The sequence below is a fragment of the Spodoptera frugiperda genome, chromosome 7 (assembly GCF_023101765.2).
Source record: "Spodoptera frugiperda isolate SF20-4 chromosome 7, AGI-APGP_CSIRO_Sfru_2.0, whole genome shotgun sequence".
Classification (NCBI taxonomy): Eukaryota; Metazoa; Arthropoda; class Insecta; order Lepidoptera; family Noctuidae; genus Spodoptera; species Spodoptera frugiperda.
Window position 1 is genome coordinate 11,804,652 of NC_064218.1, and position 65,226 is coordinate 11,869,877.

Below are 65,226 nucleotides of genomic sequence, written 5' to 3' on the forward strand. Positions count from 1 at the left end.
TTAAAATTAAACTCTGACCTCAATCAAGTTGTGTTTTGTAAACTAGATGCCCCGTTTCTCCATCAAGGGCTTCCCTTTCTAACTGTGACTCAATATTATACAATTTATGACAAATCTGTGGCTTCAAACCGTTTTACTTGAACTCATAACCTCCCATTACCCACGTCTAACGAGTCTAATTATATTAATTTTGTGTTTTCAGCTAATCATTCTATCGGTGCTGGCGTGCAGCTATGCTGACAAGTTAGACAGGACGTACTTGCCTCCTGCAAGTGCTGGAACTGCTGGTGGAAGCCCTGGAGCTTTAACTGCCCCTAACGAGCCTGGATTTGACCTTCCTAAAGGTCCTTCTTCATTTGGCCAACCTACTCCCTCCGGATCTGCTGGATTTGGCCAGCCTAACGCTGGAAAATCTGGATTTGGTCAGCCTGCTCCTCAGTACGGTGCCCCTACTGGTGGTGCTGCTGCTCCTAGCCAAGGTCCCTCTGGATTTAGCCAGTCTACCTCTCAGTTTGGTGCTCCTTCTGGATCAGGCTCATCGCCTGCTCAAGGTCCTTCTGGATTTAGCCAGCCTGCTTCCCAATACGGTGCTCCTTCTGGCTCCGGCTCAGCACCCGCTCAAGGCCCCTCTGGATTTAGCCAGCCTGCTTCCCAATACGGTGCTCCTTCTGGCTCCGGCTCAGCACCCGCTCAAGGCCCCTCTGGATTCAGCCAACCTGCTTCCCAATACGGTGCACCTTCTGGATCAGGCTCAGCTCCTGCCCAAGGTCCCTCAGGATTCGGACCCTCAGCCAATGCTGGCCAGCAGACATTTCAGTTTGGGGCTCCTGCTGGTGGCCCAGTTGCTGGACAGAATGCAGGATTAGGCTTCGGAGCTCAAGATGTGAATGCGTACTCTGGCCAGGCTCAACCTGAGCGTGAACGTGCTTCGATCGACAGGAACGCTGAAATCTTAAGATACGAAAACCAGAATGATGGTGAAACCTTCTCATACGCCTTTGAGACTTCGAACGGAATTTCTGCTGAAGAATCTGGTGTTGCTACCAACGGTGTGCAGGCTCAGGGTGGCTTCGCTTACACTGGTGACGATGGCCAGGAGTACAGAATCACTTACACTGCTGACGAGAACGGCTACCAGCCTCAGGGAGACCATCTGCCTACTCCTCATCCCATTCCTGAAGAGATCCTGAAGTCTATTGAAGAGAACGCGAGGGCTGCTGCTGCCGGCACACAAGAAGGTAAGACTATGTCATTCTTATAACACTACACATTTGATCTTTACAATAATGTTATTTTAACTCTTGCCTTTTGTTAGATGGGTCTTATAACATAACTAGTGAAAATCAGGTATTTACCAGGCATGTGCACTATTGTCTACCCTTAATGAATGCTAAGGCGTGATGTTACAAAGTCTTTCAATCAATTTAAGAGCATAAACACACAAATTTACAAAAATAAATTAGTACTGATAAAAGATAACTATAAAATAAACACAATCAAAGGCGATGTGGTCACATTTGTGTGAATTTTTCATTGTTGTCCTAATAAGTGATTGAGTGATAATGAAATTTATTGCGCTTTGATAAAAGGCTCCGATCTATTTCTTGTAGCAACCGCGGCTATTGTAAACATCGTGGGTCCTATTGTAACTATTGTAGTTTTGCATACAGTTGGGTAATAGATATTATATTGGCAGATTTTTACTCACACATTTTTATATAAACTTAAAAGTGATTTAATCTAATCCTTTAGTTAATGCTTACTTAAAATAAGTCAAGTTATGGAAAGTATCTCAAAAAAGTCTTCGTTTTTCGTCATCTAAAAAAAGTTTTGTTCAAACTAAAGTTCCACAATGAAGGGTAGTATGTATTACATTTAAAGTAATATAGAAGCTTGTGCTACTCTCTGAAATGCATGTATTTCAGAGATTCGGCAGAAGATTTTCATGTTTATTATAGTTCATACCACCCCATAGTCATATTTCATAGCATATACATCTGAATGACAATAACAAAATAACTTAAACTTCACTTTACCAAACTCAATAATCGAACCCGAGACTATTCAGCAGTTGTGACTACAACCACTCAACCGATGTCACAAGGTCATTCAAAATATAAAGTAATAGGCCTCATCCATGTCACTAATAACATAACTGGCATACGTGGGCGTATACCTTTGCCCAAAGTAAAAAAAAATAACACGCAAGACGCGCAGACAACAGCTCATCAAGATACCCTAAACTGAGATTCACTTAATGGACTTTCAATCTTATCACTTTAAACATAAAGTTGAAAATCAATAGCTTGATGATGCTACACTAACATGTCGCAACCAAGAAAATAATGGTGAACGTGAACTTCAATTATTTTAAAGTTTTCGTGAGACATTATTACAATTTATTTAGATAGTCGTGTCATGTGATATACTCTGTTACACATCGTGCCATAAAAACCAGTTAATCATGACCTCGCTTTGTACCACGTCTCCGTACATTCGAAGACCAATTTATACTGGTTGTCTAGCTTCATATGTAATCGCGTGTACATGACTGACATTGACTACTAACCAATTTACTTCATTTAATGTTAAGTAACGAATTTAAATACCGACATTAAGTTTTAATAGCAATAACACACCTTTGAACTGTATTTTTAGTACATTATGAGTATTGCTCCTATAGATGAGTTCTTTGAAGCGTAAATAGTTGTAACGTGTTGTAAGAATATAACAGATATTATGTATTGATGGAAGGGTCACCTGTTTTAATAGAAATATTAAGTTTTAATAACAGTTTTGGTTTGTTTATATTGAGGCAAAATAACAAACTACATCTCAGTCAACATCTTAAAGGTGTTCATTATTATTATTAAATTAGTGTAAAGACGCATTTATTTAGTTATTTGTATATTGGGATTTTTGTATCTAGAGATAGTTAGTAGGCTACATAGATTGCCTAGTGGGTTACTGTAGCTCTGGCTCGAATAGCAGGAGTAGGAACGGGGTGGTTTTTAGTCAGTAAGAGTCTGACACTCCCTCTTGCCTCACCCAAGGCAGTAGATAGAATTCATTGGATGACTTTCCCCTTAAAAAAAAAGACTAGGCAGTTGTATAATATTTGTGACAATGCGGGTGTAAGGCTTGCACGTATATTGCAATATAAAGTCGATTTTTGACCAACATTAATGAAGATAATTATTGCATACATACTTTTGTAATTATGAAAACGAATTAATGTGTCCGTAGTTTTAAATGTATAGCAATTAAATATTAAGCCACATACTACGTTCACTAGTAAGGCAATATTAACATTTTATAATTATTCCATATCTTCTGTGGCATTTATTGACCATTCCTCGTAATTGGTTTACTATTGACAACTGCCAACTGACAATTTATTTTAATGCTTTCTAGGTGCTTACAACCCTGACGAAGATTCTGGACCCTCATCCCAGCAATACTACGGTGGAGCTTCTCCAGCATACCAGGCTCAAGGTCAACCCGGCCAGTCTCCTTCTCAGTACGCCGCTCCTGCTCAATCTGGACCTGCTGGATCCTCAGCTCCTCAAGATGTCTCTTCTCAACGTGGACAAGGACCTACATCTCAATACGGTGCTCCTGCCCAATCACCTGCTTCCCAGTACGGAGCTCCATCTCAATCCGGACCTGTCTCCTCGGGTCCTCAAGGCTTCTCGGCTCCACGTGGCCAAGCTGCTCAGGGACCTTCTCAATATGATTCTCCAACTCAGTCTGGACCTGCTGGTCCTTCTGGCTCTGGATTCCAAACTGCCCGTGGTCAAGCTGCCGCTCCTTCTTCATCCGGACCTCAAGGTTCTTCTCAATTCGGTGCCTCTGCTGCTCCCTCTGGTTCCGCTGGAGCTTCCCAAGGTGGTCGTGACTCAGGTTATTCGTACAACGCTCCCAGTGCCGCTCCATCTGGATCTCAGGGCTTCCCATCTCAAGGAACTCAGGCTTCAGCTAACCAATACAACGCCCCAGCACCTACTCGTACTCCATTCGGATCAAGCAGACCATCTGGCTCCCAAGGTTTCCCAGCCCAACGTGCTCCAGTTAACCAATACAATGCTCCTGCGTCTTCTGAGCCCTCCGCACCCCAAGATTATTCGTCCCAGGGCAGCAAAGCTCCCGCTTCTGCGTTTGGTGGTTCTTCATCTTCACCTTCTGGTTCTGCCAGACCTTCCAGGCCCCAAGGTTTCTCATCTCAACCTGCCGGAAATCAAGGCTCTCCTTTCGCTGCTGCTGGACTGTCAGGAAACAACGGACCTACTCGTGCTGGAACACAAGGACAGTCAGCTCAAGGAGGAGATGATGGATATGAATACAACAGGCCTCAGGCCCAGTTTGGCAGACCTAACCAGCCCGGACAGTTTGGCCAGTCGGCTCCAACTCAGGGACCCGCTTACTCCAGACCTCAAGGATTTGGTCCATCCAGACCTGCTGGTTCTGCACAACCTGGTCAGTCTCCCACTTTCGGTAATGCCCCTACCTCAAGCTTCGGACCATCATCTGACCCCGCTGCCCCTGCTTCTGGACCTTCATCCTCCTCTCAAGGCGCAAGATTCCCTGTAGCATCTAACGATCAAGGCTATCCTAGAGGCCCAGCTGGCTCACTCTCTGGTAATGCCCCATCTAACGCGGCACCTAGTCTCAATGGTCAAGGTTCTCCTTTCAGGCCAACTGGATCTGGTAACCAATACACACCTAGCACTAACTCTTTCGGTGCTCCTAAGCCCAATGGAGCCGCTGGTCCAGTATCTGGTTCCAACGCTCAGGGACCTTTCGGATCTCAACGCCCAAGCTCTGCTATGTCCGATGCTGGTTACGAATACAACCGCCCTGGTGCGCAGGGATCTCAAGCTGGTCCTGCTCAGGGTACCCAAGGAGGTTTTGGTCCCGTTGGACAAAACAGGCCTGGAGTTTCTGGTTCCCAACCTAGCTTTGGTGCCGTAGGTCAAAACAGGCCTGGTCAAGCCGGCCCTCAGTCTAGCTTCGGGCCTTCTGGACAGGACAAACCTGGACAGACCTTCGGAGGACCTCGCCAGCCCCCAAGCTTCAGCCCTGAAGAAGGATACAGATACTAAACCAAGGATAGATTAATTAATTTATGATAAGTAAACAAGCAAATAGACAAAACCGAAAAAAAAAAACTTCGCATTACGCTTAAAATATTTTGTACATATTTATAAGAGATGTATAGAATATAACGGAGTCACTATGTGATCGAAATGTAAATTAAATAAACTACGCAAAACTTAATATATCTAGTTTTATTATGTTTTAATTTTCCTATTATAAAATAACTTTATGAAGTTACCAAGAACGGAACCATTTAAAGATCAAATTCCTCATTAAGATAATTGCTTGATTTCCCTGTTTTCCAAGTATAATAAAATTATTGATTAAGATGACACATGAATTTAATCAGCTTAGATATTATGAAATTACTCAAGATGAACACAGAAACTAAAGTTACTAGCTAATAAAAAAATATACTAAAAAAATTGATACCAGTTAAATAAACATTTCAGTGTACAGTAACTAAATAGTACTACAGTAAATAAGTTACTAAGTCGAAATGTATAATTTTCGATTCAAATAAAATTCAATTGTCTTGTGATGAAATGAAAAACTCCAATAAAATATTAAAAATCTACATTCATAGCTCTAACTCCCATACTGTAAGATAATTTGTATTACGCTTTTGTTTGTTTAATTGTATTGTGTAATTTGTTTATTTATCTGTTTGAATACATATCAATTTACAGTTAAACATTTGCGTTTCCAAGACATAGGGTTTGCCCTATGTGTTTATTCTATTAGACAATAATCTACATAATATTGGCCTTTGTTCAGCAGAAGATGTCTTACTAGTCAATATGATGGATTATTCAAACGAGCTGACCCGTCACCTGATGGTAAGCAATCAGCGCCGCCCATGGACACCAGAGGAGTCCTGTTTACTGTAGTAACGACTAACAACCCAAAAGCACTATTATATACAGAAACCCGTATATAAATTTGAAAAAAACTCTACAGCAAATATAATTGGTAGTAAAGTAAATTAAAGTAAAATAATGTGTGAACTGTTCACGTTTAGAAACAGTGCGCTTGCGTCATTTCCAGAGTACGGGCAAGTCGTGCGGAGATGGTGCACTGTAGTGGCGATGGTGAAGATTGCCCACGAACTTGTATTTTGTATACGACGGTACGACTTTATGTTTTATGGATTGTTGGATATAGTTGATGTAAGCCTTATTGTTTGCATTAGGAATGTTGTATGAGAGTGTAGGAAGAATTATTTTGTAATAAATAAAAAAAAATGTATTTATGATGCGGTAACGACTTTTTACCTTGTTGGCAAGGTGATCGTTAATGTGTTTGTGTGAAAAAATACATCTTAATATTTTAAGATTTTAATTTAGAAAGCCACATTATTTAATTAAAAAGTTAAAAATACTAACAATACTTTAAGGTCTTGAAAGTTGACATCTTATGACAGTATCCTAACGGAAAATAGTAAATGTGAGAAATTCTATAACCTTGATCGTTAGCATATATAGTTATTTAAATAATACCACTTTTACCTACAGCTTATTTTTAACGACCATCATATTTTTTTTTATTATTCAAAAAGTAAAATATTCTGGCCAGTATCCCTCAAGCCGACTGTATAGTTAAATCTTAAAAGGTAATTGTGTAAAGGCGCACTAATAACAGTGATCACGCTATCGACTGTGACGTTGATTGCACAGATATGAACACTCTTAGGGCCTCGACACACTGAGCAAATAAGGGTTTTATTTTTATAATAATTATCGTGAGACATACTAAATTAATTAACTAAAAATCACAAAATTATTCACTCTCGAAAATTTATGGAGAAAAGCTCTACTAGTTTCGAGTCATAGGGGGACTCTTTATTATGAGTAGCGTGCGTATACCTATAGCCTATAGCCAGTAGGCTGCGCCTATCTACGCTGCACGTGATTTTTAGTAAATTAAATAAGGGTTTTATTTTAATGTGACATTTTTTTAAATTAAACATTGTAAAAAGTCGTGCTTGTTCAATGGGAATTTTTCATTTTATTATTCACTTTGTAGGTTACTTGTAGTCAGTGAAGTTTGTAACGTAGTCATATCAAGTACCAAAACTGATAAATGATGGTGGTGGTGAAATGTCATTTTTGTCAATCTGCTTGAATTTTCTTACTATTCGATTTACTATGTATTCATAATGCCGGCATTCTGTAATTAAATGTAGGTAGTGTCTTTGATGTTTAGTAGTTTTAGACTGTGATGAAGGTGTTTCGGTATAACGTCTTTGAGTTCGGTATATTTGTGGACTTTTTCAGTTATTGTTTTAGTTATATTGTGAGTATTAGGGACGGCGATATCTTAATGATATACTATTATTATGTTTTGAAACCCAGTTGTTATCATAAATTCAAAATATTTTGACATAAGTAAATAATTATCTTTAACTAACAAATTCGCTCAGTGTAACCATACCCTAACAGTCGTAACCCGTACATCCCACGTTGTATCGAATGATAATAATACACGAACACAAAACCTGTGCTTTGAGCTCCGAACATGTTACTGTGAGAGTACACACCTACTACATGGTGCTATACATTATATTAGGGCCGTGTTGGGTTAAATGTGAGTTTATAGTCATTTAAGATTATAGCTATACGAGTATGTATTATTTAATATTTTGAGTGTGTAAGAAATGAGTAATGAATATGAATGATGATTTTTTTTTGAGCGGGTATGTTATTAATGACTTCTCCAGCTTTTGGCGTGGCGAGAAGGAGAGTCAGACTCTTACTGGCTAAAAACCCGTTACTACTCCTGCTTTTTGAGCTGGAGCCCACATTCCCAGCCCCAGCATTCTTTTTGTATTTATAATGTTCAAATCTGATGTGTTAATTAAGATATTTATAAGGTACAATAGGACCGTCATGTACCTACTTATGTACAAAAGTTTCTAACTAAATAAAGAAAAAAATAACTTAAGTACGGTACTATATTTACTTGATTTCAATCTATCCTTTCTCCATTTATATTTTTTTCAGATTAATGTTTTCAAATGATTCTCTTATTCATTATCCATACCTTCCAAAGCAAGTCAGTATCACAAGTGCGAATACCAGGCAAGGCGTTTCGGGGTCCATACCCAGGTCAGGCAAAGTATTGCTGGGATTTTTTCAAAAAAATCCATGTAGTCTGGAGTTGTACCCAGTATTATGGCAATAGGCTCATCCCTTTACATACATTATTACATTAGACTTATTACACAAATGCTGAAAAAGTACATTGTACAGTGACATTACATCACGTAACATGCACCTTTGCCTACCCCTTCGGGAATAAAAGGCGTCACGATACATGTATGTAATTCATCCGCGCACCAGTTGTAGCGAGCATAGCAAGTTTAAGAATGATAAGTTTGTCCGCTGTAGTTGCTTATATACCATCTGTCGGTGTTACGAAAATTGTACTAAAGGCGTTTACATCATAAACTCGTATGCGTGATGTAAGTAATATCCTTGTGTAGGATATGTTGAATAGGATCACGTGTAGAGTAGATTCTCTTTGTGCTCGTAATTCATTCTATGAAATGAGAGGGATTTTTGAAATGTGTGTTGATGAAAATCTAAATAATATCGTAGAACGAAATAATAGTATCCATCCATTGACTAACTTTGAGATCCAAACTGAAATGGGGCGTAATGCCTTACATCTCGACTCGTGAGAGTCGGTATTTCACAGTCCTCCTGCCCTGAGATCTTTAAAAGAGGAGGAAGAGGAGGATCGAAACTTTATTTAAGATGGTAGTTGTATGAATTTGCCCGCGCGAGCTTTCGTATGATCAGCTGTTAGCAGCGAGGCGCCAGCGCCCGCGTTATCGAAAGACTAGTAGATATTTTGGAAAATAAGGCGCGTGTGCTAATGAAAATTTTGTTAAAAATAAAACTAATCAGTATACAAAAATGTTTCTCTGGGAAAGTTGTTAGTAATAATGAGTACAATGACGAGCTAATCTCTGGAACTACTGGTCCGATTTAAATAATTATTTTTGTGTTGGATACTCAATTTATTGAGGAAGGTTATAGACTATAACATCACGCTACGACCAACAAGAGTAGAGCAGAGAGGGTGAAACCGGTATCAATAATTATTATGAAAAACAACAAAACATTGCTCAAACATTTTCAATTTGTACACAAGATCACATACAAAACCTCCAAATAATGGTCACCCATTAAGGTGTGATCTCTATTTATCTAACGAAGATGAAATCATTAGGCCGGTATTGGGCAACGGTACCTCTGGGCGGTCCCATCCGTCACTCGTGCAATACAGACCTATCACGTTTTGCTGTAGGGGGATCTTAGGAAGGATGAGCTTCTGCTTTCAATGAAGAATTTGAAATAAATTCATTCATTGCATTTTGTTTGCGGTTCGCTGATTTTATTAATTATTTTTGTGTTTAATATTTTGTAGAAGGGAAGCAAGAATGAAGGTTTCTTAGCAGTTGCTGTTTCATTTGTTATGTACAATATTATGCTTGCTATAATAAACTTTTATTGTATTTGATAATCTTAATTAATGTTATCAACCTATAATTTTAATATAATTACAAAGGTTTTATAAAAATGTTAAATATAAATGTTATAATTATAAATTATTTTAAAACAATTTAAAACAATGTTTGTATTATTATATAAGTAGATTAAGTATATTTGCGGTGCCCAATAGGGCCCGTAGTTGTAACATTTTAGGTACAGTATTCAAATTGTAAACCACACTGTACACAATGAAAGCGATAAAATGATTTGATTTGATTTGAACTTGAAGTTATTGTATTTATTTGTTTAGTTATACTTTACTGTACATCACATAAACACATAGGACAAAAAAGCGTAGTGTACAATGAATGGCTGGTAATACATGGTGTACAAAGTAATTACGCTGTCTTTATAAATACAATATTTACTACTTACTTGTTTTCATTGACGGGGCGGAAAATCTAGTGCGACTTTAGAAGATCCTTTAAAAGTCGCTCTAGATTTTTGGGGGCAAAGATGTGTGTGAGATTTTTACCTTATTGAAACTTCCCCGACGGCCACCGTTATCCTTTATTTGAGTATTTTCTCTCCTTTTTAACGTAAACTTCATTTTAAATGAATCGGCAAAATAATGGAACTATAAAAAATATACCATCAATAAGAAATGACATAGAAGCAGTAAGCTGTCTAAGATTTATATCTCATTAGCGTACTGTAACCAAAATATAAGTTTAAGCTGTAAACAATCTCAAATCAAATATTTATAGGTCACACAGATTTATGTCGCGATGCGGGAATTGAACCCGCGACCCTGATCTCTGAAAACGGATTTGAATGCACTATTTAGGTCACCGCGGTGTACTAGATTTGTATCGATAGACTCTTAACTTAGAATTCGTAATTAAAGTTTTGAAATTAATTAAACCTTTTTTAATAGTAATACTTGTAACTACTCATTATAACCAGGACTACTAAACTTTATGTTCCTCGTTGGTCGAGCGGTCGTATTACTGGGCTTTTTTTCAAAAATTTTCACAGTAGTAGCATAAAACCTGGAACTGTGCCCAGTGCATGGCAATAAGCTCACCCCCTTTTACATATGGGACGTATAACACAAATGGTGATAAGTGGGCCCCTTATACCTTGTAGAAACTGCGTGTGTCGGGGAATGCTGATTATGAATATGAGTTTCTGCATGGCTTGAAACTAGTCAACTTCCTCGTCAAACAGTTTCACGTAATAATTAATTAAGTATGTCTCACGAAAGTTATAATAAGGTATTATAGTAATGTTTGACTGATTTTCCATATCTTAAACCTACAAATATACAATCCTATATATTGAATTTTCAACATTTTGAGCTACTCATTTACCGTACTTACAGATCATATTTATAACATATGCACTTAAACTATAATTACGTGTATTAAAATAAAAATACCAATTAATTCACATTACATTACCTAAGTATCAGACAACATCATTAATTACTTTAATTGAATTCGAAGTAAAACTTGAACTGAATTAACCTTTAGGAGCATGATCCAAAAAATCGATACATTTCGTAAAAACCAATTACTACATACAAGTTCACATGTGGAATATTAAATACGGTTATAAATCGATATAAATACGTTTATTATTTAGTCGATAATATTTGGCAAAACTTAATTAATCACGATTCGGTTCACTATCACTGCGATCATCGGAAGCCGATCCATATTGTAAGGTCATGTTTATAGTGTAGGGTGACTGTGTAGTGAGGTTTTATTTGAGGATATGAAAGATTTTATTTTGGAATAGAAAAGAATGAGCTTTTAAGAATATTTAACAAATATTAAATTTTCTCTTCTCAGAATAAATAAATGTGAGCCACGATTCAACACGAATGAGTCGGCTCAACCGGAGTGATGCCACGGCCTACAGAAAACTGACGTGAAACAACGCTCACGTTGTGTTTCGTTATTTAAGTAAGGGCCTCCAATAATGGAGGCCCTTACTTAACTTCCCAAACTTCCCAATCCTCGATTGCCTAACAACCTCACCAAAAAGGCCGACAACCCATTTGTACCGCCTCTAGTGATTCGGGTATGCATGGGCGGCGGCGACTGCTTAACCCGGCGTCATGGGGGTTGGGTCTGTGCGACCCACCACATTTTATTTCGCTTGTAGTTCGGTTACTATGCGTGTGACGTTGCTGCTCTTCTCAATAGCTGGAGCTGTTGAAATGTCCTATACGTCGCAAGCTACACGTTCGTCGAGCCACGGCCGCAGTGAGAGATACAGGTGCACAAAGTTAAAAAAGGTACGTGAGACCCATCCCCGCAGTCGGTGTAACAATTTCGTGCCACTTTGTATACATATTGTTTCACTTATTATCTGTGTTTTTATCATTTTTATTTTTTATTTTTATGGTTATTTACAATTGTAGCTGGTTATAAAAAGTTCAATGTATTTTATTTGTATTTTTTGTAGGTACTTAGTAAAAAATGGACCGTGAAGGGGCTGAACGACAGCGTATTCTGGCAATTTTACAAGAGTCTAACTGTGATACTGAGTTGTCACACCAGGATGTGTGTGACGAAGAAGATCACTTGAGTGAGCGTAGTATTTCAATTGACACAGAACAGGATATCTCAGAGTCTGATAATGATGATATTCCACTGTCTATTCGATTGCAATATATCTGCGTAGAACATATAGTACCTTTCTGTGCTGACTGTACCAAAGATAATGATTCCAAATGATTAATTGTTTATTTTTATTTATTTAGTTACCTACAAAAAAGTGCCATTAATTTTTGAGACTGATTGTTAATTAATAATAATATAATTACATTTACGTAGAAGAGAAAATGTTTGTTGATAATTTTAGTTCTTTTTTTTAAATGTTATTATATATAATTAAAACATAATATAACATAACATTTGTGTTTTATTAAATCACACAAATACCCAAAAATATAAACACGCATAAAAATAGTCTTTGTTATATATAAATTTATTGAAATAATTTCGATATTATGAACGGGTCGGTGAGACCCACCCCAACGTCCGTGTAACACTTTTCCACCCCCATGACGCCGGGTTAATATTTGGTGATACGTCAGCTCGTTTACCGGCTTATACCACAAAAAATCGGTAAAAGTGCAAACTATATACGTATATACAATTAGGAAATATTGCCCTTGATTATTGTAACAATCGATCTAGTATCACATTCCTTCACGTTACCTTACTACATTCCATTCTAATCTTGCACTATTCGAGATGACATACTATCTTTTCATAAAGTATATATTTACAATAGTAACAATACACCATAGATTGTGATACATTAAGATATCAAATGTTTTAAAAATTAAACCAATTAAATACAATAGAAAAAGTAGTTTTGTTTTTTCTTATTAGACAATATATCGTACATATCGTGTTTCACATATTAGTACCGTACTTTTACCCATACAGACTATGTCTAATGCGACAAAGTAACTTAACATAAAATAAACTATACTTTTGTATAATTCTTTCCTAACACCAATAAAATCTTCAAAACGTTCATTAAACAGAATTACACAAAAACATTAAAATAATAGTTTATTTATAAACCCCATAATTATTTAACAATTACCATTATTCACTATTGTTATGTAATTACCGCGTAATTTATATAAAAGACGTAATATATCACATTTCAATTATGTAACAAAATTATTATGTTTTATGATGTGTTTGAACTTGATTTATAAACGTCTAATAATAATAAATAACTTCGTCCTCCAAATTAAATGAAATAATTATAGTTTAACTATTATTCTCACTTTACAAAATTATACATCGGTTAATGGACTGTAAAATAGTCAAATTTATTTTATTGTTAATATTATGAATAATTCATTTAAATTGTTGTTTCGGGTCTGGGTGTCATGTGTATGTGAACTTGTATGTTTATAAACGCACCCTGTGTCGTACAGGAGAAAATCCTAGAGTGGGGTAACGTTTTTTTTAAAGAAAAAAAAAGAGAATAAAAATCAGAAAGTCATAGACACCCTACAAGAGAATCTCTCATTGGAATTTGTATGCGGGCAAGGTCGAGTATTGATGCGCGATCGAGACTAAGTGTCCGTATGTACGTATGTACGGTAATACGGCCATTCAAAGAGGATTTGTATGCCAAGCTCAGTATGTGAGAGGGAACCAATACAGAGCTTTTGATTTTGAGCTTTTAAAAAATGAACAAAGTTGAATTTTTTGTTGCCATATTAAGCGTTAAGAGTTAAAACAAAATTAATCCAATATAAGTTTTTAAACTAACACTAGAATTGGAACTTGAAACGCGATATGTACCATGTTTTTCAATTTCTATGAGTTTCCGATATTTATTTATCATTTCATCCATGATCAAGCACGCTTAAAACAGTGCCGAAATATCGGAAACTCATAGAAATTGAAAAACATGGTAAATATCCCGTTTCAGGTTCCAATTCTAGGATTATTCCAATATCTCAAATCCAGATTATTCTAGATAAAATCCATTGTTATATCCAAAATCCAGGTTTTCCTAGATATTTTAAGTAAGAATCGTAGAAGGCGTTGCACAGTTCCCATTTGGAGCGGGAGCTATGGGTGCTTTTACATCAGACATATATGTATGTACTAGCTATGATATGAAGATGTAATAGTAAAGCTGTGATACTATGTGACCGTTTCCACCAATAGTAAACTATGTAGTTGTATGAGTAAGATATGTTAATAAGATGCGCCGCCGCAAAGTAACCGTTGCGAGGAAGATGCGGAGCTTGAGTATGCGATATGTTGATAATCCATCCATAGCACGCATCCATAAAACATAGCTTAGTTGAGTCCCTTTCCAACAATGCTAAGCTATGTGTACCAATTAATATGATTGGTGGAAGCCGAACGTATCCACAGCAACGTACCATAACACATCTCTTCAGATCTGTAGAGGTAAAAGCTCTAGAATATGTTCGTCAGTTAAAGTGTGAAATATAAGCAGAAATCTTGCTTGTTACTAAATAATAATGACCACAATATCGAACTCTAAACATTAATAAATAAATTAATGGTATGATTTATCTTATTTATATATTTATTTCGATTTTCCAACAATATAAACAATTGTTTACATTATATACTTTACTGAATATGGCCAGAGAAACATAAAACAAGTGCTACAATTGATTACAGGTTAACACCTCATGCAAAAAACAATCATTACCATGTTTTATTAGTTTAGTCTTACTAAAGTTACAATAAAATCATGTTTTATAACTACTACAATTGAAATTCATGTAAATGAAACGAAAATACAAAAATATAGTACTCCGTAGTACAAACTTCACAAAACAAGCTTTACTAACTACAGTAACATTACCTGCCTTAACAAGGCACACCACATAAAGCCATCCTCAACAATTAGACAAGTCCATCCATGAGCATCATAATATTGTTATTATGAAATATCGACCACGACCTAACGATGAAGTAGATCGACCCACACCCACCTATATATACTGCACTGATACTGAGAGGTTATCAGTTGCAACCACAGCTTCTGGGTAGCCAGTTCATTCATTAAAACAAAATAAAAAAAAAACACGAATATGAAATTGGTAAGGGGTTTCAGATCTACTGGAATTTATTTTGAAAACAGTAGTTAGATCAATAAATGATTTTATTAATAGTTGCATTATAATTCATTAAAATTATTTCCGTATTTCAAAATTATAAGCAACTGTTTTCTTTTATTGTTTTGATTAAATTGAACTATAAAAAAATATTTGAAACAAAGAAATAAGTGCTAATTTTTTTCATTCGCTAATTTTCTATTTTCAGTTCATCGTTTTAGCAGCAGTGGCGTTAGCCCAGGCCGCCAAACTGGACAGGACGTACCTCCCACCGAACGCGCAGGCTTCAGCAGGATCTGCCTTCCTCGAAGCTCCTCTTCAGTCCAACGGATTCCAGGATCAATCTGGTGCCTTCCCCAACAATGGATTTGCCAACAACGCCCAAAACGGAGCTTACTCAGGCTTCGAAGCCCGTCCCGTGGAGCGCGCCCAGGCTGCCTTCGAGAGGAACGCTGCTATCCTTCGTCAGGACAACTTCAATGATGGAGAGACTTACGCGTATGCTTATGAGACTGAGAACGGTATCTCCGGCGAGGAGAACGGAGTGGCGACCAACGGAGTGCAGGCTCAGGGCAGCTACTCCTACACTGGGGATGATGGCAAGGTCTACTCTGTGAGGTGAGTTTGATTGTGTCAAAAAGTGATTTGTAACGGTTATTGAGTTGGTGCGTTGTATATCGTGTGCGCAGTGGAAGCTTATAGACAACAATGAATATTATGAATGATATTTTTAAATAGCAACTAAAATATTTTTATATTAGGTTTATCAATGAGTATACAAACAATGGTGATGTTGACGAGAGGATTTTCGGCAGCATAAATAAACTCGTTTCAAACATACAGGTACACCGCTGACGAGAACGGTTTCCAGCCCCAGGGTGACCATCTTCCCACACCTCCTCCCATCCCTGCTGAAATCCTGAAGGCTTTGGAGCAGAACGCCCGTGATGAGGCTGCTGGCATCTACGATGACGGTAAGCTAAACAAATAATCTTCGCGAAAGTAATATATTTAAGAAATAATTGCAACAGACTTATCAACATACTTTCCTTTGTTTCCTTAGGTACGTACAGCGATGCTAAATACGCTGACGACAGCCAACAACAGTACTACGACAGCAACGCTCAAGCTATTAACTACAACAACGCTCAGTCCAACAACTACATTGCTCCATCTAACAACTACAACGGCCAATTCAACAACTACAACTCCGCCAACTCTGCTCCAGGCGAACTACAACTCCGCCAACTCTGCCCAGGCTAACTACAACTCCGCCAACTCTGCCCAGGCTAACTACAACTCCGCTCAATCAAACTACAACGCTCAGTCCAACTATAATGCTCAGTCCAACTACAACTCCGCTCAGTCCAACTACAACCCCGCCCAGTCCAACTACAACTCCGCTCAGTCCAACTACAACAACGCTGATGCCGTCATCACTACCAGCGCTCTGATCCGCAACGATGCTTCTGGAAGCAGCAGCAACGTCGCTGGTACCCAGAAGGCTTACCTTCCTCCCTTCGCTCAGGCCAACACTGACGCCATTGTGACCAACAACGCTCTCCGAAACGATGATGGAAGCAGTAGCTCAATCTCTGGAGTCCAGAACTCTTACCTCCCACCTTTTGGCCAGCGTCAGAGGAATGGTGCGAGGCCTTCCTTCAACGCTAGAGACGGCTACCGTTATTAGAGGCTATTGATAAGAATTTAAGATTATCGATTAATATAAACGACCTATTAAATAGTATTTATAACAATGATTTTTGGTTTTATTTGATGGTGGATCCCGTTTGAGGTGGAAAACTATTGATAAATGGTACGTGAAATTACAGCACGTTTATGTATTGTATTAAGATAATGCCAACTTGTAAAATACAAGAAAATATTTATGTAAGATGTGAAATAATTCTGAGGAATCGATATCAACCGCACGGTTGGCACCGTGACTGGGCAACTGGCTGTCGTACAACGTGTAGCTGGTTTGACTAGCGCAATTCTTGTGTTTCACAAATTCTATCGGGTCTATGTCCATATTGTGAACTCTAGTTTGTAAACGCACCGACAACATTGTTGTTTTGGTTTTGGGTGTCATGTTCATGTGGCCACAGGAGAAAATGCAAGCGTGGGGCGATCGAAAACGTATTTTATAAAATTGTTAGATTCACTTATTTTTCAATAATTTATTTACGACTCGGAGCAGATACCAGGCCAAAAATATAAACAGTAACAATTAGTCTTGCAGTAAATAGTCGAGTTATGGTGTAACTAACATGATTTAGTTTTATAGACCTTTTACTATTGAAGGAGATGCTGAAGCGAATTAAATTTCCATGTGAAAATGGTATAGGCACATGAAATTGTAAATATATTTTATGACTTTTAAAGATTGCTTGCTTTGTGCATAGTTTTTTAATAATTATAATTTTATGGAGAAAAAGTATTAACCGATATCAATGGTACGAGCACAAAGAAAATCTTTCCGAAATATTTTATTCAATAGACGGGTTTCTTTTGGCTAATGATTATGGAAATAACACATAGACATATAATATAGTTAGTCTAGTTTATGCCAGTGGCTTCGGCCGCGTCCCATATGACAAAGCCTATCCGTGATTACAGACCACAATCTAACACTGTTCCAAATTAAACAACCATATTACACTGATGCTATGGTCGTAAGACCATACGCGCTATCGCGATGACTGTAAAGCGATACCGTAACAATACATTAGGAAATGTCAAACTGGTATCTTCAAACAACAATATACGTCCAGTTTGTGATTTGTGTGATCTAATTAAATAATAATGGTAACTGGTATGCATTTTTATTAAAAAAAAAAAAAAAACGTTAGCCAAAACTAAGATTTTCTCCTATGTTGTAGGTGCGTTTACAGACATACAAATTCATACATACATAATACCTAGGCTGGCATAATATTTAGGCAAATTGGCTGTGAATCACACAAAATGTACCTATACAGAAATCGAACCCGTGCCGTGATTACGCCGCACCGGCAATCACTGCGTCAACCGTACACTCATTAATTAGAACACTAACCACTACGATTGATTAAAATTTGGTTGCAGATATATATATTAAATTCCGTGGGACCAGCTTCATGTTTCTAGACCACAGAAGAGTTGTAATGTTGTAGGTTGTCTAGCAAGGTTACGGACACACGGCACGGATGTTCATAAAAGAATAATGCACTTTGTGGCTTAACTACTGGGCCTATTTCGCTCATTTTTCGTATATAGTCAGCCAAGATGATAACAAATATGTGATTTAAATTAAGTCATAAGAGGTTTTCCCATACAGTGTACAACACTATACATTTTGGACTATAAACCTATACACTATACGCCTAATCCTTCAAGAAATTTTCAAAAGAATTTCAAATGACCTTGGTACGAAGCACATCACGCTACTGATACAGTACACGCCAGTCGACTGGTCAAGGTGAACTAATGTTTCCGGCAATTGCGATACAGTTATTGACCCATCTGCTTTTTGCGTACATCACGAATTGGAAATTAAAAACCACATGAGCATTAGGCAAGGCACATATATTTTTATTGGGTCCCACAAATACGAGTATTCACTTGAAGGACTTGTGTGAAGAAATCTCTTGGAATTTTATGAATTTATTGATGCAGTTGGTATGTTTGGGGTCCGTTAACTTAAGGTTAATTAATAAAGTATTATTAAAAGACAGCCACAGGTAGGTAACAAGAGATAGATCATTTATTGAGGTAATACGTAAGTACGTAATCGAACAAAAATAAGTGTAGTAACTGGATTTACAGGTGAAAGTAATCGCAGTATTTATACAGGCGGATAACTATCAAAATAGGGATTTCCAATATCTGTTTAATAAATAATTCAAAATCTCATTTCTAAAGAGTGTTTCTCCATCAGAGACATGCTATGATGTTGCTGTGGATGCGTTTGGCTTCCACCAATCATATTCATCAGTACACATAGATTAGCACTGGTGAAAACGGACGCAGTTATGTTTTTTTATAAGGAGAGATGCGTCCTATGGATGCGTGCTATAGATGTGTGCATACTCGACCTGCGCAACTTCCTCCCATAGCTACATAGTATCAGTGGAAACGGTCACGTAGTTTACAGCTTAGCTATTACATCTACATAGCACATTTCTGGTGAAAAAGCACCCTAAGAATCAAAGTTTTGATCGTAAGACGAAATAAAAAAAATTTTTTGATCTAAATTGTGCCATTATGCCACATAATTCGCTACAAGACTTAGAGCATAATGTGATAGGCCACTACAATAAATAATATACCTACAGTAACATAACTAAATATACGTATTTAAACAATCTAGATCATAAGAGGTTATAATATAATTTGCATAAGCATAAGCTCTGTTTTAAAATTCCACCTTCCTAATAGTAAAACTTTCTTACAGTGTGACCACACCTAAGGTCAGCCACAACTAAACAAGTTCATCCTCGAGCATCGCCCGCTCATTAAGAAACATTGGCCGCTACTTACGATGTAATTGATCGATTCGCACCTCACTATAAATACTGTGATAACGATACTGGGTTATCAGTTGCACTCACAGCTTCTGGGTAGCAAGTTCTGTACAACACAAGAACACAAAATGAAATTGGTGAGGATTTATTTGGAGCAATTAATTTTTAATTGAAGATAATTGTTGAGGCTCTTGCATCTTTATATAACTGGCGTGTTTTTTTTTCAGTTCATCGTCTTAGCCGCTGTTGCTCTGGCCCAGGCCGCCAAACTGGACAGGACGTACCTCCCACCCAACGCGCAGGCTTCTGCAGGATCTGCCTTCCTTGATGCTCCTCGTCAGTCCAGTGGATTCCAGGGGCAAACTGGTGCCTTCTCATCCAACTCCCAGAGTGGAGCTTACTCAGGCTTCGAAGCCCGTCCCGTGGAGCGCGCCCAGGCTGCCTTCGAGAGGAACGCTGCTATCCTTCGTCAGGACAACTCCAATGATGGAGAGACTTACGCGTATGCTTATGAGACTGAGAACGGTATCTCCGGCGAGGAGAACGGAGTGGCGACCAACGGAGTGCAGGCTCAGGGCAGCTACTCCTACACTGGGGATGATGGCAAGGTCTACTCTGTGAGGTAAATATTAGAACATGATAATATGACCTTTCAACAATATTATTGTTTTTATAACACTAACGTCTATTGTCACTTCTGCAGATACACCGCTGATGAGAACGGTTTCCAGCCCGAAGGTGACCATCTCCCCACTCCTCACCCCATCCCTGAAGAGATCCTGAAGGCTCTGGAGCAGAACGCTCGCGATGAGGCTGCTGGCATCTTTGACGACGGTAAACCATTGTGACAATTAATAAATTACCACCTTCAATATTTTTATATAATTGGACAATAACTTAGTTAACTATTTTTTTTAATTGTAGGATCTTACAGCGAGGCTAAATACTCTAGCAACTCCCAGCAAACTTACTACGACAGCAACGCTCAAGCCATCAATGGCCAAAGCTCCGGCTCTGCTGCTGGAGTCCAGAAAGCGTACCTCCCCCCCTTCGCGCAGAAGGCGGGAGCGAGACAATCCTCCTTCGACGCTAGAGCCGGCTACCGGTACTAGAGACTGATGTAAATTGTTGTACATATCGGATTGTTATTCAATAAAGTATTTATTTGAACACTATTTCTGTTGACTGATTTCTAAATTCCTGTGCTCATTCGGATTATACATAAAAGAAGTATTATGAATTAAATCTTTTCTAGAGTAAATCAGAATTTATAAAATAATAGAAATTGTATATTAATCGAACTGACAACGTATCATAAAAAAGGAATAGTAGATTGCATGTCATTTAATGGAACAAAGAATAAAAGACTCCAAGAAAATGTTATGTGACACTCGGAAATAAAATAACAAACAAAATTTAAACACAAGTTGAACGAGTTTATAGAGAGCTCCATGCCCCAAGGGATTGCCAATGACACGAATGTTGAAACTTAATTTATCAAAATATATTGATTGAAACTTCTGTCAAGCCCATAATAGTGACTTTTCCATTAACTTGTTCGACTACCGCTACGATAGCTATTAATCTATTAATTTGTATTACTAACAATCGTATCATAATATGATCAATGGGTTATTTAATACAAATACGGAAACATACATATAATGGCTATTTAAACAAGAAACCCGTAAATATAAAATCATATTAAATCTATAAATTCTATATATACAATGTGATAGGGTTCGGACTTCTAACCCGTTAAGGCTGAGTACTACATCTAATTTTATCGACAAAAGTCGGGGGTCGAAGGGGTCGAATCCCCTCCCCCTTAAAATTATGGCTATTTTAATATTTTTCTTACTTTATGTGATATCAAAGGCTGTATGCGTCGTAGAAAAAAACGACAAACGGTAGCTAATAACCTTGGCTAACTAATTCATTACTTTTTTCATATGTTTGATAATGTTTTGGTGAGAAAAAAAAATAATTTCTGAATAATCTTTACCGAAAATATCGCTATTTTTCAATATTTTCAATTGGGGTTTCAAACCCCCATATTACTTTTTTGTCGATAAATTTAGATGTAGTACTCAGCCTTAACGGGTTAGAAGTCCCACACCTATCACATTGTATATATTCAATCATATATTGACTGCACGTTTGGGGTGGCTGGGCGACCGGCTGTCGTGCAAAGTATAGCGGGTTTGATTCCCGCATGGAGGAATTCTTTGTGTGATCCACAAGTTGTTGTTTCGGGTCTTGTATGTCTGTAAACACATACAGCACAGGAGAAAATCCTAGTGTGAAGCAACGTTAAAAAAAATATCATCATCATATTTTTACCGACTTCAATAGAGGAAGAGGTGCTATGTTCGGATATTTTTTTCTTATTATTTATTTTTCCATTGTATGAGTTTCAAAGCATCCATTACTGAACGTATGCATACCTGACATACGGACTTATACTTGTTTTATTTATCTCTGATTTATGCACACAATTAATTAAGTGCAACAATAATAATTGCTTACTGTGCTCCTATTTAGTAATCAGTGGATCAATCATTTCGTGATACTACCCTTCAGCCGGGTGTATAAGGAGGTTATTGGGGGAAGTCATAACTGTCATATAGTAAGTTAGTAATGGCCAGAAGAGATTATGCAAAATCATCTGTAGAACTAGCTTATACTTCATTTGGAATAGTGCTCATAATCCATTTATTTTATTTATGGTAGAATCAAAAATTAATGCTCTGCTATTTTGATGTTGTCACTTGGCATGAAAAAATTGCAAACCGTAAAGAATATTATAATTTAAGATCTAACTCAGCCGCGCTGCCCTATGCTCCGCTTTTCTACTAATCCGATACATAATGTAACTAATTCGACTGCTACGGTTGGTGCGGTGGCAGGGCAACTGGCTGCCGCTGCAACGATAGTAGCGAAGGCTTCGATTCCCGCACGGAGCATACTCTTTGTGTGAACCACAAATTATTGTTTCGGGTCTGGTAGGTGCATCATGTGTATGTGAACTTGTATTTTGTAAACGCACCCACAACATAGGAGAAATCCTAATGTGGGGCAACGTTTTGAGATTAGACACACAGACAAACAGACAAAAGAAAAAATGTAACAGATAAAAGTCGCAAACCTTCCTTACACACTTTGCCGCGGTGCATTTTCATAGCGTATCTTAACTATACCGCTGCATAGCATAATGTCAGTGAGAATAGTCACATCGTTCTACTGATTAGCTAATTATATTCTTGCCGTATAGCTGTAAAATACATCTCGGGTAGAAAAGCAGCCTAAGGAGCATTTTCAATTTTTTTCGCATTATCTAGACACGCAAAGTACAATTGCACTAAAGGAACTGTAATGGCCAGCGCTGAGTGTAATATTACACGAACCATTTGGTGCCACTTTTTACACTTCCATAACTCAAAACGGTAGGTAAATTTAACGCTCTCAACACATGAAACTACGGTGTTTCATTATGTCCATAAAGACAACTGTATCTTAACTGCTGCTTGCTATTATTTAAAATGTATAGCTGATATTAGAAATTAGGTAAGATTTGACACAGATAGAAACAGGCCAGCGCTGTTTTTATAAGGATTACACAAAAACGTGTGTTTTAATTGAATAACTTTATAGAATAACTGAGGGAATGAAAACTATATAGGCCAAGTCAAATCTTACCTATATATTTAGCTTAGCTCTCCATTCTTTTTGCTACGAAGCCCTTTTTGCTACAATTAAACATAAGTTATGTATTAAACTTGGCTTTCACATTTCACATTAATGTTTTGGTGGGATTAATACTTACTGTCATTAGTGTACCTAATTTAAGTTCCATTTTGGTTAGCTCTGTGTTATACAAAGTATATGATGTTATATTTAGATATATTATTTTACTAGACTATCTGATTATCAAGATCCATAAATTAGAACTCATTTACATATGAAACCAATGTCATATCTAGAATAAGCTCTACTTTATAAATTCTACCTTCCTTTAGTACTTTCTTACAGTGTGACCACACCTAAGGTCAGCCACAACTAAACAAGTTCATCCTCGAGCATCGCCCGCTCATTAAGAAACATTGGCCGCTACTTACGATGTAATTGATCGATTCGCACCTCACTATAAATACTGTGATAACGATACTGGGTTATCAGTTGCACTCACAGCTTCTGGGTAGCAAGTTCTGTACAACACAAGAACACAAAATGAAATTGGTGAGGATTTATTTGGAGCAATTAATTTTTAATTGAAGATAATATTGAGGCTCTTGCATCATTACATAACTTGGGTGTTTTTTTTTCAGTTCATCGTCTTAGCCGCTGTTGCTCTGGCCCAGGCCGCCAAACTGGACAGGACGTACCTCCCACCTAACGCGCAGGCTTCAGCAGGATCTGCCTTCCTTGATGCTCCTCGTCAGTCCAACGGATTCCAGGGTCAAACTGGTGCCTTCTCATCCAACTCCCAGAGTGGAGCTTACTCAGGTTTCGAAGCCCGTCCCGTGGAGCGCGCCCAGGCTGCCTTCGAGAGGAACGCTGCTATCCTTCGTCAGGACAACTCCAATGATGGAGAGACTTACGCGTATGCTTATGAGACTGAGAACGGTATCTCCGGCGAGGAGAACGGAGTGGCGACCAACGGAGTGCAGGCTCAGGGCAGCTACTCCTACACTGGGGATGATGGCAAGGTCTACTCTGTGAGGTGAGGATCTGGAGTGTAAAATATTGCATCACCATTACTTCTACTTGCATTTATAGTGCTTTACAATAAACAATCAATATTTACAGGTACACCGCTGATGAGAACGGTTTCCAGCCCCAAGGTGACCATCTCCCCACTCCTCACCCCATCCCTGAAGAGATCCTGAAGGCTCTGGAGCAGAACGCTCGCGATGAGGCCGCTGGCATCTTTGATGACGGTGAACTATTGTGACAAATAAATTACCACCTTCAATATTTTTATATCATTGACTTTATCACTTAGTTAACTATTTTCTTTTTCTGTTTGTAGGATCTTACAGCGAGGCTAAATACTCTAGCAACTCCCAGCAAACTTACTACGACAGCAACGCTCAAGCAATCAATGGCCAAAGCTCCGGCTCTGCTGCTGGAGTCCAGAAAGCGTACCTCCCCCCCTTCGCGCAGAAGGCGGGAGCGAGACAATCCTCCTTCGACGCTAGAGCCGGCTACCGTTACTAGAGACTGATGTAAATTGTTGTACATATCGGATTGTTATTCAATAAAGTATTTATTTGAACACTATTTCTGTTGATTGATTTCTAATATTGAATTAAAATATTTTCTAGAGTAAGCTTAATAAAATAATAAAAATTGTATATTAATCATAAAAAAGGATTAGTGTAAAGTTTGCATAACATGTAATTTAAAACAATGGGTAAAAACATCAACGACATACGATTGTCAAAACATAATTTATCAGAATAAATTAAGACAAACTTCTGTGAAGCCTGTGCAGTGACTTTTCCATTAACTTGTTCGACTACCGCTATCGTAGCAATGAATCTATTAATTTGTATCACTAACAAACGTATCATAATAAGATCAATGGGCTATTTAATACAAATACGGAAGCATACACAGAATAGCTATGTAAACAACAAACTGATAATTAGTATACTTCATAAGTTCATAATTCATCATCAAATGTTATGAATCTCAAAGCATAGATGCTAGATATACATTTCATAGTAGTGCATTTGGTATAAAGGCATACGTTCAATAGTCTACTACTAAACATACCAACTTATACTTTCTTTATCTATGTCTTACGCATACAATTAGGTGCAACAATAATTATTATTGATCGCTGTGTTATTAAGACATTTTTATTACTATTAGTTATTTAGTAATCAGTGGAACAACCATTTCGTGGTGGCAGCGTAGAATACATACAACAACCCTTCTCGCGGGCGTATTAGGAGGCTATTGGAGAAATTCATATTGTTAGATAGTATGCAAGTTAGTAATGACCAGAAGAGTAATTGGTGGAAACTCCTCTTATTTTTAGAAGACGCTCATAATCCAGCAGGTAGGCTCTTACCGTGATGGTTATTTAGTGTATCACAATAAAAACGTTACGACTAATTTGTACCATTTACAGTCCTAGATCTGCTCAAATTTTATTGTCATATAAGTTACATCATAAGTCTAGATCTTTACGATTTTACATTAATATAACTATAACTAAACATACATTAGAGCAAATGTCCCATTTGTTGAAGTGCTGGAAGTGTAAATGTAGATAAACGGATGTTTGTTTTTCGATGCTCGATTTGATGTTCTTTATATTCTTAATTTCCTTAACGTGAAACATTATTTAAACACTTTTTTATATCATGGTTACTGGAAAGTTATTAAAGTGATCCTATTACGTTGGAAGACAAAAGGCTAACGTTTTTAAATGGGGCGCTTATTTCGAGAAATAAATCATCCAAAAATGCGTAATGATGCTTTTCCATAAGATATAAGCTATGCTAAGTTACTTTGCATGTATTTGGTGGGTACCAAACGCATAGATGTCGATTAATTGGTGCCTTCAGTTTATTATTAGTGAAAATGGATTTTACTAAGTGTGCGTCTTCTCCACGCTCGCTGCCCTCCTCACTTCCATTCTAATCATTTTATCGATACATCGAGTAACGTAAGCTGCATATCTTCCTTTTGTGCAGTTACTTCGCAGTAGTGCATTTCATAGCATATCTTACTTGTACCGCTGCATAGTACAGTGTCAGTGAAAACCATTTCATCGTTCCACTGCTTAGCTATTAAATTCTCGCCGCATAGTAGCATAGTACATCTCGGGTAGAAAAGCACCCTAATTAGTCTTCAAACTTCGCATTATTTATACTCGCTGACACAAGTGTACGTAATTTGAGATCCATTGTTTTGGTTAGCTCTGTGTTAAATAAAGTATATGATGCTATATTTAGTATTTATTTATACCAGATTATCAAGCTCCATAAATTAGACCGCGTTAATACCTAAAACCAATGTCATATCTAGAATAAACTTCATTTTAGTACTCCACCTTCCTAATAGTAAAACTTTCTTACAATGTGACCACACCTAAGGTCATCCACAACTAAACAAGTTCATCCTCGAGCATCGCCCGCTCATTAAGAAACATTGGCCGCTACTTACGATGTAATTGATCGATTCGCACCTCACTATAAATACTGTGATAACGATACTGGGTTATCAGTTGCACTCACAGCTTTTGGGTAGCAAGTTCTGTGCAACACAAGAACACAAAATGAAATTGGTGAGGATTTATTTAGAGCAATTATTTTTGAATTAGAGATAATTATTTAGGGTCTTACATCATTACATAACTTGGGTTTTTTCAGTTCATCGTCTTAGCCGCTGTTGCTGTGGCCCAGGCCGCCAAACTGGACAGGACGTACCTCCCACCTAACGCGCAGGCTTCTGCAGGATCTGCCTTCCTTGATGCTCCTCGTCAGTCCAACGGATTCCAGGGACAAACTGGTGCCTTCTCATCCAACTCCCAGAGTGGAGCTTACTCAGGCTTCGAAGCCCGTCCCGTGGAGCGCGCCCAGGCTGCCTTCGAGAGGAACGCTGCTATCCTTCGTCAGGACAACTCCAATGATGGAGAGACTTACGCGTATGCTTATGAGACTAAGAACGGTATCTCCGGCGAGGAGAACGGAGTGGCGACCAACGGAGTGCAGGCTCAGGGCAGCTACTCCTACACTGGGGATGATGGCAAGGTCTACTCTGTGAGGTAAATATTAGAAAATGATAATTAACCACTCAAACGTTCACGTGCGACACCTGTCAACACCTTGTACGCCCACGCGCTCGATCTGTGTTGAACCGCGTCGAGCGCCCCATGCCGTTACCGATTCAAAGTGTATTTTCTAGCAAACTATTGCAGCTATAGCAAAGTAAAAAATATCAGTATAAAGCTGAATTATTAAGGAATCAAAATATATACTAATTAAAGTACAGAAATCAATCACAAATGCATAAAAAAAAGTTGAACTTAACAGAACGGGCTAAATATTTGTTTGTTTTTTTGAACAAGTTTTGACTAAACGTTATTTAATTATTTATTTTCGTTGTTTTATTTTGAAAGAATGAATCTTAAGGATTATTTTAATATACAACACTAATACAGTAGGATGATAAATAAATGAATACTTCAATTTTAAACGCAAACACTTCACAAAACTTGACACACAGTTTGTAAACAATTATTTTTTATATTCTTGCTGTCACCTGGCATACTGTTTTACCGACCAATAGATGCGTTATTTAATACAGATCCATCTAGTATAACATTCGTAAAGCTCTTTGAAGCTTGTCATAGATAAAAATTCGTTGGAAGTGAACAAGTCAAATGGGCTGCTATAGTCGCCCGGGCGTTTAACGCCAAAATTTTTTGGGCGACTATAGTCGCCCGGGCGTTTGAGTGGTTAAACTTTCAACAATTTCATTATCTTTATAGCATTAACGTCTATTGTCACTTCTGCAGGTACACCGCTGATGAGAACGGTTTCCAGCCCCAGGGTGACCATCTCCCCACTCCTCACCCCATCCCTGAAGAGATCCTGAAGGCTCTGGAGCAGAACGCTCGCGATGAGGCTGCTGGCATCTTTGATGATGGTGAGCAAATCATTAAAGCATAATACTAAACCAACAATGATTATAATGCCATATTACTAAGATACCTTCTAACGCTTGATTTTCATTCATATTTACAGGATCTTATAGCGAAGCCAAATACGACAGCAACGCTCGTAGTGGTGCCCAAAGCTCCGGCTCTGCTGCTGGAGTCCAGAAGGCGTACCTCCCCCCCTTCGCGCAGAAGGCGGGAGCGAGACAATCCTCCTTCGACGCTAGAGCCGGCTACCGGTACTAGAGACTGATGTAAATTGTTGTACATATCGGATTGTTATTCAATAAAGTATTTATTTGAACAAAATACTTACCTATTTAATTAATTTACTTCCTATATTTTGTTGATTTATTACCTAGTCACAACTAAAACATTAGGTCCTCAAGAGGTATTGACTTCTTAGTAGCTGCGTATGTCATCTTGACACTTGATATTGCCATGATCATCATCATCACTTCACGTCATCCAGTACTAAATAAACACACGTCATTTTAGCTATCCACAAAGAATGATACTTATACTAAAAGTCCTTACTTCATACAGTAGTTAAACAGCCATTAAAATACTTCAAATTGTTTTAAACAAAATTCCCATACGCTAAACTATTTTCTCATGATTGAAATGTGATCTTTTCTGCCTGTCCATCCATGTGCCTGTGTATCTAGATTTAAATGAGTAATGATCTATTGAAATCGTTAACTAGACATGTCAGTAATGTCAAAACAAATTGGCCTGATAAATCTTGCAGACTGACATAGAATGGCTGATGCGATCTCTTACGAAATGTATGCAGATGCTCTGGTAATGCACATTGCTTAGATAATTATAGAGATTAAATCCTTTGATAGACTGTAAAAAAAAGTGTTAGAGATGAAAGATAAAAATATACAAAGTTGAAGTTTTAGACATTATATTTAAATGCATGAGATGTTTTGAAATGTGTACAAACAAACATAAACAGACGAGTGTATTGTTGTGTAATTAGTTTTTAAATTAATAGAAAAGTGATTCAGCAAGATTGCAACTACAAAGCACGAATTCAAAGCATTTGTTTTCGCAGACATGGCCTCCCATATACTGATATACCATAAAAATAAGAAATTTTTTTTTTTCGCGATTTTCACACAAACATGTTTCAAGTCAAGATGTCTCTATGTAAATTACTATGTTGTAAAATATACTTTCTTATATGCTATTTAGAAAATATACTTTCTGTAAGATTTTCAAACTTAATTTTCTGTTGCCAGTAATTTGAATTTCAACTCGATTCCATTGTCAGATTTTTTTTTAGATACGGTCGGTCATCCATTGTCATTCCTTCCGCCTTGGGAGACTCTCTCGCTCGACGTCAGCCTCTTACAAACTAGAAACCACGCCGCTCCTACTCCTGCTCTTCCAGCCGGAGCCCCAGTAACCCACTTGGTAGTCCGCAGCTCTGGGTCGGGCATCAGTCCTACTGGGCTCCATCTGTGGTGGTCTGATGGCTCTTTCAGGCGCAGAACGCGACGTACCGTACGTATAACTAACTTAACTGACAAAAGATTCCCTTCGCAAAAAATAAACTGATTGAGCATTCATTTTCTTAGATGTGTCTATTAAGAAACAAGAGCATCTCTACGATCATCCATCTTGATTAAGATTGTAACCGGCTGATTAGATGGTAATGATGGCTTTGGCAATTTATTTTAATAATTTAGACACTGGCTATGACCTAATAGGAATATTGCACGGAGGTTTTATCTTAGCAAGCTGATATGAAGCACGGTTTGTGTAGCAATTGAGGTTACGTTTTTTTTAAATTTAATTTGAAGTTTAAGTTCGCGATGTAGTTATTTATATTGCGAAAGTGATGAGTAGCTTACTAGATCTGTCTTTATCAGTTACTTATGCAAGTTTTATAAAACAAGACTACCACTTACTTGTCTGCTTACGACATAGATCAAAGTGTAGCGGGGTGATTGAAGATGCGGTGCATACATATACAATTACACACATAAAGTGATAGTGCTACTATGTGATAATATGTAATTAGAAAACTTATGTGTTTATTTTTTGTCGTTCTTATTTTATTTCATTTTCTTTTTGTTTTGGGAAACAAACAGATAACATAATTATGAACAATAATTACAATCACATAGCCGACACTTTACTACAAAACAGTTTCCATATTCACATAAAACAATGTTTATTTCAAAAAAAAAAAACAATATTATACCTTTTTAGATTTTTCTCTATTAGTATATTACTATCACACCTTTCATCCTTCTAAGGAAGGTACAAAGTTGTAAAATGTAACACCTAATCATTGATGGTTTGAACAGCTATGGTTTATAATACCAGTAAGAAAACTTTAGACACCAGACACAATTGAAAAATACGAAATCTCTACGTTAATAAGGAAATCGGACGTGACATCCCTTGTCCAGTAGTCAGTCGCGCTACTAGATCACATCAACAGCCTATAAGTGGCCAATGCTGATCAAAGCGTCTTCTCGCACGGAGAAGGTTTGACCATTAATCATCACGCTTACGGCTACTAAACCAAAGACTTTTTTACTTTTTACTACAGATAACTTCAAAAACAAATAAAATTCAAAAGTTTATTGTTTTTACAACTAACTTGTAACTACCTCGTTGGTGGTCCCAATCAGTGCTGAGCATTTTCTAAGATCGTGAGCGCAAACCTCATTAGAGAAGTGGTTGTAAGCGTGACTGCTGGGCTCGGATCCCAAGCTTGATGTCAGGGTCGACCGACAGTACCAACATACTTTTATTTTGGAATACATAGTAATATTAAAGTATTCCAAAATGTGTATGTTGTGTCTAAAGTGTATGCGAGGGACTAAAGATTGAGCTAGTATTGTGCTTTTGAAAAGGCCTACGTTCAAGTGTGGACGGAAACGGGTTAATGATGATTAAGACTTTGCCGAATAATTAGGTACGACCTTGAGATAGAGATGGTTCAGCTGGTATTTCCGCATAGAATAAGGGTTGTCGGCCCGTAAGGTTTGTTACCATTGACAGAACGTAGTATAAAAAGTGTACTATTAAAACCGCATATTAATGCGGCAGTAAGAATGTAAAATCATATTTCTCATTATTGATTTGCTATTAATACATACACTTAATGAGGTGTTTCAGTACTAAATTATAACGAATATATTGTGTTCAAATAAATACTTTATTGAATAACAATCCGATATGTACAACAATTTACATCAGTCTCTAGTAACGGTAGCCGGCTCTAGCGTCGAAGGAGGATTGTCTCGCTCCCGCCTTCTGCGCGAAGGGGGGGAGGTACGCTTTCTGGACTCCAGCAGCAGAGCCGGAGCTTTGGGCAGCACCAATACGAGGGTTGCTGTCGTATTTGGCTTCGCTATAAGATCCTGTAAATATGAATGAAAATCAAGCGTTAGAAGTGATCTAAGTAGTACAACATTATATCATTGTTAGTTTAGTATTATGCAGTAATGATTTGCTCACCGTCATCAAAGATGCCAGCAGCCTCATCGCGAGCGTTCTGCTCCAGAGCCTTCAGGATCTCTTCAGGGATGGGGTGAGGAGTGGGGAGATGGTCACCTTGGGGCTGGAAACCGTTCTCATCAGCGGTGTACCTGCAGATGTGACAATAGAAGTTAGTGATATAATGACATTATTGAAAGTTTAATTATCATTTTTTAATCCTCACCTCACAGAGTAGACCTTGCCATCATCCCCAGTGTAGGAGTAGCTGCCCTGAGCCTGCACTCCGTTGGTCGCCACTCCGTTCTCCTCGCCGGAGATACCGTTCTCAGTCTCATAAGCATACGCGTAAGTCTCTCCATCATTGGAGTTGTCCTGACGAAGGATAGCAGCGTTCCTCTCGAAGGCAGCCTGGGCGCGCTCCACGGGACGGGCTTCGAAACCTGAGTAAGCTCCACTCTGGGAGTTGGATGAGAAGGCACCAGTTTGTCCCTGGAATCCGTTGGACTGACGAGGAGCATCAAGGAAGGCAGATCCTGCAGAAGCCTGCGCGTTAGGTGGGAGGTACGTCCTGTCCAGTTTGGCGGCCTGGGCCAGAGCAACAGCGGCTAAGACAATGAACTGGAAAAAAATCCAAGTTATGTAATGATGCAAGAGCCTTAATATTACCTTCAATTAAAAATTAATTGCTCCAAATAAATCCTCACCAATTTCATTTTGTGTTCTTGTGTTGTACAGAACTTGCTACCCAGAAGCTGTGAGTGCAACTGATAACCCAGTATCGTTATCACAGTATTTATAGTGAGGTGCGAATCGATCAATTACATCGTAAGTAGCGGCCAATGTTTCTTAATGAGCGGGCGATGCTCGAGGATGAACTTGTTTAGTTGTGGCTGACCTTAGGTGTGGTCATACTGTAAGAAAGTACTATTAGGAAGGTGGACTATTTAAGTGGACCTTATCATAGATATGGCATTGGTTTTAGGTGTTTGCGTGTTCTAATTTATGGAGCTTGATAATCTGGTAGTACAATAAATACATCTAAATATAGCATCATATATTTTGTATAACACAGAGCTAACCAAAAGAATGGACCTCAAATTACGTACACTAATGTCAGCGAGTGTCAATAATGCGAAAAAAATGATTATGTAGAAGATAAAAATGCTTGGAGGCAAGCTGGTCCGGCTCCACAGGATAACGGAAAAAATGTAGTAATATAAATGTTTTTTCGATGTGTTCTGTACTTTATACAATTATTGTAAATAGCTTTTGTCCGCGACTTCGTTCGCGTGGAATAGTGACTTCCGGCAAATTTTTGGTTTTAACCACATAGTTCCCGATCTCGCGGGATCTCTTCAAAAATGAGATGTGGAAGATATTCCAGGGAACTCTTCAAAAATCAACATAATGAGCTCTGCGTTTGAATTTAATAGATGTATACTCACTTAGGGCATTGAAAAAATAGTTTAAAAACGGACTTAAACTAACTTAAAACTAAAGAAAGCTACGAATTACGAATTTATAACAATTAAAAAAGAAACTATATTACAACCTATCCTCTATGCTATAATAACCAAGCTTAAACTAAATAATTTAAAAGAAACGACTTAAATCTAATCTAATTAATTTATAAATTAGACTTACAATTTTATTAAAAAAACTAACTACAGTAACTACTAATAATCGATATCAAACTAAACCTACGTTAAATAGTTTAACCAAAAAACCAGGAAAACCCAACAAATAAACTTATTAATTGACAAATACAACGAAACCAATTTAGAATATACGAAACAGCAGGACCACTACAGACAAATAATCATACGACTGATAATACACTTTTTCTACGATAGTACCGAAGCGCTCGGCCGATACCCAACCAAATCGACACCAGCAATTTATACTACGCTAACTCGAAATTTCGAAAAAACTTTTTTTATGCCAAGTTGCTTAAAATGTGTGTTTACACACGTCATAAAAAAATTGAGAAGAAATATGCAAAAATAAGAAAGTTACAAATCTTATAAAACGCTAAGTAAAGGTACTTTTTGAAATCACTCGATTTATATTACGCCAACTATTATTAGCGGAGTGTGCGCGGGGATCACTTTGGTCAAAATCCGTGCAACACTGCACTAACTCATAGTTAGCGTATTTTAGTGCGTTCGTGTGTATACTTGTTCGTTTGTAAAATGAACGACTTAGCGACTTTTACATAGTAAATACTTATGTGTTAACGTATTAATTAGTTTATTAATGGTACGTTGACTATTCTTTTTGTGAGTAAGTACATGTTCTTTATAAAATATTGAAATATGCATCAGATGATTGATCATGCACTACGACGTCCCGTACTACACTACGCTAACATAAGTTAGACTTGTATAAGATGTAATTTTTTTTGATGAATTACGTTTATATACAGCTAACTTGCGCTAAATCAAAAAATATAAATAATTAAGAAAATATAAATATGAGATATTACAATGAATAAATTAAATATTAAGCATACCAAATTTCATAAAAGTATCTTAATTAATGTAAAAGTTATCACGTTTTTCCCTTTAAACGCCTCTACTGTAAAGTACGCTTTTTGAGTTAGCGCAGTATAAATTGCTGGTGTCGAAATGAATGTAACGAAACCATAGCGCGATCTATTTCGATCCCAACGCCATCTATCGAGGATAAAGACAACTTGGATTATTTATTTATACTCCGTTCGGGCATTTTCTTTGTACTAAAAGTTTAATTATATTGATATTATTTTTTTCATACCTTTTTACTATTTATTTACTTTTTTTCGATGAATTAAAACAATAACATGAACCGAAGTCGTGTAACGATCGACATAGATTATCTATACTCCGTTAGAGCATTTTCTTTGTACTAAATGTTTTATTATATTGATATTATTTTTTTCATACCTTTTTACTATTTATTTACTTTTTTTCGATAAATTAAAACAATAACATGAACCGAAGTCGTGTAACGATCGACATAGAATTATTTATAAATAATTTATTTCTTATTTTTATTTTTTGATTTTTGAAATAAAAATATATCTATGTCCTTTCTAAGGTTCTAAACTATATCTGTACCAAATTTCAACCAAATCCGTCAAATAGTTGCGGAGATTAATGGTATAAGCATAGAATGTTCGACGTGATTCTTTAATTTGACATAACTTTTTTATTTATGAACCGATTGACATGAAACAAACACTAAATGTAAATTTAAGCATCCCACAATATATTCGTGAAAACCGCATCCAACTCGGATCAGCCGTTTCTGAGATTAGCGCGCACAGACGAACAGACAAACAGACAAACAGACAAACAGACAAACAGACAAACAGACAAACAGACAAACAGACAAACAGACAAACAGACAAACAGACAAACAGACAAACAGACAAACAGACAAACAGACAAACAGACAAACAGACAAACAGACAAACAGACAAACAGACAAACAGACAAACAGACAAACAGACAAACAGACAAACAGACAAACAGACAAACAGACAAACAGACAAACAGTTTTCCGTCGGCATTATAACCACCCACCGAGCAAAACCGTGTCGCCAAGCGGCCTAGCCGTGTTCCGCCACGATGCTCGGTGACGCCGTACGAGAGGATGGGTCGAAGTGTTTGTTCCACTATGGGTAGACCGATCTGGCGCGCGCTGGTGTGGCTGCATCGGGTGGCCAGTCGCGGAGGGTAGCGGGATCCGAGGCACGGTGCACCGCTGGCCGACCGCAGATAGTTGGGGGCCCAATTAGCATGCTAGCCACACGTGAAAGGCTGCCCCGCCATCTAGCGAAAAATCCCACGTATACGCCATCGTGCCGGTTGGCGACCGGAAGAGAGGGCCCGATGGATTTACGTGGGGGGGCTCGGGCGTCCCCGCAGTCTCCAGGCTGGCCTCCCAATGGTGTAGCCAACTGCGGTGCGCGTCTGGGGGTCGCCTGTGTGGGGAAACATTTCACTACCATTCTCTCAGCAACTTATTTACGATTATGAAAACGAGAGCTAAGAAAAGGGTTCAACAGCGGCTGCACTCCTCTCCCTCAAAGTGCACCTCTCCAACATCCGAGGCTTGCACTCAAATCTCAATGCGGTCCATCACCATCTGGAGACCGAGAACCCAACGCTCTTGTTTCTCTCGGAGACCCAGATCAGATGTCCGTCGGACGTATCATACCTGAACTACCCAGGCTTTTCCCTGGAGCACAATTTCGTTCCCCGTGCAGGCGTATGCCTATACGTCCAAGACGGCGTCTGTTACCGGCGTCTCCGAAACTTTGAGGACCCCAGTTTTTCAACCTTGTGGATACTGGTGGACACAGGCATAGAGAAAATCCTCTATGCCTGTGTCTACCGGTCGCACAGCGGAGATTTGGAGACGACCAGATTAGCGCAGCACCTTGTGGAGACGGCGGATGCGGCTCGGCAGAGGTACCCTTCGGCCCAGTTGGTGTTACTGGGGGACTTTAACGCCCATCACCAGGAGTGGCTGTTCCCATACCAGTGCACTGACCATGCTGGGAGGGAAATGCGTAAGCTTGCGCTAACGCTTGGCCTGACCCAGCTGGTCCAGGAGGCCACAAGGGTGCCCGATGTCGACTCGCACACTGCCAACTGCCTAGACCTTCTGCTGACAACTGATCCAGACAGCTACTCGGTGTCACCCTTGGGTAGCTCTGACCACTGTCTGGTGAAATCCGTATCCACGTACTCCCCACCGGATCCTTGTCCCAGAGGATCTCGGCGGATGTGGCGGTACAAGTCAGCAGATTGGGATGGGATGCGATCCTTTTTTGCATCCTATCCTTGGCGGCCTGTCTGCTTCTCTACTGAAGACCCGTCAGCTTGTGCGGATGCCATAACAGGGGTGTTGCGTCAGGGCATGGAATACTACATTCCATTCTCGGACGCGACATCTTTCGGTGGGACTCGTCCATGGTTCGATGCCGACTGCAGACGTGCTGAAGCGCGAAAGCATGCGGCATACTTGGCATGGGCGGATGCCAGGCGTCGTAGGGCTGACGACACTCTTCAGAGGAAGAGAGCCTATAACCGGGCTGCCAAGTCATGCAAAAAGGCATTACGGATGGCCCGGTTCAACCACATTGGCCGAATAGGGAACAAACTGGCTTCTTACCCAGCGGGTAGTAAAGCATTCTGGTCCCTGGCCAAGGCGGTTGAATCGAACTTCTGCCGTCCTTCACTCCCACCTCTCCTGGGGCCTAACGGGACGCTGGCACACACCGCGGTAGAGAAGGCAAACCTGTTTGCTTCTCTATTTGCGGAATCTTCACGTCTTGATACTGGTGGCGCTATACCTCCTTCTCTAAATAACGTATGCGAGACGAAAATGTCGAAAATTCGCATCCGACAGAAGGAGGTGTATAAGACGTTGCGTAATCTCGACGTGAACAAGGCCAGTGGCCCCGACGGAATCCCGGCCGTGGTTTTAAAAACCTGTGCGCCTGAGTTGTCTCCAATCCTGACACGCCTGTTTCGACTTTCCTTGGAGACTGGTCAAGTGCCGGTTGCATGGAAGCTGGCCAACGTGCAGCCTGTGCCCAAAAAAGGTAGTCGTGCCGACCCTAACAATTACCGACCAATCTCAGTCACGTCCATACTCTGTAAGAGTATGGAACGTGTACTTAACAACAGGCTCCTGGCATACCTTGAAGGTAACGACCTCCTCAGCGATCAGCAGTATGGGTTTCGCCACAACCGATCCACTGGGGACCTTCTTGCGTATGCCACCCACATTTGGAGCGAGGCCATAGAGAAGCACGGGGAGGCAATAGCGGTCTCACTCGATATATCGAAGGCCTTTGACAGGGTTTGGCACGACAGCCTTATCGGCAAGCTTCCTGCATATGGACTTCCCGCTGATCTGTGCAGATGGATTGCAGACTTCCTGAGGGATCGGTCAATTCGAGTAGTCATCGATGGCTGCTCGTCTGACCAATTTGGTATCAACGCCGGAGTCCCTCAGGGGTCAGTACTTTCAGCAACGCTCTTTTTGCTGCACATCAACGACCTGCTTAAGCCCGGTATCTTTGGGTATGCAGATGACAGCACAGTTGTTGAAAGGTATGTGTCCGATGCGCGGACTAGCGGAACACAGATCCAGTCTCTAAGAGAATCCATGGTCGAACGGTTGAACTCGTCCTTGAAGGCGGTCTCCGATTGGGGTGACGCCAACTTGGTCAAGTTCAACGCTACCAAAACCCAGGCGTGTCTATTCTCTGCCAAACGGAGTCAATTTCCGCTGGCTCCTACTTTCCGAAATGTATCCGTTCCAATATCGGATCATCTAGAGCTTCTGGGCGTAACTCTATCGCCAACGCTAAACTTCGGCTCTTATATAGAGTCGAAGGCGCATCTGGCTGGTAGGAAGTTGGGTATCCTCTCGAAGGTGAGACGGTACTTCACACCGAAACAACTGCTGAGCCTGTACCAAGCGCAGGTTCGGTCATGTATGGAGTACTGTTCTCACCTTTGGGACGGCTCGGCTAAATGCCAGCTAGATGCGCTCGAACACATTGAAAGGCGTGCCAAGAAGCTCATCAACGATGATGCGCTTGTGGAGGCCCGGCTTCAAAGCCTTGAACACAGGCGCAAGGTCGCAAGCCTTTCCGTTTTTTACCGGATACATTTCGGAGAGTGTGCGGGGGAATTGCACAACTTGATTCCCCTAGTCCTTTTCATCATCGAACCACAAGACAATCGGCGAGGCGTCACCGCTTCATGGTAGATATCCCACCCACTCGCACGAAGCGTTTCGCTTCAAGCTTCCTTGTGCGAACTGCTAGGGAGTGGAACTCCTTGCCGGAGTCTGTGTTCCCTGATGGGTATAACCTGGGTGTCTTCAAGGCCCGAGTGAATAGGTTGCTTATGGGCAGACGTGCTCCACCGTAGGCCGCATCATCACTTACCATCAGGTGAGATAGCGGTCAAACGTCGACCCATTAAATGTAAAAAAAAAAAAAAAAAAAAAAAAACAGACAAACAGACAAACAGACAAACAGACAAACAGACAAACAGACAAACAGACAAACAGACAAACAGACAAACAGACAAACAGACAAACAGACAAACAGACAAACAGACAAAAAAAAAGTTAATTACATTTTTGGGTTCGACATCGACATAACAATAACCCCTGCTATTTTTTTTATTTTTATTTTCAATATTATATGTATAGATGTACAGACAGCACTTTTCTACGATTTTATTATATGTATAGATGTGAGAGCCCTGTAATTAACTAAAATCAAATTAGACTAGTAGAATGCATTTATGTCAGCTTGGAATTGTCATGCTCACTCAAAGGTCTCATTGGCGGTGGCACGACCATTGGATCGCTCGATTCCCTGCAACATGGTTGAGTTGAGCGGTGCTGGTGTACGTGTCATGTTCGTAAACGGGCGCTGCCAACTCCGGACTGCATTAATTTTTATTGTCCTCTAGGTTATTTTCTTTTTCTATCGCTTTGACTGTATATTAGTTTTACATTGTTCTCACATAGTTGAAGCAATCGAAACAATGTAACCAAGAATTGTATTGTAAATCTGATTGAAAAAGAGTAACCTATGGAGTTTCTTGCTCGTTCTTCTCCATAGGAATCTACACTTTGGAACGAGCAAATAGCTTCACTAGAGGACTGACCGACAGACAGACGTTATTAATATTATTATATTTGCTTTGACGTTCAAAAGTGCCTTCTTGGTCTATTTGAAATAAATGATTTTGACTTTGACTTGACTTTGACTTTACTTCTGGCTATTACTAACTACCTAACAATATGAATTTCCTCAATAGCTTCCTAATACGCCCGCGAGAAAGGTAGGGGTTTGTATTCTACGCTGCCTTCAGGTTTTTTTTTTTTATACGACGACGGTGGCAAGAATACACACGGCCCACCTGATGGTAAGTGGTTACCGTGGCCTATGAACGCTTGCAACACTTGGGGCATTACATGTGTTTTGCCGACCCTTAAGAAACCTATTGATTTGGTTGATCCACTTACCACCAATACCACCTTATAACCAAATGTAGTGAAAATTACATTTGATTATAAGGTACATTAAATTTATTTATTTATTTATTACTTAAGTATAATTTTATTATTAACACAATAACCAATTATTGTTGCACCTGTTTTATGCATAAGACCAAGATAAATAAAAAACGTATAAGTTGGTACCGTATGTTAGGTATACAGGCATACGTTCAGTAGTGGATGCTTTGAGACTCATAAAATATAATGATGATGTATGAAGTATACTAATTATCAGTTTTTTGTTTAAATAGATATTTTATTTTATTGTATGTTTCCGTATTTGTATTACAAAGCTCATTGATTATGTCATGATATGTTTATTAGCAATATAAATTAATAGATTCATAGCTACCGTAGCGGTCGGTAGTGAAACAAGTTGATGGAAAAGTCACTACATGGGCTTGACAGAAGTTTTACTTAATTTATTATGATGAATTAATTTTTGACAATCGTGTCATTGTCAATCTCTTGGGGTCATAGACCTCTCTATACACTCGTTCAACTGGTGTTTAAATTATGTTTGTTATTTCCGAGTGTCACATAACATTTTCTTGGATGTTTTTATTCTTTGTTCCATTAAATGACATGCAAACTACTATTCCTTTTTTATGATACGTTGTCAGTTCAATTACAATACAATTTCTATTTTTTTATAAATGAAATGACTTCATCTACAAAATATTTTGATTCATAATACTTCTTTCTCCGACAGTCGTGTTTATGTACAATCCGAATGAAGCACAGGAATTTAAAAATCAATCAACAGAAATAGTGTTCAAATAAATACTTTATTGAATAACAATCCGATATGTACAACAATTTACATCAGTCTCTAGTACCGGTAGCCGGCTCTAGCGTCGAAGGAGGATTGTCTCGCTCCCGCCTTCTGCGCGAAGGGGGGGAGGTACGCCTTCTGGACTCCAGCAGCAGAGCCGGAGCTTTGGCCATTGATTGCTTGAGCGTTGCTGTCGTAGTAAGTTTGCTGGGAGTTGCTAGAGTATTTAGCCTCGCTGTAAGATCCTACAAATAGAAAAAAATATTTAAATTAGTTATTGTTTAATGATGTTACATCACTGAAGGTGGTAATTTATATGTCACAATTGCTCACCGTCATCAAAGATGCCAGCGGCCTCATCGCGAGCGTTCTGCTCCAGAGCCTTCAGGATCTCTTCAGGGATGGGGTGAGGAGTGGGGAGATGGTCACCTTGGGGCTGGAAACCGTTCTCATCAGCGGTGTACCTGTAAAATGACAATAGACGTTAGTGATAATTATAATGATCATTTAATTAAAAAAAAATCATCTTCTAATATTTACCTCACAGAGTAGACCTTGCCATCATCCCCAGTGTAGGAGTAGCTGCCCTGAGCCTGCACTCCGTTGGTCGCCACTCCGTTCTCCTCGCCGGAGATACCGTTCTCAGTCTCATAAGCATACGCGTAAGTCTCTCCATCATTGGAGTTGTCCTGACGAAGGATAGCAGCGTTCCTCTCGAAGGCAGCCTGGGCGCGCTCCACGGGACGGGCTTCGAAACCTGAGTAAGCTCCACTCTGGGAGTTGGATGAGAAGGCACCAGTTTGTCCCTGGAATCCGTTGGACTGACGAGGAGCATCAAGGAAGGCAGATCCTGCTGAAGCCTGCGCGTTAGGTGGGAGGTACGTCCTGTCCAGTTTGGCGGCCTGGGCCAGAGCAACAGCGGCTAAGACGATGAACTGAAAAAAACAAAACACCCAAGTTATGTAATGATACAAGAGCCTCAATATTATCTTCAATAAAAAATTAATTGCTCCAAATAAATCCTCACCAATTTCATTTTGTGTTCTTGTGTTGTACAGAACTTGCTACCCAGAAGCTGTGAGTGCAACTGATAACCCAGTATCGTTATCACAGTATTTATAGTGAGGTGCAAATCGATCAATTACATCGTAAGTAGCGGCCAATGTTTCTTAATGAGCGGGCGATGCTCGAGGATGAACTTGTTTAGTTGTGGCTGACCTTAGGTGTGGTCACACTGTAAGAAAGTTATAGTTTTATTAGGAAGGTGGAATCATAAAGTGGATCATATACTACGAATGCAAAATAAATGGGTTATGATAATGAATGTAGCGTACTAATTTATTTCATTACAATACTTACAGTGAGGGTTGTTTAAACAAAATGTCTTAAAAGGACATCGAAACAATGTTAATTTTTAAAGCTCATATATGAATTTAAGTTGGGGTTTGGGTTGGGGTTGTTATTACGGCAAAGAGTAAGGAACATGAACTAGTTAAATTACATTATAAGTGGTAGAGTTTTCCTGCCCCACGTGAGTTCTATGTCACGGTTCAATAAAAAAAGTACGAATAGTTAACCTGTCACAAAATTAACGAGAATTGTGACGTAATGTTACAATCAGTTGCAGGTGCCTAAACTTTTTCAAAGAACCTTTTCCTAAATGATTGGCAACGCCTTGATACCTCTAATGTATCATCGCGTGACTTTTTTTTTTAATTTATAGTAGCAGTATAAAACGAGATTTGCATTTGAAATATTGGAAGTAAGGACAAATCAATTTTCTTCGTTTTCAATAACTACTTAGAAGTTGACTAATTTTTATAATAAAATATCACATTTTTTAAATATTAATTATGATAAATGTATGTCCCCTACAATACCTATATGTGAGCACAATTAGCCTACAACAAGACTGAACGCATTTTAGTTAACCTACCAAGTTAAAATGCTGAAAGATCAAATCGAAGACAGATTACTTGACTCGGGGTTATACATTTTTATTATAAACCCTTAATTAACAACTTTATTTGTGTGTTTATATATTTCTTCGCATAGCATTACTGTAGAATGAGCTGTAGTCAGGGGTATTTTCGAACTGATACGATCTTCAATACGTTAAGAAGAGCGTAATCCTTTTTAAATGGCTGCCAATGCACTTGTCACTCATATGGTGTTGCGGGTGTAGGTACATGGGCAGCGCTGATCGCTTACAATCAGGTGAAACGTGACCTCGTTTGCGTCCTATGCCATTAACACATAAATTATTGTGTTTTAGATTATTCTATTCCTCTGGTTTTACAAGTGTTCAATGACTGCATTATTGTAATGTAAGTATCGTCAAGAAATGTATCTGCTTATTTGATGTCTTACCTATAAAAACTTCGCTTCCTTTATGTGTCTCGGTGGTAATATTGCTTTAGTTTTTCTACGTATCGACAGTAAATAAATAATAGGTATACCTATAAGTATATGAACTCGCGATTTCAATGATACATAGACACCGATGTTAATAGGCTACTTTCCTACTAGTCAAATTCAATACTTTTATCGAAACGACATAAACGATATTTTCCACGAATTTTGTCTGAAATACACACTTATGACGTCGTAAGATTTTTACGTCAAATAGCACACTTATTTTCAGAAAATTAGCTACAAAAAGTCGAAAATTAAGTAGGCCATCAAATCCGTGAATGAAAGTGTGATTATTTTTAACCCCCGACGCAAAAAGAGGGGTGTTATAAGTTTGACGTGTCTGTCTGTCTGTCTGTCTGTCTGTCTGTCTGTCTGTCTGTCTGTCTGTCTGTCTGTCTGTCTGTGGCATCATAACTCCCGAACGGATGCAGTGATTTCAATTTAGTTTTTTTGTATGAAAGGGGACTTATGTGCGAGTGTTCTTAGACATGTTTGATGAAAATCGGTTGAGCCGTTTTAAAGTTATGGGCGGTGAAAATGGGGAGATTAGCCGAAGGTCTGCAAATATACTGGGATGGGGTCTCAAATTAAACCGCACTGAAAGAAGATATTGAAAGATATAATTTTTTCGTACTAACAAAAATAAAAAAATAAATTAAATATTAAAAAAATAAAAATAAAATAAAATAATTAATATTTTTTTTTAATTTAACGTTTTATTATAAACAAAAAATCTGGCACCAATGTAATCTTTAGCCTACTTATAGAAACAAAAACTAGTAATTAATAAGTAAAAAAAAAAAATTAAAGCGAACAAGCTTGACCTTAGATGTAATCTTTACCTTAACAAGAATCGAAATTATAGTAAGTATATGTAATATACTAAGCCTAACTTAACCTAACCTACCTATAAAAAGTATAAAATAAAAAATTAAATTAAAAATTTAAAAAACCCCCGACATAAAAACTTAATTTCCCTTTAAAAAGTAAAAAATAATAAAAGAAACTTAATCTTAAAGTACCTAAGAATGTACTAATAATTCTAAAAAAAAATACGTCTCGTTGGGGGACCGCATGAATACGGACTGCACACCGCCGCCCGCGCCGCTATACATATTTCTATTTTCTGCGTTATAGTTAAGTACTTAAACATAAATTTACTTTAATGTTAACACCAAGCATGTGATACTTATGAACAAATCGTAGACAAGTAAGAAATAATTAGGGCGGTCCCCCAACGTGACGTATTTTTTTTTAGAATTATTAGTACATTCTTAGGTACTTTAAGATTAAGTTTCTTTTATTATTTTTTACTTTTTAAAGGGAAATTAAGTTTTTATTTAATATTCGTTTGTAATGACAAGTCGAAATTATTTGTTTTTACTGAGGAAACTACCCGATTATGTAAGTATTTTCATCATCATCAACAACAGCCTGAAGACGTCCACTGCTGGACAAAGGACTCACTCTTAGTCCTCCACGCCGAACGACAATTCGCCACCTGCATCCACTGACTCATAAACATACTTCAAACTGATACTGGTTTTACTTATTCTAGATACAAGCGTGATTTTAGTCATGCACAGCGGCAGCAATGGTGGTTTTTCACAGGCAAGAGTCCGATTCTCCCTCATCTTGCGATAATCACTTACTATAAAGCGGGTAATAAATAGGCTTCGTTATTTGGCACTACTAGACTAATAAAAAACAAAACTGCATTTTGTATAAAAGTTGGTAATTTTAACTTTAGTGAGACATACTTACTAAATCATTTATTATGTTATCGGCTTACGTGAATGTTTGACGAGGAACTCGACTAGTTTCAAGCCATGTTTAAAAAGCTCATATTCATGAGCAGCATTCCGCGACGCATGACGCGGTGATTGTCGCGCTGCTACTCTCTACTCTCTACTAATCAGTAGCAGTTTATTAACTAATTTTATTTCGAAGATAAATCACTGACATCCTTCAAAATGTTGTGTTTTAATTGTTATTAATTACAATAAAGTGGACTACTTGTAATTACTTTATTTAGTCCCACGACAACCGTGGGATGGGAGTTCATTATAATAAGTTTATCTGATGCGCTTTCTGTTTATTATTGCAATTTTGATTAAAAATATGTACCTACTTACTTAATAATCCATATTTTTTTGCAACTATTAGTTTTATTCAGCCAATTCGCATTGAGCAAGCGTGGTGATTAATGCTCAATCCTTCTCAGTGCGAGAAAAGGCCTTTGGTCAGCAGTGGCCACTTATAGACTGATGACGATGATGATGATTAGTTTTATTAGAAGTTATTGTAATGTTTACTTTGGGCCTATGCCATTGGTATCATTTACTTATTTTCAGCCGTGGTCGTCCCACTACAGGCCTCCCTACCCTCCTTCCACTCTTATTTGTGCAGAGTTTTCTGCGGCCAATCGTTATCGTAGGTGTGAACTTCATTGGTATACAATGAGATTTTTTCTGACATTTGTAACATTTCATAGTAATTAATGTTGAACCTAATTTTAAACTTGGTTCATAATACGTATCTTGTGTTTTTGATAAAAGGTAATAAAACCACATGGATGCAATAAATAAATCACAAATATGAATATGGCAGTTCTATATATTTATATTAAATTATTGAAGATCACAGTAACAAACTATACACAGTCTCTAGTAGCGGTATCCATCTCTGGCGTTGAAGGATTGCCTCGCTCCGTTCCTCTGGAAGGGGGGCAAGTACGCTTTCTGGACTCCAGAGTTGGATCCAGCGTTGTTTCTGGCAAAGGAGTTGTTGTTGACGGTGGGTTGACGGAAAGCATTCCTTTGGTTGTTGCGCTGAGCGAAAGGAGCAAGGTAGGATTTCTGGACTCCAGCTGATTGAGCGCTTTGAGCGGCGTTGTTGCGAGCGAAGGCGTTGTTGTTGAAGGCGGGTTGAGCTCCGCTTCCCTGGTTGTTACCCTGAGCGAAAGGAGGAAGGTAGGACTTTTGGACTTCAGCGACGGAGCTCTGAGCGTTGTTGTAGTACTGTTGTTGGTTGTTGCCAGAGTATGAAGCTTCACGGTAGTTTCCTAGAGAAGAATAAGGACATGATTAGTTATAAAATCACCAATAAAGATATTTGTAATAGATGCTAGAAGAATTTTGGTTTACACACCATCGTCGTAGATGCCAGCAGCCTCATCGCGAGCGTTCTGTTCCAGAGCCTTCAGGATCTCAGCGGGAATGGGAGGAGGAGTGGGGAGATGGTCACCCTGGGGCTGGAAACCGTTCTCATCAGCGGTGTACCTGTAAATATTGATTGCTTATTGTAAGTTCTATAAATGCAGCCAGAAGTAAAGATGGCGCAATATTTTACACTCCAGATCCTCACCTCACAGAGTAGACCTTGCCATCATCCCCAGTGTAGGAGTAGCTGCCCTGAGCCTGCACTCCGTTGGTCGCCACTCCGTTCTCCTCGCCGGAGATACCGTTCTCAGTCTCATAAGCATACGCGTAAGTCTCTCCATCATTGGAGTTATCCTGACGAAGGATAGCAGCGTTCCTCTCGAAGGCAGCCTGGGCGCGCTCCACGGGACGGGCTTCGAAACCTGAGTAAGCTCCACTTTGGTAGTTGTTTGATTGAGAGAATCCATTGGAGTAGGCACCAGATTGCTGCTGGAATCCGTTGGACTGACGAGGAGCATCAAGGAAGGCAGATCCTGCAGAAGCCTGCGCGTTGGGTGGGAGGTAGGTCCTGTCCAGTTTGGCGGCCTGGGCCAAAGTGACTGCGGCTAAAACGATGAACTGAAACACGGAAGTTATTTTAATATAGTAATTTTTGTCTAAGGACCATTGTTTTCAAAATGTCAATGTCACTACTCTATAATAATATCAGTCAAGCTTTGTAAATAATTGCTCTATTTTTTCACGATCTAATATTGAAAACCTTTGATTTTTCATTCTTTCTTTCCAACACGTTACACTACATTTTTTATCAAAAGGAGATGATCCACAAACACTCTTTAACTGCTCTATATTTTTGTTCTAATTTTTAAATTCACATTTTTTACTATTTCTGCAATAGCTCACCAATTTCATTTTTGGTTGTTCTGATGAACTTGCTACAATGAAGCTGTGGGTGCAACTGATAACCTTACAATATCAGTACACTATATATAGTTCGGTACGTCGATCTACTTCATTGCAAGTAGCGTTCAATATTTCATCATCGAGATTCATGTACGAGGATGGGCTAGTCCAATTGTAGATGACCTCAGAGAAACGTCTGTATGAAATAGTTTTGATTTTAAAAGGCGTAATCAAGATAATAAGTTTAATAATGATCTGGTTTCCTTGTAGGTCACTGAGGCCAGGAAACGCACGTTTCATTTGAAGAGACTTTAATAACGTAGTATGAAATAAGTTTGTGATGTGGGACAAAAATGGTAATGTTATCGGATAAAGCTACACTTCCAAATGTGTAAAATGTCATCCCCTTGAAGAAGACTAGGTTTTATTTATCTTTGACATATGACTTTGTATACATCACGCTGATCAGAAAAATGATTGTTACCAATAAATTGTGCCTTGTCATTCAGAATCAGGATATAGGGAGATAGATGGGGATTGATTATATAGGGAGCAATGACGATGACGTCTATGGCAGCGATAGCATACTATCGCATTGTATAAAGTATTATAGTAGTAGTAGTAGTAGTAGTATAGTAGTAGTATAAAGCATTGTAGGGTATGCCCTCAGTGTTTACCTACAATGCTTTTTGGAGATAATACACGAAATTCGCCTTTAAAAAACACGTAAATTGTTAAAATTCCGTAAATGCCCAACATATTTTTAAATATATTTTTTTATGGAATAGAGCGGTTCCTAAGCAATTAGATGGGTCACCTGATGGTAAGCAATTAGCGCCACCCGTGGACTTCATTTCGTATTAGTTTTCTGTAAATATTTACCTAAATAAAAATGATCTAGTTTAATTTCTATATATTTTTTTTAAGCTAAGAATTTCCATTTATTCTTCGATCACCGATATTATCGTATCACGATGTGCTGGTTTGTGACAGGTGAATGAAATTAACGCAGTAATATTTTCCACAAGAGGCGCTAGTTGGTACTAAGGATTATCGCCTTTTGGATGATTGGCTAGTGTCAGACCACTGGATACTTATTTAATTTTTGACAATTGCAGTAAATGTATGAACAGGGTCTCATGCTAGATTAGCGACACCAAATTTTTCTCATGACCATACACATAATTAACTAATACAATAATCCAATTTGTAATAACTACACAAAAATGTCCGTCTTTAAATCCTATAATAATATCATACCAATCGCAAGTTAGAACATTACTTTTACTAAAACTATTGAAGTATTACAACATCGATCTTTTGAGAGCATTCATAGTCATTACCGTTGCGGTATCATCACGCATCCATTGATGTAAGCAAAGTAAGTCAGTGGGGTGAAGGTCGTTGAAATGTTCTGTTAGTTTCGGAACGGAATCATAGATGGCGTTGGTTAGCGATGTGTGTTGAACTTTCATATTTTGGCAGTGAGTCATATGATCGTGATTGTAAATTCTTGTTTAGAATGTTTTGTTGGTTGTGTGGATGCGAGTGTGGCTGTCGAGGAAGAGTATTCAGATACTATTCCTTGGTCAAACAAAATATGAAAATGAATGATGATGAATGGGGAATTTCCGGTATTTTTGTTATAAAATATCTCTTAAAGTGCCAGGTGTGTAGCAATAGGGTCACTATCATGCGAAACTCGAAAATGTTTAATGTGTATAACTAAGTGTGGGAGAACCATACTTCAGCATAAATGGGCCAGCTCGACCGGAGTGATACCACGGCCTTACAGACAACCGACATGAAATAACGCTTGCGTTGTATTTCGTTGTGTGAGTGAATTCACCAGAGGCCCTATTAGCCTCCTTCTCAATGTTCTCAATGCCCGTTTCCCCGATAACCCTTAAATTCCTAACCCCCAAAAGGCCGGCAACGCACTTGTAACGCCTCTGGTGTCTTGGTGTCAAAAAAATCTGGGTTTATCATTTTCATAGTCAACCTCTGCATACCTTTTAGGGGATGAAAAGCAAAATATTATGTTTACTAGACTAATAGACAACCCAAAAAAATAACACCACTTAACCACATCACTTCATAGATTTTTATCTCTTAACCAAACATCATTTAACTTTCAACTCCATTCATTAACAAAGACGTTACAATGGACTGTCAAACCACATATCACCGTGTTCACGCCACATGTTATATACTTTCAAAAGCAAGTTCACAGTTCACGGTCGATAGAGTAATTATAAAGACAATAACGATTATCTTAGCAACGATGTCCGATCGTGTGCCCAGCGACCTCTGGCGGCCTTTCCCTGCTACAATGAAACTATGACGGATGATGATTTTGTACGGTTATTAGATTTTTTTGATAAAAGGTATTTGTATTTGATTTTTAGATTGAATAAGGGATGTCTGGGATTGTGATTTGCATTTTTCCTATTAATATAGGTATTAACTTAGGTTTCCTTTACATAAGAGGGTTTTCCATAATGTTCACGCTTATCAGGAGGGTTGGACTTCACAGCTTAAAAAAAAATAGTTTACGTTTATCAGAGGGCTTAGTACGAGTTTGTTTTACCTTTAATGAGATCGAAAAGAAAGTGCGTTTGGCAGTGTGATTGGTTGATTCATCGGAACTGGTCAATCAAAGAGCCGAACGTGGTCTCGTTAAATATAACTCATACTGAACCCTGTCAAATGTATATTTGCATTGTAATTAGTGGGCTCTTACGCTACCAACGACAAGGTTGCCAAGAAAAGATACTTACAAATTCACACTATTTAGACTTCAATTATTATTCTATCTCTTTTAACAGCGTACTCAGAGTCATTTATTTATAACATAACCCAGTCCTTAGCAACGGTACATAACCCAGCAACGGTCCTGTTTTCAGAACAAAATCGTTACTAAAAATAGTTTAAGTAATCATTAAACGTCTCTCAGTACGACAGTTAAACTTTAAATCCGACTAGGATTAATGAATGCTAAGCATCAGAATACTGTTTCATACATAACAACCTATCACAGTAAGTACATACTGCAAATATTAGAAGTGTAATATTCTATGCTACACTACACTGTACCAATCATTTCGGAATGATTAATGACCACTATAACCATATACTTCTAGTTTACTCGTCTCTCAAAACAATGGCTAATTACTAAGATACAAATGATTATAATTATGTGTATAATGTGTGAATATTAATGACTTTTTTGTTTATCATTTATGATTGTGATAAATGCTGAAGTGTGTTTGTTTATTTATTCGTTTATTGCAATTCGTAGCCGTAGCATATTATGCTAAATTTTATATGTGAGCTGTTGTAAGAGGCCAAACAGTGATATGGGTTATATTTTTCCATTGATTATATTATGCAGTTACTAATTTTATTCATTGAGAAACAGCGACTACTAAATTTAAAGTTTTGAAGATATCAACTGCCATATACTAGTTTCAATTTTAGTATTTAGCCAGAATAATAAATTCACGCATACATGGTCATTGATGAAATGAAACGAAATGAAATATTTGTACGCAAGAATTGTAATGGTGGTTTACTATTTTATCAGCTTCTCACACTATTCGCTAATAATAGCATGGAAAATTATTGTGTACATTATAATTCTGAATTTAATGGTAATTGTATGTCAAAAAATCTAATAAAATCAATTAATAATGTCACTATTCTAAGTTTCCAGTCTGCAGTCTAATTAGTAGATATTAATAAAACATTTCGTTCTACTTCAATAACGTCTTTTATGATTAAGAGATGACGAACACACACAAACTTATCAACGTGCATCGTGATTAATATAAACATTTATTACAATATGTCATTGGTGTAATGAAGCATTTTCAAGATGAGAGTGAATCTATACCATGAATGTATCTTAATTCAACCTTTATAGTCTCCTTACTAATTTCTTAAATGACTTTGTTAGCGTGTTAGCTTAGGCTAAACTCACTGAACCGATTTTAGAGGACTTTGGTACAAAAAGGATCGTGATAAAACTTAGATATAACAAAACTGAAACGTCTTAATTGCAATTTGTATGAAAATTTGTTTTCATATATCATTTCATAGGTCATTAATTCTAATATGATACAAATTATATAAAAAGCTTTAGGAGAATTACGTGAAACCACATTGACGTGGTGTTTCGCTGCGTGAGTGAGACTCCGAGGCATTACTTAGATTTTTAGAAAATCCTAGGCACAATTAGATAGAAATTCAAACAAAATTATTAAGTTCACACTCATAATCTTAAGCAAACGTTTGTCACCAACAAATTATAGTGTTGCCTATAAAAATGCCAAGGCCCTATAATTTTGACAAGTGATGTAATAATAATAAAATAAATACGTTTAATAGTTTGTGTGTAGTGACAGCAACAATTAGGGTATTGTCACGCCGTCTGTCCATCACGTACCCACGAACATCTAAATAGTTATTATAGGTTTATGGGTGGTATAAATATCATTTGTTTTTTTGGGATCATCACACATCTCAAGTTAGTCCTGGTGAGGATACAACAATAGAGATGAAGTGGTTTTTGGTAGGTGTTCTATTGTAAAAAAATATTAAGTTAAATAGTTAATGCTTTCAAAATGTGTTTCAAAGTGATTTTTAAGTGGAAAAATATTAACCTTATTTGTTTTTCATTTTGTGCAAAAGTTTTCTTTTACAAGTGCTAGGACATACGCAAGTCGTAAAGCTATTAAAAGTGACTTTTTTTATAAGTGCAATATAGATCGATGACGAACTTTTTGTGTGTTTTGAACCATATTTTTGGAATCTTCACTTCATTCACAAAATATCTGGTATATCCAATAAGAATGCATAAATAACGGCTTTTTACTATTGTTTCAGATTACTCTGGCCATAGGCCTAGCGGCTTCGGATAAACTGGACCATACCTACCTTCCACCACCAGGTGCTCAATTTGCTGGAGGTATTCTTGGCAACCAAGATGCTCCACTGCAACCTCCTCATCATGCGCATCCAGAGACAGGTCATATCATTCCGGGACACGAACACCACCACCCAACTTTAGGAGTGAATGGAGATTTTGGTGATAAGATCCCAAAAGTACCTTTCAATTACAATCAGGAGAATCTCCCAACTACGACCACCTCATACGCGTTTTCCCAGACAACGACTTATCCGCCAACCGAAGTTTTCAATCCCGCAAACTTACCTATAAATCCTGTTACTGGACTTCCAATTCTGTTGGAACAAGGAAACGTTCCTTTTGGATCTACTCAAGGGCAACAAAACATTCAGCAGTTGCCAGGTATTAATCAAAGTCAACAACCAGTTTATGGAACCAATGTACAACCTGGAGTTGGACCCCAAGGATCAAACACCATCAACTTTGACCAGCCTGGTTTCAACCAACCCATAAACCAGATTTCAGGTCAATACCCAGGTCAGAATTTGGTTAATCCTGGAGGCGTGCAAATACCTGGATCAGTCAATCAACTGCCAGGTCAAAATCAAGGACAATTGCCTATTGGACAAGGTATTGTGCAACAGGGCCTTCTACCTACCGGACCCACTAACCAGCCTTTCAACCAATACCCAGCACAAAATTTGGGTAATAATAATGGAGGCGTTGTATCCATTCCTGGTGGAAACCAAGGCTTCGTCCAATACCCTAATCAAGGTGCAAATAATCAGGGATTGGTACCATCAACTGTTTCTCCGATCAATCCTCAGTCAAGTGTCAACCAGTATGGCGTTAACTATGACGAATCCCAAGGACCTCTTACCCAGGGAACTTACACTGGTCAGCCAATAAATGTAGGAGACACTCAGCCTACTCAAACATCGTACCAAAACCAGGGACCTTTTAATACTGGTGGAATATCACAGTATTCTACTGAACGCCCTGATGTATCTGGACCAAGAGGACAAGGGTTTACTCCATCTTACTACAACGGTCTTACAAGCACTACACCATTTTCAACAATCCCATCTTCTACCTCTGGATATTCTTCTGTCAGACCAGTATATCGCCCAGAAAGACCTCAAGCTGAAGCTGATAGAAACGCAGTCATTCTTAACTACGAAAACGTTCTTACTCCAAACGGTTACTCCTATAGCTTTGACACTTCCAATGGTATTCATGCTGACGAAAGTGGAATTGTTGATAATGGAACAAAGGCACAAGGATCGTATTCTTACATCGGTGATGATGGTAAGCAGTATAGCGTTTATTATACTGCCGATGAAAATGGGTTCCGGCCTCGTGGTGATCATCTACCTACTCCACCACCTATCCCTGAAGCTATTCAGAGAGTTATTGAGCAAGCGGCGAAAGATGAAGCAGCTGGAATAGAAGATGACGGTAAGTTTATGAAACAAATTACTTTTATGAAACATTTTAGTTTATTTCTCGTGGGAATTTGAAAGATAGAAATATGTAGTTAATAAGTTAATTTTATTGCATAGATCTTAATCGCATATCTTAGACGGTCAATAATTATAAAATTAGTTCATCATACTGATTTACTCATCAAGTCTAGTGCTATGCAAGTCATACAATTGCATTTTGTTAGTACTCTAGATTAGTATCATAGTGCGAAAAGATTTCCTGTTATTATAAAGAACTTATGTAAGATTTTGTTCTAATGTATTTCTAAAAAAAATATTACTTAAATCATGTTTTCATTACAGGATCATACGATGAAAGGAAGTATGGTGACGATAAATACCAAGGAGTATCAAAATATCGTCGACCACAAAACCAGAACCAGAAAACATTTGACAAGAAAACCAACGCAGCTACTGATGGTTTTGTAAAACCTATAACTGGAATAAAAGACGTAGAATATGATGAAGAAGTTTCAAAGGATCAGTTTGGCGAAAACATTCCGGTCAATGGAGCTAAGAAAGGATATAACAACAACCTGTCAGTAAAACGTCCATCAAACGAAAACCAAGGAATTAGAAGGATTTCAGAAAACTCTGGCAAACCAATACAGGATATAGATCAAAACGGCAGACCAGTCAATAAACAAGGAACATTAATTCAGGTAAATAATCAAAAGAAACAAGGAAGTGCTAATGGAAAACCTGTTTCAAATGATAATAAAATCGTTTTTAATGATGCCGAGGATGAAATCGATAACAAAGGTTCAACTGTGAACAATCAGGGCTCCTCGAGACGTCGCCCATCGTCTGATGGTGGAAAGGATACTTCAGTAACCAAATATCCTGGAGCTAATGTAGATGTCACGACTACTAACTATCCAAATACCGAAAGTGACGGTTTCGAAGACAGTGATGGTCAGAAAATAGTTTCTGGTAGACCTGGTGCATCAGATGAATATAATAACAACAACAATTTGGAATACGATAGCGTCACAGGAGCTTCTATAGCTGGAGGTAAGAAGCAAACATTGAGAAAACGAATCAAGGGTAATCGTAGACCAGGTTCAAACAACCAAAACGAAAATCAAAACTTACCAGGACGTAATGATATTCAAGGAAATGTCAGGACACCATCGATTTCAGAATACATTGAAAATGCTGCCAGGCAACCCACTACACACCAACAAACTACTAAACAAGACAAAAATGGCTACCATTACCAGCAACCAAGCACAACATTTGAACAAAATACCTTCCCAAACCGTTTCAGACCCCAAAAACCTGATGAGCGTAATACTGAATATGTCGAAGGAACTACTCGAAAACCTTTTATCACCCCAAACGTATACGAACAAAATGGAAAAGCCAGTCCATCAACGACAAGAAGGCCTTTCATGACTAAAGGTGTAACATCACCTTCTGAAAATGGGTACAGTGATTATAATGACGATAACTACGCAACTGATTTAGATGTTGATGGCGAAGGAATCAGTGCTACCAAAACTCCCTTTGAAAAATCTGATATTACCTCTCGACCTTACGGAACAACTCAAAAGGGATCAAGACCTCGATATGGTATGAAGACACAACAATCAGAAATCAGTCAAAAACAACCTCTAAGACCTGGTTATAAGACTGGGAATACAGAAACTGTAGCTCCAGGATACTCGTATGGGCAAACTTCTTCTACACCATCACACAATTCTCGATTCGGAACTACTGAAGCCCCTCAAAATACGAAACCTGACGGTCGTAGACCATCATCACCTAATTTCGAATCAACGACAGCAGTCGGCAGACCAGTCACGCAATCATCTTTAGGTCAAACGGTGCCAGACTATAAATATCAATCAACTGATCCCAATTCTAAATACTTTGACAGTAATGTAGTGTCTGGTTATCCAACTTCTGGATATACCCCTGGTTATGGCTCAACATCTGGTAACCCTTCTGTATCAACACCTCAGAACTATTACACGTCTACTTTCAGACCTTCTCAAGGTTACTCAACGACATCAGCACCTCCTACTTCTGGATACCAACCAGTTTCTGGTGGCCAATTCCCAGTTGGACCCACTGGATCTCCTATACTTACCCAAGATAGTACATTCCAAACTGGTTATCATTACGCACCACCAAAATCTGGCAATCCTTCATTTGATTCCGATGGTGGATTTTTCACGCCAACTGACAACTCCAGAGTATCACCAACTTCACCACCTGGTACTTATCAAACCACTTATCAAGGTCCTGGAGGATTCCCAAGTACTACAGTGGGACCTTCTGTAGGAGGAAGCCAAGACTTTATTCCGAACCAACATGGCTCTACTCCATCCAACACATCACCGATTGGAGATCATCACTATCAAAATTTCCAAAACCAACCATCCACTCCCGGCTATTCCACTTCCATAGTGTCTTCTACTCCAGGAACTAAGGTTACTTATGACTACCCAGGATCGCCTAACACTTACAAAGATACAACTGGATTTGAATATGGACCATCTACTACCTACCCACCAACTTACTCGACTACCAATTCACCTTCAACTATTGGAACAACCCCTGGACCTTACAACCCAACTGGAGCTACAATTCCTTCACAAGGATCTTCCACTTATCGTCCTAGATTCCAAAATACAGAGGATTTGTATGTAGGCAACCCAGTTGATGGATTTGGAAGACCAGTACCAACTAATCAGGGATCTAACACAGGGTTTACTTACCCAACTCAAAGCCCAATTGGGTCTTATAATGGACCCAATTTTGGGGGTAATCAACCTACAACCACGTACCCTGGAGATCAACCCAGGGTCATCGGTGAGGATTTTAGCGGTCCCAAACAACCTCAGAGGTTTGACCCTGAAACTGGTTACCATTACAAATGATTAACTAACTTAAAACGATATTTATTCTGTTATTTTATAATGAGCAATGTTAAAAATTAATAAAGAGATTTATTTCATTTAACTATTGTTTTTCATTTAACATTGTCAAGATTTATCATTCATCACATTTGATAAGTAATCTGAAATGAAATCCAGCATATTATGTATTTTTTATTTACTTTGTGAGTAACTTGTAACAAGACCAATGTCGAAATAAAAAAATATTCAACAGTCAGATACCGTACTGACAGTGCAATCAAAATCTCATCCAAAAAAATAAATAATAAAATGATACAAACAGTATTTAAATTAGAACATTAATCATCAAATTCATTCAAGGGGATCATCTTACAGTTTCCTATATTATTACGGTTACTTCACATATAAGTAAATATGTAATTACTCCAACCTAAATGTCAAGAACAAAATTATCTAGATCAACAAACCTTTTACCCACACACTATTCATAAAAAACATACCTACTGAATACATTAAAAAATGTATTTAATTTACATATACTGAGCATTCAAATTACATAAGTCATCGCATCGGACTGGAGTCTAGTCACGATTTATTAATAAAATTGGATCCTTTTTAATTGCAATAGTGAAGATTCTCTTACTGAGAGATATGGTGCAATTTTGTGTCAGATGCGAATAAAAATTTCAATGTTATAGTTGGCCCACATCGGCACTGGTGAGTTCGTTTGCTTGAGTACTCAGTGACCCTCTTGTTTTCAGGGAAGGGGTGTGTGGTTATAGTCGGTAAGAGACCGACAATACCTGCTGTCTGACGCACATCGTAAGATAAAAGGAATCCATGAGGACTTTCACGCGTTAAAAAACAAATTATGGATGGCCCACATCAATAGGCTTTTTTTTCTTTGAGGAGAAAATCATCCAATGATTTCTCCCACCTTGGATGAGGCGGAAGGGAGCGTCTGACTCTTACTGACTAAAAACCACCCCGTTTCTTCTCCTGGTTTGAGCCGGAGCCCCGGTAACCTTTTACGTTGTCCGCAGCTCCGGAACAGGCTCACTCCCTATTACTTGGGCTGATAACATAACTGGTGCATTTGACAATACGATAGAATAATCAAACCTAAAACTTACTTTGACGGTAGGAACTAGAACTACTCAAACAAGCCTTGTAAAGGTTTAAAAGCTCCATCTACGCTTGAACGAGTTAAGTGAATGCTCGCTATTAGCCTGTCTTACAAGTACACGAAGCAGATTTGTGCTACAATCCGAGGACAGATGGCGTGCTTTGTTGTTTAAAATCTTTGTGGAAAAAGCTTTGTTAAAAATAATGCATCGCTTATTACTAGAAAAAGTAGTGTTGGTATGGTAATACCATAGGTTTTTTTTTTACATTTAATGGGTCAACGTGACAGCGAAATTTGGTTCTACAGTCTTGTGTGGAGTAGAAAGTTTTTAAAAAGCCTTCAAGTTATAAAACTTTAGTGTGCACCTACATATTATGTATTAACTTTAGATGACACTCACTTTAAGTGTGGGAGAGCCATGCTTCGGAAGCGTGGGAGAGCCTTTGACACGAATGAACCGGCTCGACCGGAGTGATACTGTACAGAAAACCGGCGTGAAACAACGCTTGCGTCGTGTTTCGTGGTGTGAGTGAGCTTACCGGAGACCCAATTACCCACGTTCATAATCTTCCCAATCCTCGATTTCCCATCTACCCTTAAATTCCTAACCCCCAAAAGGTACGCACTTCTGGTATGTCGAGTGTCCATGGGAGGCGGCGATTGCTCATCACCGAAAAAAAAAACTTTCAATCATTTATTTTGTCCTTCTCATTTCCCCTCCTTTCATTTTCTCATTAGACAATTCATCATCACTACCATAAACAAACAAAGTCGCAAATTGCGTGTGAAACTCCACCACAGGGCAATATAGAATATTAACAAAAAACACACGTTAGGCCAGAGGATATTGCTACAAAATGATACCGTAGTACATTTAGCAACATATCTATTGTTCTAAATAAAGCAAACAATAAATTGATCGTCACATTACTGATGTGTTATCGTGAGAAAACCTACACGTTTATTATAAACAGCGGTCGTGTGTGAGAATGATTGCAGCGCCACCTGTGAGCCGGGGCGTGACTTTGTATCCCACGTTTAGCCTTTCACTGAGTCCTGTAGTTATGGCTTTTTGGATTTCTGTAATACGTTGATTTTGAAATGGTCTTCAGATTAGGTAGTCTAGATTTTAATGTGTTAAGCTTTAATACTTTCCATCTTGTGTATTATAATTGTAACAAAAGTTTGGTACAAGTAACAGGAAGATTTTCCCCCTTCCATAAAAAAGAGGATAGACAGATAGACATGCAATAGATTTTCAACAAATTTTGACAAGCAGCAGGTTCCAAATTATGATAGACAAATATGAAAAATATTAAACTAGTATTTTGTTATTTCACTAAGTATCAAACATGACCTAATCCTGTTTTTCAACAACAATTTCTACAACCTACCACTTTAAGTAGCAATTATTGAACAAAATGGACACCAAACACGCTACCGACTAATAATAATAACGTTTTACTATGAAACGATTAAGTAATAGAAGCCTATTAAAATAACGATTACTTAATAACTAATTCTGTTCAAAATGTACAAATTATATTAATACTAGAAGTGACCGTGACTTCCCTCGCATTAGAAATAATTTTAAACATAGATAGGGCTTAGAAAAAGAAACTGTTTAATATTATTTTTCGTCAGAAAACTTGTAAACTTACTGGTGTTGCAGGTGTACTTATAATGTCCATGGGCGGTGCTGATTACCATCAGTGCAAGTGATTAATCTGTGCGTTTGTATCCTGAAACATCAAAAGCTTTTTGCAAAATGCTAAAACCAGGGCAACAGATATTATTAGGCCTATGCATTTCAAGAAAACACGTAACATCATGCATATTTTCAACATGTTTGTTTAATATAATACGATAAACGACTTCACGGTTGGGCGGTGGCTGGGCAACCGGCTGCCGGTTTGATTCCCGCACGGAGCAACTCTTTGTTTAATCCACTAATAGTTGTTTCGGTTCTGGGTGTCATGTATCCGTAAACGTGTATGTTTATAAATGCGCCCACGACACAAGAGAAAATCCTACTGTGAGGCAACGATTCTCAAAAATTTACTAATTCCAAGACAGCATTAGCTGTATTAGAGTTCGTACTAAGAGAAAGACATACAGACAAACGATTTTACTATTACATTACATATAGATTTAACGAGCACGCATCTTTAATTTGAACAAAATCATGCTTTACAATTGTACCTACGGTATGTTTTTTTGTTCGTCTGACTTTTTGTTCGAGGTTCGACTAATGGCTGCGGGTCACTGGAGATCCGGTTCCTTCTGATGTTCCGCCCAAGGTTAAGGATACGATGCTTTGTGCTTTTTTGTTAAAGGGTCGAGTTACGGTCGTCTTAAAAGTATTTTAATAATAACTGCTACTTGGTGTTATATTTTTTGTTCTTTATAAAAACTTTGCTTTTGGATTTTCTACTGTATCGTGGGTGCGTTTACAAACTTACAAGTTCACATACACATGACATCTACACCCGAAACAATAATTGTGGATGACACAAAAGTGTTGGTCCGCTAGCCGGTTGCGAAGCCACCGTGCAGTCAATTTGTTCTTAATTGAGGACTTTTCTATCTACCCTAGGACTGAAAACCTTACCAATACTTACTTTTTTATAAGCTGACTTATTTAATTGCAGAATCTTAAGTATTATTTATTTATTTATCACTAAGAAAATTTAGGTAAGTATTAGAGACCTCATATTCAACAGTCGAAGTCGATCAACAAGCCAATTAAATTTAAAACTTCATTCCACTGTAATAAAGTACATTTTACACCATCTCTAAAGTATTGCTCAGTTAGTTGCTAAATAAGTCCATTCTCAGACCACATCCTTGTCTTAATAAAGTAATAACAGATAAATAGTGACTGCAAATAAATAACAAATCATCTCCTGTTCCAATTAGTCACAGATAAATATAATGCCTAGCATAAAGGTCGCAGGTAGAATGGTGACAGGTCTGCTTACGCCTACAGCGGCAATTAGTGCAAGGCAGTTGGAACACGTGGGTTAGGTAGAGGATGACACAAAATGTGGAATGAAATATTTGTAAATATGAAGTCAAGTTGGTTATCAATATAAAGGTATACTCAAATCGTACTAATCACTACATAGTATTAAACAAAGTCGCTTTCTCTGTCCTTATGTCCCTTGTTTGCGTAAATCTTTAAAACTACGAAACGGAAACGTATTTTGATGCGGTTTTAATAGATCAATAGAATATAATGTATGATACATGCATAATATGTATATCACCATTGCACCAATGCAAAGCTGGGGCAGGTTACTATTATTAGATATAAATGCAAATATTTGTGAATTGTGTGTATATTTGTTACTCAATCACGTCAAAATGGCTGAAGGAATCGGGATGAAATTTAGAACAGAAGTAGATGGTCTGGAATAACGTATAGTATACTTCTTATTCCACTGGACCAGGGCGAAGCTGCTGGCAGAAGCTACTTAAATAATATTTTTATTCAACAACGTTTTTGTTGGGTCTCATTGTGTAAGTAAAATTACTTCTCATCCCCTATAGCCGAATCCTCTACTCCTAAAACTCTTACTTACACATCAAGCCAGAGCCCCAGTAATCCACTTGGCAGTCCGCAGCTTCGAACTAAAATGTCCCACCCGTCAAAGATACACAAAACAAATACTAGAACTGCTAATTAAACATGAATTCACAAACATTGTGTCATCATGAATAATCGTGTCCTAAATACACACGCATAAGGTTGAAACTTGAATAGAAGTTAAATACTATGCACTATTTTAGACTGTGAGCCATCACCTTGGCGGCCCTTTCATCTCATCACGTGTAAGCGTGAAGCATTTAATTCTGATTCCGTGTGGCCGCACCCTGGTCTGAAGTACTCTTCATTTGACATGACTATTATTGTACATCTTATATACACGGCACATCAACCTAATCAAACCAGTATAAACTGATCCTCGAATGGATGAAATATTCATACGAAGCGAGACCATAGTAAACTGGTTTTGTTTAACTTGATATGTAGCTGTTTGTTCTCTGTACGCACAAGCGAACAATATTGACACATCGTGCGTAGCTTCTTTAGATCTGTGGAGAAGATTACGTTCGTCAAATCGGTCTGACGTTTTGTGGTAATCGTTTCATAATTAACATAATAATGAGATGTTATGACTTCATTCCGTTTGTTTCATTATTAAGTTCCGTCACTGTGTATTAGTTGACTGTTTTCATGTACGTCCTGACAAAGGTCTAAAAGGTCTAACATATTGCTAAAATAACGGATAGTATTCAAAATATTACACTCGTATTGATACATTTCTGGTGGCAAAAGTCTGCCCAAGTCACTCATGAATGGTATTCTCAATATTTGTTGCTCAAGATATCACATATTTTTTATTTTGTCATATAAGATAACCATATTTAGATAAAACGAATTTCAGAGTTCAGGAGTGGGACCAAATACATCAGTTCTAGGTATAAAATGTACCTAGAAGTGTGACGCGATACTTCAAATCGATGTATCTACGAAAGTATTTGTTTCCATAGGAAAATAAAAAATACGTGTCTAATATTTAAAATAACCGACAGGTTGGACATTAAAATGAAAATTAGTCATTTATATCCAGGGCCATTTAACTAATAAAAGAAGAATAATATTAATGAACACAATACCTCAATAGCAAACTAAAACTCAGATTAGTTCTTACTTAACAAAAAAAAAAAGATTGATCGCTCACCGTTTAAAATGTCTATAAAACACACAGACCTATATTATTATTATTGATGAAATCCGATCATCTTTGGCATTGCAACCGACAAATTGAGCCATTAAATATTACCAAATAAACTTTAAATGTAAGAGCACATCCTATTGTTGGTAGAAAAATAATCCGTTCTTAGAATCGTGAATCAAACCTTTGCGGCCATTGCCATAGTAAGTTGGCATTCGATCTATATCCATTCATCGGGACTAAGGCTGCCTCTCTAGGGTCAAGTCCTCGAGAAATGAACTCGCCACAATGTAACCTGATTGCGAAAACTCTTTTGTTAGTGGCAACCTTGATATTTTATTTGATATGAAGGTTTGACAGATATCGACAGGTTCCTATTTTAAAATTTGTACGTAGAACTTTAGAATGCGTCATCGTTTGAATTTCTGTGATTGATCTTTCCTTGTAAATATTTCGATACGTTTGTTTGTGGGAAATCGTTGGCAATAAAGTTAGTATAACGTCACGCCTTTTATCCCCAAAGGGGTAGGCAGAGGTGCACATTACGGCACGTAATGCCGCTGTACAATGTACACCCACTTTTCATCATTTGTGTTATAAGTCCCATGTAATAGGGGGTGAGCATTGCCATATATTGGGCGCAGTTCCAGACTCCGTACTACTGAAAAAATTTCGATAAACCGAAAAAAGCCTAGTGTTACTTTGCCCGACCCTGAAATCGAACCGGAGACTCATTGTCCGGTAGTACCGGCCGCACTTGCGACCACAAGGCAGTCAAAGTCAAAGTTAGTGATGAACTTTATATAACTTTTTCTAAATAATACGTTAAATGAGAAAGCATTACGTCTGAAAAGTTAGTTTATTTTTTTCTTTCTTTCATATTAATTACAAAACTACATGCCTCTTTATTTCATGCCCAAGCAACCCAAACGATATCATTAACATGGACACACTCTAGACATAAAACTTCTATAGGTGTGTAATTACAGACTATTTTAGGAGCTACCCTCACCTTGACGGTCCTTTCGTCTTAGGTTCTAGATTGTTCGATGCACATCAAGTCTGCATTAAATGGCCATCTCAATCAGGACCAGATTCCTTACTTATGTTGCCGCACCCATGTATTTTAAAATTGTAAACCATCTTTAGACAAGTATTTTTAATTTAATGAAGTCATTAAATTATTGATGGAAATTCAAGTTATGTTTATCTTACTTATTAATGGGCATCCATAGCACGCATGTTTTCATTTAAAAAACATGGCTTAGCTGAGTCCGTTTCCACCTGTGCTAAGCTATGTGGTACCAATGAATATGAGATTGGTGGAAGCTAAACGCATCCACAGCAACGCACATCTTTGTTGGAAAGTCAAAGTCAAAATTGTTTATTTCAAATAGATCGGGAAGGCACTTTTGAAAGCTTTTGAAAGAAATGCACCCCAACGGCCATAGACGACGCAAATCACTAAGCATTAGAAAATCCATTAACTTATTGGCCATCTATTTATTTAATATACGATAAAAACACGATTGGTGGAAGCTAAACGCATCCACAGCAACGTAGCATAGCTCATCTCTGGTGGGAACGTGAGTTAGGGTTAATGGCTATAGACGACGCAGATCACTAAGAAATAGGAGATTCATCAACTCTTTGGCCTTCTCTCCCATAATAATTCTTCACCCAAGAACAAAGTCCCACCCAAGAAGAAATACAAAGTTGCACATCACAATTTAAACATCGTTTAACACAGAAATTAAGAGCGAACTATCAAACCGTTGTTTCTTACATTCCAAGCAACACCTACTACCAATTAAGGTTCGCCGGCGTATAATGATAGCCAAAACAACGATGATCTACATACTATGTCGCAACCTTACTAAAGATCCCTCGATCTAGTAATCGGTTCGATTAAGATGTAGACGGACGACTTTTTGCTGGTAAACTATTTTAGATTTTTTATTAAGCCTTTAACTGCCAATAGAAAACTGCTTCAACAGTTTCAAATCCTCTACTAACGTACGTCACCGGTGACCTACGTGGCAGTTAACGTGTTAAGGGGGAAATATCATCCAATGACTTCTTCCGCCAGGGTGAGGCGAGAGGGAGTGTTAGACTCTTACTGACTGAAAACTACCCCGTTCCTACTCCGCTTGTCGAGCTAGAGCCCCGGTAAACCCTCTTGGTAGTCAGCAGCTCCGGAAACTATTTTAGATAGAGCTTTGTTTTAGAAGAAAATTTATTTCCTTCTCCTTGTTTTTTGAGCTTTAATCTACTCGTTTACTCCATCAATTATTTTTAGGTAGTACATACCTATACATACATAATAATATAATGTGACGCCTGTCTCCCATGGGGGTAAGCGGACACACTGAAATGTCAATTGCTACGAATCTTACATGCCTCTTTTTTGCTTCATCGACAGTCATCAATATTTTCTTTTTTTACTTCTTTTCTTATTTAAAAAAAAATGATATTTTTTGGGTCCCCAGTACAAGTAACATTTTGAAAAAAATGTCTTAATTAAACTAGTATAATTATTTTTTGAATGTGGGTTATTACATTTAAATCCTATTGATTCAATAAAATTAGACTAAGGGAAGACAAGTGAAGTAGACTAAGCACGTCTTAAGTTGAAAATTTCCAACAAAAAACCAACATGGCCGCTTTGAAAGCGAACTTTACCATTCTTACTTTTGCTATTACATAACTCAATAGTGACAAAGCTTGGCCATTCAAAGAGAAGTAATACGTATAATTCGTAATAGTTCAAATTGCTGATTCATTTCTCAATAAAGGGCTTGCCATCGAAACTGGACAGAATTCCACGCAGGCGCAGTAACGTCGTCTTATTTTAATGCTATCTTACGAA

The 65,226-nt window shown here is 38.1% G+C and overlaps 9 protein-coding genes across 12 annotated transcripts in view; 6 read left to right on the forward strand and 3 right to left on the reverse strand.

Annotated features, from left to right (window-relative positions):
- The window catches only part of LOC118265974 (collagen alpha-1(I) chain), a 5,656-nt gene extending 379 nt beyond the window's left edge, over positions 1–5,277 (forward strand). The window contains exons 2-4 of one of the 2 annotated variants that reach the window (XM_050695106.1): positions 203–551; positions 624–1,238; positions 3,415–5,277. In XM_050695106.1, the coding sequence (XP_050551063.1) occupies positions 203–551; positions 624–1,238; positions 3,415–5,102 (2,652 nt within the window). In that variant the 3' untranslated portion in view covers positions 5,103–5,277. Of the gene's footprint in view, positions 1–202; positions 1,239–3,414 lie in introns of both variants that reach the window. The other variant, XM_035579290.2, reaches the window with a different exon arrangement.
- A 9,853-nt stretch (positions 5,278–15,130) lies between these two features.
- Positions 15,131–17,003, forward strand: LOC118265976 (pupal cuticle protein 36a-like). Its single transcript, XM_050695136.1, has 5 exons — positions 15,131–15,228; positions 15,452–15,861; positions 16,087–16,217; positions 16,307–16,371; positions 16,589–17,003. Exons 1-5 carry the CDS (start codon positions 15,220–15,222, stop codon positions 16,931–16,933), a joined length of 960 nt encoding a protein of 319 aa, XP_050551093.1. The 5' UTR covers positions 15,131–15,219; the 3' UTR covers positions 16,934–17,003.
- A 2,721-nt stretch (positions 17,004–19,724) lies between these two features.
- LOC118265978 (cuticle protein 3-like) lies at positions 19,725–20,923 on the forward strand. The gene is made up of 4 exons (XM_035579293.2): positions 19,725–19,885; positions 19,976–20,370; positions 20,452–20,582; positions 20,673–20,923. The coding sequence occupies exons 1-4, from the start codon at positions 19,877–19,879 to the stop codon at positions 20,858–20,860; spliced, it is 723 nt and encodes a 240-aa protein (XP_035435186.1). The 5' UTR covers positions 19,725–19,876; the 3' UTR covers positions 20,861–20,923.
- Positions 20,924–23,826: 2,903 nt separating this feature from the next.
- LOC118266483 (cuticle protein 3-like) lies at positions 23,827–25,031 on the forward strand. Its single transcript, XM_050695130.1, has 4 exons — positions 23,827–23,987; positions 24,077–24,471; positions 24,558–24,688; positions 24,781–25,031. Exons 1-4 carry the CDS (start codon positions 23,979–23,981, stop codon positions 24,966–24,968), a joined length of 723 nt encoding a protein of 240 aa, XP_050551087.1. The 5' UTR covers positions 23,827–23,978; the 3' UTR covers positions 24,969–25,031.
- Positions 25,032–26,999: 1,968 nt separating this feature from the next.
- On the forward strand, positions 27,000–28,734 carry LOC118265979 (cuticle protein 3-like). Its single transcript, XM_035579296.2, has 4 exons — positions 27,000–27,051; positions 27,137–27,531; positions 28,285–28,415; positions 28,514–28,734. The coding sequence occupies exons 1-4, from the start codon at positions 27,043–27,045 to the stop codon at positions 28,669–28,671; spliced, it is 693 nt and encodes a 230-aa protein (XP_035435189.1). The 5' UTR covers positions 27,000–27,042; the 3' UTR covers positions 28,672–28,734.
- A 2,856-nt stretch (positions 28,735–31,590) lies between these two features.
- Positions 31,591–41,830, reverse strand: LOC118265845 (cuticle protein 3-like). 2 transcript variants are annotated; one of them, XM_050695134.1, is made up of 4 exons: positions 41,778–41,830; positions 32,117–32,511; positions 31,912–32,042; positions 31,591–31,814 (listed from the first exon to the last, which is right to left on the reverse strand). In XM_050695134.1, the coding sequence occupies exons 1-4, from the start codon at positions 41,784–41,786 to the stop codon at positions 31,654–31,656; spliced, it is 696 nt and encodes a 231-aa protein (XP_050551091.1). In that variant the 5' UTR covers positions 41,787–41,830; the 3' UTR covers positions 31,591–31,653. The 2 variants fall into 2 exon arrangements, with proteins under 2 accessions (XP_050551091.1, XP_035434979.2); XM_035579086.2 differs by lacking the exon at positions 41,778–41,830 and adding an exon at positions 32,598–32,674.
- On the reverse strand, positions 40,745–47,291 carry LOC118265844 (cuticle protein 3). Of its 2 annotated transcripts, none has more exons than XM_050695131.1 (4): positions 47,230–47,291; positions 41,291–41,685; positions 41,084–41,214; positions 40,745–40,995 (listed from the first exon to the last, which is right to left on the reverse strand). In XM_050695131.1, the coding sequence occupies exons 1-4, from the start codon at positions 47,236–47,238 to the stop codon at positions 40,808–40,810; spliced, it is 723 nt and encodes a 240-aa protein (XP_050551088.1). In that variant the 5' UTR covers positions 47,239–47,291; the 3' UTR covers positions 40,745–40,807. The 2 variants fall into 2 exon arrangements, with proteins under 2 accessions (XP_050551088.1, XP_035434978.2); XM_035579085.2 differs by lacking the exon at positions 47,230–47,291 and adding an exon at positions 41,778–41,874.
- Positions 45,764–47,334, reverse strand: LOC118265842 (pupal cuticle protein 36a-like). Its single transcript, XM_035579083.2, has 4 exons — positions 47,230–47,334; positions 46,532–46,944; positions 46,316–46,446; positions 45,764–46,229 (listed from the first exon to the last, which is right to left on the reverse strand). The coding sequence occupies exons 1-4, from the start codon at positions 47,236–47,238 to the stop codon at positions 45,832–45,834; spliced, it is 951 nt and encodes a 316-aa protein (XP_035434976.2). The 5' UTR covers positions 47,239–47,334; the 3' UTR covers positions 45,764–45,831.
- A 4,187-nt stretch (positions 47,335–51,521) lies between these two features.
- LOC118265973 (GATA zinc finger domain-containing protein 7-like) lies at positions 51,522–56,552 on the forward strand. Its single transcript, XM_035579289.2, has 3 exons — positions 51,522–51,802; positions 52,117–53,596; positions 53,926–56,552. Exons 1-3 carry the CDS (start codon positions 51,788–51,790, stop codon positions 56,508–56,510), a joined length of 4,080 nt encoding a protein of 1,359 aa, XP_035435182.2. The 5' UTR covers positions 51,522–51,787; the 3' UTR covers positions 56,511–56,552.
- The last annotated feature ends 8,674 nt before the right edge of the window (positions 56,553–65,226 follow it).

What these genes read in the sequence shown, in the direction of transcription:
- LOC118265979 (XM_035579296.2), top strand. An exon ending in GGCAAGGTCTACTCTGTGAG is followed by an intron (nt 27,532 to 28,284) that starts GTAAATATTAGA and finishes TCACTTCTGCAG; the next exon opens with GTACACCGCTGATGAGAACG. An exon ending in TGCTGGCATCTTTGATGATG is followed by an intron (nt 28,416 to 28,513) that starts GTGAGCAAATCA and finishes TCATATTTACAG; the next exon opens with GATCTTATAGCGAAGCCAAA.
- LOC118265973 (XM_035579289.2), top strand. An exon ending in AGCTGGAATAGAAGATGACG is followed by an intron (nt 53,597 to 53,925) that starts GTAAGTTTATGA and finishes TTTTCATTACAG; the next exon opens with GATCATACGATGAAAGGAAG.
- LOC118265842 (XM_035579083.2), bottom strand. An exon ending in GGCAAGGTCTACTCTGTGAG is followed by an intron (nt 46,447 to 46,531) that starts GTGAGGATCTGG and finishes CAATATTTACAG; the next exon opens with GTACACCGCTGATGAGAACG. An exon ending in TGCTGGCATCTACGACGATG is followed by an intron (nt 46,230 to 46,315) that starts GTGTGTAAACCA and finishes ATTCTTCTCTAG; the next exon opens with GAAACTACCGTGAAGCTTCA.
- LOC118265845 (XM_050695134.1), bottom strand. An exon ending in GGCAAGGTCTACTCTGTGAG is followed by an intron (nt 32,043 to 32,116) that starts GTGAGGATTAAA and finishes TCACATCTGCAG; the next exon opens with GTACACCGCTGATGAGAACG. An exon ending in TGCTGGCATCTTTGATGACG is followed by an intron (nt 31,815 to 31,911) that starts GTGAGCAAATCA and finishes TCATATTTACAG; the next exon opens with GATCTTATAGCGAAGCCAAA.
- LOC118265844 (XM_050695131.1), bottom strand. An exon ending in GGCAAGGTCTACTCTGTGAG is followed by an intron (nt 41,215 to 41,290) that starts GTAAATATTAGA and finishes GTCATTTTACAG; the next exon opens with GTACACCGCTGATGAGAACG. An exon ending in CGCTGGCATCTTTGATGACG is followed by an intron (nt 40,996 to 41,083) that starts GTGAGCAATTGT and finishes TTCTATTTGTAG; the next exon opens with GATCTTACAGCGAGGCTAAA.
- LOC118265978 (XM_035579293.2), top strand. An exon ending in GGCAAGGTCTACTCTGTGAG is followed by an intron (nt 20,371 to 20,451) that starts GTAAATATTAGA and finishes TCACTTCTGCAG; the next exon opens with ATACACCGCTGATGAGAACG. An exon ending in TGCTGGCATCTTTGACGACG is followed by an intron (nt 20,583 to 20,672) that starts GTAAACCATTGT and finishes TTTTAATTGTAG; the next exon opens with GATCTTACAGCGAGGCTAAA.
- LOC118265976 (XM_050695136.1), top strand. An exon ending in GGCAAGGTCTACTCTGTGAG is followed by an intron (nt 15,862 to 16,086) that starts GTGAGTTTGATT and finishes TCAAACATACAG; the next exon opens with GTACACCGCTGACGAGAACG. An exon ending in ACTACGACAGCAACGCTCAA is followed by an intron (nt 16,372 to 16,588) that starts GCTATTAACTAC and finishes TATAATGCTCAG; the next exon opens with TCCAACTACAACTCCGCTCA.
- LOC118266483 (XM_050695130.1), top strand. An exon ending in GGCAAGGTCTACTCTGTGAG is followed by an intron (nt 24,472 to 24,557) that starts GTGAGGATCTGG and finishes CAATATTTACAG; the next exon opens with GTACACCGCTGATGAGAACG. An exon ending in CGCTGGCATCTTTGATGACG is followed by an intron (nt 24,689 to 24,780) that starts GTGAACTATTGT and finishes TTCTGTTTGTAG; the next exon opens with GATCTTACAGCGAGGCTAAA.